Genomic DNA, 61560 nt, shown 5'->3' with positions numbered 1-61560 from the left:
ATTTCACGAATGGTTTGGATGATACCCCGAACACTTCGTTAAGCAAAATAACCATAAAGTTTTTATTAGGGTATGATTTTCAGAAGTGTCAATGAAAAGTCATTATTTTGGGTTTTGAAGTCAGTTTGTCAAAAAGGCGAAACATGAAAACCTCGTGTTAAACAAACAAAGATTAGTAGCAGATGTTATTTCGAATGTGGGTGTGTGCATTGGACTGTTCATTTTTGTTCGCTGTTTGCGAATTATCTACTGAAAGTTCTACAGCAAAGCTCGAGAAAGGAGGATTACTTCGAGGATTACTACCACTCTGAAGCACTCTCGAGAGCATCGTACATCGAATAAAAAGCCGGTGGTTTTAGAGCCAAAAGTAGCAAAACATTTTCCATATATTTGACCAGGTTCTAAAAATCTTTTTCTTTACCCCTCCTAGGAAAGAGAAGAGTATTCGACATCAGCGAACAGCGAATCACCTCCCCTTCTGTCACCAAACCACCTCCGAGCTCTTTTAGTAAAAATAGATTATGGAAAACATCGACAACGCACAAGCTCTCTAACGCGGGTCAAAAGCTTAGTAGTTGTCGACACGGTTGCCCGATTCCATTTATCTTTGGGAAGAAAAATCACTGCAGAGTCAATAAACGACCTCCGTAAAGTCATTATTCTCGTTTTTCCCAAAGAATTAAAGGTAAAACTTAGTGAGAATATGATACGATTAAATGATAATTTTTTTCAGTAAATAGTGATTTTATTTTTAGTTAATTCTTCCGTTTATTATTGACAGGGGTATAAAATAAGTCTTTTAGTACTTAATTTTTTTTTGTTTCAAGCTGGAGCTGCGTGACAGCTTAGTTTTCAAGACTTGACCCATTTGAATAAATTTTGCTTCTATCTTTGACAATACAGCAGAAGGACTAGCCTATGTTGGCAGCTTGAACACTGGATTCCGTGTGTATTGTTTCAAGATAATTATGGATAAAATGCTGTGACGTGTGCGCGTAGATACATCCGCGTAGTAAACCGATTGAATAAGTAAATCCGTTTCGAACGAAATATCAAAATTATGTAAGTTACCAAAACCGCACGAATTTCGAGAGCCGTGCGAGACAACCGAAGCGAGAAAAAAGGCTTATTATCTTTTAAAGAATGCCACTAAAATAAATGTTATAGCCTATGTTGGAAAGTTGATTAATTTTGGTTTCCTCCCTAGATATTCTATTTATTTACTACTGAGCTTTGTATCAAATTAGTTTATTTAAAGAACGTAACAATCATTTCAAGATTTCAATGGTGTTTAACATTGTTCCCTGAGTAATACCAACCGGTGGAAACTAACGATTTTAAATTGGCTCACTACTTGACTAGCCTATTGGTCCCAAGCAAATCGATTAACGTACCCCATTCTAGTCAAAATTCTAGTACTACACTATGTTTGTTTTGATTCGCTATGAAAGTTTGACAGATAAAGTTAGGGGTTCGTGGATTTTCCTATGTCTCGAGGGGTGCATCGATTAGCTTGGGACCGAAGATAGTACCAGAGCTGAGCCAAAAAGTTGAGCACGTTTCTTCGTCACCTACTAGTCTTAGAGTTACCTCTATGGTAATACCAACAATCAATACGAAACTAACGATTTTAAATTGGCTCACTACTTGACTAGCCTATTGGTCCCAAGCAAACGATTAACGTATCCCATTCTAGTCGAATTTCTACTACTACGCAATGTTTGTTTTGATTCGCTATGAAAGTTTGACAGATAAAATGAGGGGTTATTGGTTTTTCCTATGTTTCGAGGGGTGAATCGATTAGCTTGGGACCGAAGAGAGTACCAGAGCTGAGCCAAAAAGTTGAGCACGTTATTTCGGGACCTTCTAGTCTTAGAGTTACCTCTATGGTAATACCAACAATCAATACGAAACTAACGATTTTAAATTGCTTCACTACTTGACTAGCCTATTGGTCCCAAGCAAACGATTAACGTATCCCATTCTAGTCAAAATTCTAGTACTACACAATGTTTGTTTTGATTCGCTATGAAAGTTTGACAGATAAAATGAGGGGTTAGTGGATTTTTCTATGTTTCGAGGGGTGAATCGATTAGCTTGGGACCGAAGATAGTACCAGAGGTGAGCCAAAAAGTTGAGCACGTTTCTTCGGGACCTACTAGTCTTAGAGTTACCTCTATGCTATTATATAGTTGCTCTTTGTTCGTTGCTAGCAGTTCGTTGCCTTTTGTTGCTACGGTGCAAGATGTGTGAAGTAAAAAACACCATCAAGTTTAGCTTCAGCCACCATGATGCTAAACCAAACATCGGAGAGATTGTAAATTTCGCCAAAGCACTCGACGCGGATTCGGCTGAAATGGAAGCAGTTATTATTGCTTGGGACCAATAGCATAGAGGTAACTCTAAGACTAGTAGGTCCCGAAGAAAATCATTATTATTTTTGGCTCACTCAGTACCAGAACAACGGTCCCAAGCAGTCCCAAGCTATTTCACTCACCCCTGCATGTTCTGCATGAATCCACACACCCCTGATGTTATCTGTCAAACTTTCATAGCGAATCAAAACAAACATAGTGTAGTAATAGAATTTCAACTAGAATAGGGTACGTTAATCGTTTGCTTGGGACCAATAGGCTACTAAAGTGGTGAGCCAATTTAAAATCGTTAGTTTCATATTGATTGTTGCCAATAGGCTACTAAAGTGGTGAGCCAATTTAAAATCGTTAGTTTCGTATTGATTGTTGGTAATACCGTGCCTTTACTGACTACGCTATGAGGCCCATTAAAGCTACTTGTACCAACAATCAATACGAAACTAACGATTTTAAATTGGCTCACCACTTTAGTAGCCTATTGGTCCCAAGCAAACGATTAACGTACCCTATTCTAGTTGAAATTCTATTACTACACTATGTTTGTTTTGATTCGCTATGAAAGTTTGACAGATAACATCAGGGGTGTGTGGATTCATGCAGAACATGCAGGGGTGAGTGAAATAGCTTGGGACTGCTTGGGACCGTTGTTTTGGTACTGAGTGAGCCAAAAATAATAATGATTTTCTTCGGGACCCAGTAGTCTTAGAGTTACCTCTATGCTTGTACGCTTGTACCAAGGAATTCTTAAAAATATATTCACTCTACCGATTAAATTCATCTAAATCAGTTAGAAATGTTGATGTCAAAACTGCATAAGAATTATTCTCATGAGTGTTTGATCATTGGAAAATGACAGAAAGCTAATGATCGGTCGTTTCGTCTCGTGATAGTGAGAGGACCTGCTTTCTCATTGTCACATGACGGCCGTGATATTTACCAGCTCTGGTCGTACCTATTTCCGGAACTTACCTGATGCTGGATATAGCTCGGGATCAGATCGAATCTGAAGGTTTCTGATTAGCACGCACGACCGATATATTTGCCGGAACACGGACAATTTGATCGGAACGTCAGATACGAACGATGGGAACACGGATGCACGGATGAAAGCAGCAACACGGCCACTCAGTGAAAACAAGCCTAGAGGGAAAACTAGGTCACTGGTTTGTCATTCTAAGTTTCTAACTCCGGAACTTACCTGACGCTGGATCAGATAGGAACAGAACATTCCTCAAGGGGACGGACACGGACAATTTCAAAGAAATTAATATCGTGTTGATTTTTTAAATCAGCATTGAATTTGATATTTCCTTAAGAGCGTCAAATATGGTGCCTTACGGTAGTTCGTTTTATACGACATGTAATTCCTTCGTAGGAGGATGTACCTGAAATCAGGCACTGATGGCTACTTCTTACAGTAGCTTATCACTCTGATAAGGTAAACAGTAAATAGAGGGTATTGTAGTATCGATCAATAAGTGGTCGGAGTAGTTACGAGCCCAACAAAAAATTAAATAAAAATTAAAATCATCTCAAAATGAGCATTTTATTCTGCCAGTACGGTACTTAGTAAAACATAAATGGGTGTGTTATTATTGCCGTGAATGAAAAGATTTACTATCACTGATTATATATCTATTTTTAATGTTGTGATAGTGGAAAAAGTAGCATTATCACTGCCTCCGTGAATCAATGATATTTATCAGCACTTATCAACAATAGTAATACGTAATGTTCCATAGTACACATGAAACCGCGTGATACTAATTGTCGAATACTACTTTATTACCTAGTTGTTGCTTCTTTTCAATAGCTACGCTCGAACTAATATTTTACTTGTGTTTTTTGCGTTCAGCTATGTACATACATACTGCCCTGCTATGTGGAAGCACCGGCTATCGGGATGCCCTCAGTTTCCATATAAGCTGTTGCTATAGCTACTTACTAATGCTTCATTCATAAAAGTGAAAGAGATAGAGAAAAATAACTGGTTTGATTGGCATCAAACAGCTGATAAATAAAAGCCTTGGCCGGGAGAATCGCAATTTCAGTCTTGATAAAGAGCAGTTTGCGAAAATGACCACGTCTGATTACACCAGCGACATATTGCGCCCATTATCTCGCCAGGAGTTAAGTGATTTGAAGGATCTGTATTATAAGCATTGCCCACTGGAAATACAGTTCTATTTTTTAATTAAAAACCAGCTCGAATGGGACGAAAAATTAGAAAAGTTAAACAGAAAGCAGTCAATATGTGCAAGGGCATATTTGAAATTTTATTCGCCACGGTTTGTAAACCCGAAAGAAACAGGAACATTCGTGGCGATAACATGTGAAGAATATCCGAGCGTGTATTTCCATTCGTTACGTGAAGGGCCTAGTCAACTATTAAAGTACTTAACCGATACCCAGCGAATCAATTGGTCCTGTCATCCTGTATTGTGTAGCATAAGTGATCAGCATATGGAAATTCTGGATACATTACTGAAGCAGGTCAATTGTGTAGGCGAACTGCTATCCGATTGCTCGTACTACATGATAACGAACAACCAAGCTGCGAACTTTGAATATGAGTGAGTTTTCTGATAAAAATGTATTAGTGCTTGTCAATTATTATTATTCTCTTCCAGGGTTCCATCAGATGTAGTTATTAAAGAACTTGATCCTGCTTACGGAAGTTTAATGAACGAACGGTGGCCGCATCGTTATCCTAACTCGGAAATGTACATCAAACTACTGATTGAACTGAATGGTGGTTTGGGACTATTCAACAAAGACAGCGACGATATTATAGGCTGGGCGTTGAAGAATGAGTTTGCTGGTGTTGGGTAATATTTTACTGGCAACATAGACCGCGGATAAGTGAGAACAACACTTGAAAATATTATCATAGTAGTAGCGATTGTCGGCAGACCCAATATAGGTACCCGATCCAGGTTGGATCACAGACAAACAGACATAACACATTGAATATTTCTCACTGTAAAACATCGTCGCTAAAACATTACCGCCATCTGTTGAATACACTGTGGTGGGTAGTACGCTGAACAGATGGCGGTAGTGTGTAAACGTCAAACGCAAGGAAATTGACTATGCGTGTCACAGGTGGCGGTGCTACCAACTACGATACTTTTAAATGGACCGTTAAATGCTTGTTCGATGAACAACTTGCTAGAGTTATGTCTTTTGTCTGTGGTTGGATTGTAACTGAATCAAAAATTAATTCGCTATAAGTTTTACTACATGCAGAGCTGATAATAGCGTATACAATAGTGCTGTTTCCGCTTACCCCACGTTTCCATTCCTTCTGTGTAATAATTACCACCATAAGGTATAGGTACAATAATCCACATTCTGTTTTAATAGGGGAAATGTCGGCTTCGGCAATACAGTCAGGCGAACTTGAGAGCTCAATGCTAGATACATTGTGTTCCAGAGCATCTATTGGTCAGGTTAAGGTATTGCCGAAGCCGACATTTCCCCTATTCAAATTATCCTAAAATCCAAAATTTTCAAATACTCAGGTTTTGCCAAAAGATTTCTGTCTTGATTAAGAACCGCCCTACACTCTAAAAAATCTTCACGTCCGATTTACGTGAAATATCATATATTTAGAAAATCTCAAATGTTACGTGACGTAAGTAACTTTGGCCTGCATTACACGTCATTAAACGGGAAATGTCGAGCTGCACGGTGGTGCCCATCTCGGCAAAAAATCTAAGTGTGTGGATCAGATCAAAAATGAATTAACAAAGTAACTTGGAATTGACTTGAACGCCTTGAAAAAAAACTATGCCTTATGCTCCATGTGCGAGTGGAAACACTTCAGGAAGACTAGATTAACTTTCCAAAACTCCACCCAGTGCCGTAACTGCCAGGCGGCAAAGGCGCAGCTGTAAAGCAAGACCATGTTGGAGGCAGTTGGGTTAGATTCGGTCATGGATTTTTTCGGATCGAAATATCCTTGGGCCACCAGAATTGTACTTGGCACCAGGAGTTTTTCTTCTTTCAGACATTATTGACGGAATACATTTTCCATAATAGGGGAATTTACGTATTCTCGTCAATCTAAGCAGCGTCCTAACTTCTATTAGCGATTTCTCAGCGTCACACACATACATGACACGTTTGTTTGTTGACATTTATCTGCTGCTTGCTGTTCTACCAATTCTAATCGACAGAATTGATCAAAACGTTTTGAACATGTTTTTACAACGCCCCAAACTTTTCATGTGAGTGTGACTATTGTCGGCAGTCTCTTTTTCTTCGGCACCCTTTCCATTTGAACTGCGTGTTAACCAGTTGTTCTATTATCGGCAACTCGAAATCAGCCGTATTTTGTAGTGTGTATATTTCATTTAAAGAAAAATATGGCATAACAGGATTGCACAGTCGTAAAAATGTAATCAGGTTGAAGCTGAAAAGGTAAGGAATCGGCTTTATACATTCAGCGAAGAGTTTTGATGGGAAAATACAGTGAAATTAACGTTTCAATTTCGGTTGCCGAAAACAGTCAATGGGTGCCGAAGCCATAATTTACCCTATTTGTTTTACCACTTCGCAATCTCACGGGCACACATCTGGCGATCTACTTAATGAACAAATTTCAAAATTAATCTATATGTCTGCTGCAGAGCAGCAAGCACCTCATTTAATTTTGAAAACGCGAAGTGGAGGAATTCCATGAACCTTCACCTTAACACATCATTTCAATAACACCTGTCTAGCCAACGCCAAACGAAAATGAAAATGAAGCACGTTAAGAATGAAAGGCTAGCTGTGGATTTTTTTTGTCTTGCTTTGCTCACTTCCTTTCAATGGAAGTCGATTTTCGAGTTGAAACGAAGCATCAATTGGCTTTCAATTCCTTTCACCGCCGCTCTGTCACCTACTCTTTCAATGTATTTAATATGTGTTATGCCTTGTTTTCATTAAATTTCAAATATGTGTCTGGAAGATAAATTAAACATATTACCTGTAATCTTCAAGCAGAGGCGCGAGGAATGGGTGGGACAGATGGTACATATCCTACACACAAAAATACCTGGGGAGGACAGCCAAGGCTTTGTCCCACACACGATTTTATAGAGAACATAGTTAAAAACGTTAAATTATCCTACAATGTCAAAATCTGGCCCTTCTTACTAATCACATGATGTATTTTAACCCTAATTAGCTAGAAACTGGGGCCGGGGATTCCCGGAACACGGCCGGATGCGCGAAATGTTTTAAATATATCAAGCTGAACAATGCATCAGGTCCTAAGTAACATTGACAGATTCTCTTCGTCGGTTATCTTTTTGCATCTCCATGGCCAAGTTAAGACATTTCCAGCTATATCAAGTACACAGATCGATGAAAGAAGCTATTATCTAGCATCTAATATGTCAAAAACGACAAGAAACGGTTCTGTACTCAAGTTATTAACGAAAGAGAAAGTCGATGAAGTGAATCGATCAATGTTACTTAGAACCAATTGTTCAGCTTGATATATTTTCATTTTCCGTCACATACGTCATGAAAGGTCGGTTGATGTACCTCATGTAAGACGAACTGATCAAAGTCGAACGCTCTTTCACTGCTACACCGAAGCTTGAAAGATATACGAATGAAACGATGGGAGAAAGAGAAACAAACTATAGAAAATAAATTGCAACCTTTTCTTGTAACTTACAAGTCATCAAATCCTCATCATAACATCAAATGAATTCATAATTCTGGAAAACAATTTTTTATAGCAAAAGAATAGCATGCTTGCTTAACTGATTCATTTCAACTTTGTAGTCAATTGGTTACCCATGATGACTTCTGTACGTTTATCATAGAGCTGATATTCATGCATTGGTTGGCATAGAAAGCTCCCAATTAATAACTGTGGATGTGCATATAGAAGACTAAGTTGAGAGCCAGCAAAACGCTCGTTACAGAAGCCTAGTAAGCCTAGAACACGAAGAAGAAGGAAGAAGGGTATCAACATATCTTGGATCTTGGGGAAGAGGATAAGGGCATAAGATTTAAAATTTAGAGTAAAATCCCCATAATCATACTCCCCCATACTTATTAAAAATACCCTCTTCAAGTGTCGACGCAATATATGGATAGACCCTTATGCTAATAATGTTTGTTTGCTCATAGTATTGGTAGATAAAATTTTTCATGTTTTTTTGTTTTGTCACTTGCACTACTTTCCTTACCTGCTCAATTGTAGGATATTTGAAATTTTTCTTACCATAATCATTGAATTTGGCGCTATTCGGCCGAATAACTTTGTTCTTTTTTCGGAAAGCCAAATCCAAATTTGACTGGCATTCGACCGATGATTTGGAATTGAATTATTTATTTAAAAAAAATGTAATTGCTTCAAGAACACTCTATTTTTAATTAAAGCTCAATGAATGCCAGTTTTTTTTTAATGATGAAAAATGTGTCTGAAAGTGATAATTTTTCTGAGCACAATGATTTTTTATTTGTTTCCATTGACTTTTATCTCGATTTTAAAATCAAGAAATAAAATGCTTGACATATTTTACTTTTCGACATATATCAATAAGACAGCTCGTTGTGTTCACTTTGATACTATAGAGGTAACTCTAAGACCAGAAGGTTTCGAAGAAACGTGCTCAACTTTTTGGCTCTGCTCTGGTACTATCTTCGGTCCCAAGCTAATCGATGCACCCCTCGAAACATAGGAAAATCCACGAACCCCTCATTTTATTTGTCAAACTTTCATAGCAAATCAAAACAGACATAGTGTAGTACTGGAATTTCGACTAGAATGGAGTACGTTAATCGATTTTGGTTGGGACCAATAGGCTAGTCAAGTAGTGAGCCATTTTAAAATCGTTAGTTTCCACCGGTTAATACTATGCCGTTTGCAGCAATGTCAGAGGATGGGCTGGGTCTGAGCGGAATGCTCTGTTAAACTTATGGGCAAAGTGCGACCCACGGGCAGCACGTGATGATAGGATCTCTATGATGCTACAACTTCAGCTTGAATTGTTACTTGAAAAATTACGAATGTATAGCCGAAGTGATTGGGAAATACGCAAAATTCAACTTAAAATATGGCCATCGACAACTATTAAAAATAACGGGCATGAGCACCTTTTCGTGTGTTTACAGGAGAAGGCTATTTCGCGATGGATGTCCTCAACAAGAACGTCACTCCATGGTTGACTAAATCCGAATGAATGTTTGACTAAATCCGAATGAATGTTTATTTAATTATTTTCTTGGTCGGCACATCTCAGTGAGAGAAAAGAACCTCGAGAGACAAAGACTGATATAGGTTCTTGGTAACATGCTGATGTATTTGGAAATTATTAAAGGCGACTACCTGTCGTGTGTAATTACCGATAAAGGTGTAATTTGAGAAGGGCACAAAGTGTGCATGGGAGTTTGCATCGTTGTCAGTTTCAACATAGGCAATCGAATTTGAAGTTCTAGCATATTTGGCCCTTGACGATGAGAATTGTGGATGCTATTTTTTCCTTGATTTGTTTTCCGTCGATATTGTTTTCCGTACTGAGTACCAATGCTACCGGCGCCAGGGAGGCAGATCCCACACCTGGACCCTACCTATCGACCCAACAAACTCATGGACTGGAACCAACGGCTTTACTTCCCTCCCTTCCGGAGAAAGGCGTGATCAGAGATTTTATGCCTCAGAAAATCCCGGTGGCGCCGACTGGGATGAGAGGCAATCACGCTTACCACTACACCACAGACACCGCTATTTGGTTAGTTGAAAAGCCAATTAATCATTGTGCTGGTGTAGATCGCAGCAATTCTGGTATAGGGAAAATGAATGTAATGTCGACCGACCTAAATGCCCTTAATCTGGGCCCATACATAAATTCATTAATCGACTAAATTTTCAAAAGCGACCAAAATGATTCATTCATCGCGTTCATCGAGATAAAATTGATAAATAACAGATTTTTAGCAATGGGCCCAATCTTAGATCTATAGTCCAACATTAGAGCCATTTCCCCTATATGGTATTTATATAATCGCATTCGGTAGGACCCGATTTATTTTTCTTTATTTAACGTCGGTCTCTGTTCCGCAATCTAGTGCCAATCACCGACGGACATCGATTGCCATCCATTGACGGCAGTCGAATGTGCAGGAAGGCAGCTTCCACACCTGCTTAGGATATCGCACCCATTCACAACACACATGGGCCGGGACCAACGGCTTTACTTCCCTTCCGAAGAAAGACGTGACCAGAGATTTTTATGCCTCAGAAAAATCCCACCGACCTCGGCTGGTATTGAACCCAGACCCATCGGGGTGTTAGAAAGCAGTCACACTTACCACTACCCCACCGGCTCCGGCAGGACCCGATTTATTACGTTATGATTTGATAATTCAGCCGATGTGGATTTGGCCGTTAAATGCATGTTCGATGAAAAACATGCTAGTGTTATGTTTGCTTGTCTCTGATTTTACCATGATGATTTAGAAAAAAAAAATCTTTTTTCACATTTCCCTCATAATCTCAGGAATTATCTGAGCTGTTTAGATGTTTGATATATTTTTTTAAATAAAATGTCGGTGTCGGTGGCGTGGTAAGTGTCTCGTTAAGGTTTTGAAAGCAACTTGGTTTTTAAGGGTATTAAGGTTAGATGTACATGTTAATGTACTTTTAATAATACATATTCGTAATATGCATTAAAATGGAACCGAAATCCAAAATTTCGTCAATTTTAGTGCACTGGAACTATTATAAATAAGTGCGATTACTACATTAGAAAAAAATCGCCATCTTAGCACACCTTGGTGGGGCTTTATATGGGAGCTAAAAAACCGACCACAAATTCGTCGGATGAGTCAGTTAGTACTTTTAATAATTTATTTGTTTGTCAATATCAACAGGTTCAATGCAATCCCAATGATGGTTTGCCTTCTTTTGAAGCCAGCAGTGAACCTGTTGATACTTGCACTATGTTCACCTCCTACTTATATCGAATATGTGTGTCGTTATATTTTTCCAGTCATTTACAGGTCATGCCAAACCATCGTCAAAAGGGTTACGGAGAACTACTAGCCAAGGCAATTACCAAAAAAATTGCTCTCGAAGATGGTGGAACTGTAAACTTGTTCATAGTTGATAAAAATGTAAACTCTATACACTTGTTTACCAAACTGGGATACAAATTGATAGCTGGCTCCAATTGGATTCAAGCTAGGAATATTCAATAGAAAGAAGAATTAACATAAAACCCGCTTTAACTAGATGTAATCAATTGGATGGATTGTGATAAATCAACTACTGAAGGGTGCATTATTTTGTTGGATAATTCATTCTTTTCAAAAGTATGCTTACAAATAAACGTGTCTACCTAACTTACTGTTTAGAATGTTCCTCGTACCGATTCTAGTCCAAGAGCCTCTGCCATGCAGCATATTGTTGCAGTAGTCAGTTCAGGGTATTGTTCTTTCATGCCACAGACAAACTGCAGGTAGTCTGTCTGGCCGATTCTTTCCAGCACATCATTACTAAGGATTCTATTAGGTAAGTCATAGAATGTCATTAGCCTGACAATCCGCGACCGACCATCATCGCATAGTTCGGACAACAACTCGGCTAGAGGGCGTTCCGACGGGACGCCTACAACGTACGAACGAATCAGGTGGTTACTTTCCTTCAATATTTGCTCCATACGTAGGCGAATGCGATCGACCAACGATTGTAACATATCTTGCGATATAAGCATGTCGGATTCAGCTATTGCTCTTCGCCTGGCAATGATAGAAGCGATTATACGGAACTGCCATAGTTCGGAGGAATTGCAAGATGAATTAAAATTGATGATGAACTGGAATGGGACAAAAAGGAATTTTTTTGCATCAACTCAATGGCATAAAACTATGATGTCTTACATTCATCAAATCCATGAAAATCGTCAATCCGTGCATTTTGTCATGCGTGATACAGTCGTACGTTTGTAGCATTAGCATTTGGATCACACTTCGTTCCGCCGCGGGTATCGATTCGATTTCGTCGATTTCACTGTGTTCCGCAGGGAGCAAGAATTTAGTTGCTATATTCGAAATTCTTTGATCCGTTGAGAATGCTAGCAAGCCGTTTGCGTCGATTTTCCATGAGTTGTATTTACTGGTCGTCAGCGTTTGCGTTAGCATTGATTTTAGACGGTTAGGATCTTCTAAGTAGGATAGGCAACCAGCGCGTTGCTTCAAATCAATGCATCCACTAGCTTTGAGGATATTCCTGCAAAAAAAAAAGAAATGTTTTTCGAAATTTTCGAAAGAGAAATAATATTTAAAAACCCTATCAATCGTAAGTTAAATACTGGAATGAAGCTTTACATCGGAGAACTGTCAGCTTCGGAAACCTGTACCTATTATCGTCAGTGGGTTACCCCTACAAACTACTTGAGCGCTCAATTTGACCAATCAATTCTCTGAAACATGATGTATGCTAATGCAATAAAAAATGAGCGCCCAAGGGCTTAATTTACCCCCGTTGATAATTGATAAGGATGCAGCATGCTGAAACAAAAGATTGTAGGTACGACATTTCGCAGAAATATATTATTTTGCAGAAAACTATTTGGCGGAATGCTCCATCTCGCAGAATGCCATATTTCACGGAATTTTAATTGGCGGAATACCCCATTTCCCCGCATTCTGTTTTGATTTTTATTTTTATTTGTTGGTGTCAAAATAAAGATAAAGATAAATTCGAAAGAACTACTCAAGTTTGAAAGACGGAAAATTTTTCTAAAATTATTAAATGCAGATTTAAACATTCCGCCAATGGAAATTCCGCAAGACAGGCTATTACGCCAAATGAGATTTCGCGAAATGGTTCATTCCTACAAATGGAAGTCCACGAAATGTCGTACAACCAAAAAATGAGTATAAGATCAAATACTTACTCTAAATTGTGCCAATTCTCCTGATCGAAGTACACATGCCAATAGTTGTGATCTTGCACGTACACCTTGCTGAGTGTATGAAGCTCTGGTAGCATACATGGAGCCATCACTTTAACCGGTTCCGTCTTGCCTTTTTCCAAGTAGTAGATTTCACATAAACACAACTTCCCGGTGTCTATGTCTCGTGGAAGAAATAGTCTTGGCTCGATTGCTAGCACGTACAGGTGTCGGAATGCTTGCAGATGATACCTATTATCATTGCTGTGAATGGGAAACTTCGGAAAGATTGAACATATCAGCGCGGCAATTGCCTCAGGCGAACGCGATAGTGTATAACGTCCGGCACCGAGGAACAGAAATCCTAATGCCATGTGGACTGCCATATGAGATCCGTACGTGACGTGACATTGTCCAAATCTGGATCGCAGCATTCTGATTGCCCGCAGTACCCTTACGTCCCCGGTACCGGCTTGTACCAGGGATACCGAGAGTAAAATCATCATTGTGCAATTTTCAAGTGTTTGTTTACCGGCAAAGTCTCCGAAAGGTCGACCATTGAGTCCAAGGATGTATTTAAGCAGGAAGTGCAATGTTGTGAACGCGCGCTCATCTGCCGTGCCGGCGTATTTTAGGCCAATACAGATAGCTGCCCCGCAGACGATATTGCAATAGGCCTGACATTGCGCTTCATGGTCCGTCGGTTGCGCTTGATGATCAGTGTAGAGCCGATTCCTAATCAATTCCGATAACGCTCGAGGAATTTGGCTGTAAACCCAGTCAGTCGAGGCATCGATTTCGTGCCACATGATAAGATTCTTGGCTACAATTCTCAAAAGCAACAGATCAGGACGAATAAAATCGAGCAGGTATGTTGTATCGGGAGGTTTCATCCAGTTAGCGATTGCTTCATTTCCGGTGCGGAAATACATTAAACCTAGGGCAAGGGTAGCTCCAGGGGCTGTGACATCAATATTTACTGTATCACCTTCTTTGATTTGGAAGGAAGGTAGTTTGTATTTCTCCTTTTGGGCACCTACAAGGGGACGTCTGTTGCCTCCCACCATATAGTAGTGTAGAGTATCCGGGATATCTAAATCACGCAGGACAGTTGATTTCTCTCCTTGTTCTAGGGTTACCAATCCTAGCGCCAAGCCAGCCGTAAGGGCATACGATTCTCGTTCCACGTAGTTTTCCATTTCCGGGCCAGGGGGTCGTCCTATCTCCTGCAGTAGCACTTCCGCTATATGCCGTTTGGCTGTTCCTTGGTATACGAGCCCGATACCCATCAACGATGCTACTTGAATGTTTTGCGAAATATCCAACTCAACCGCAGTCGGAGGAAGTAACGCTTCTATGTGCACGCTTAGCAGCTTAGTTGTTTTTATGTCCATCGTACCCCGATGGGCAGCTGAAATGCCCAGTAGCAAACCCAAACTGATCATTTCGTCACATTTTACTAAATATTCATAGATGCTCATAAACGAAAGAGACTTTAGGTGACCGTTTAGCCCAAGTGCCATCAAGAAGCCGGCGTGTTCCGTTGGAATGTCGGAAACTCCTTTCGGTTTATTGTACGTAATCCAGGTGGAGTCAATCTCAGGCGTATCGGAACATATCCTCAGACCAGCTGCAACCCCGTTATGGAACGTTGGCCATAGATTCATGTTAGGAGGAACTTCCAGCTGCTGGATTTCAATTGTGGCACCTCGGTGTATCTCTTTGCCAGTTAAGCACAGTTTGGGAATGGGCAGCGTCTGCGTTGCGGTCGGGCGGCTGGCCCTCAAAGTGAACATACCACGGCCAATCGGGAGAGCCATTGTTCGAATACACAAAGCGTACAACTGCTTCTCTTGTTCCTCGATAAAATCATGATCCGAAACATTGGGAGCTTGCACGATATCGATTGTCACTGGTTGTGAACTGTTGAGGAACGATTTAACATCGTTGATCCTCAAATCATCTGGAAAACGCAATCTCAACAATTTTGTGTCGATATTTTCCATGCCGTTTTCCTCTTGTTTGGCTTCATTTTTCGGTATGACCTCTGGTTGAGTTTTTCGACGGAGCGAGAGGGAATTTTCCTTCAATCCACTGGTATGTTTTTTGCTTCGAACCGACTGATTTTGGGCATCGAATGTTGCATGAGCATACAGTTCCGGTCTGAGTAGCAGTTCGTAAACTTCCGCGTCATACATATTGATCGGTTTGTTGCGATTGGTTTCCAGAAACTGTGCTATCAGATAGTGTATACTTACGGGCAACTTTTCTAGGGTCAAGCGATTGTATCTTCGCTTCATCAGCACTCGGATCACTACAGTAGCCATCGTTTTATCGACATCGTCCAGTGCAGTAACCTTCCAACTATCAAATAGATTCTCAAATTGTTTCGTAACCCATTTTGACAGACCTTTGGCCCGATAAAGATAAGCTACGATCAAAATTACATCTCGACTACGGCTGTTGATTCTTTCCATACAGGGATAGCTTTCCAGACCGGTTTTGTTGGGATTTGCAATCAACGCATGAACGTAGGGAAATATCCTGGGAATATTTTCAAAGTCAGCATCAAACAAGTTCACAAATTTGGTCTTAGCTTCTTCCTTTATAAAACAGCAGGACCGAAGATCAACCAAATGTTGGAAATCTAAAAAGTAATGCAGCTGAAACTTTTCCAGTTTTACATCCAACGACAGTTCGTACAGAAATTCGGCCAGCAATTTAAGTTCGATTCGCAAGAGGGGCTCTAGCTTTAAGTCCTCGTAGACCAAATGTAACGCATAAAGAATACTGGGGATGTGTTCAAACAGTGCTTTGTCTGACCCATAAGGAATCGGAGCGATTGCTTCTGTATCCTTGTCTGGTGTGTTGTTTTCTCCACTATGCCCAATCAAATACTCCCAATCGCTATCCGTTCCAAGACAGTTTTCACTCTTACGTCGCTTCTTCGGTTCGTCGAATGACGATTTAGAATTGGATTTATTCAATCGGCTGTCAGGAGGCGGAAATGGCCTGCCCATTTGCTGGAACAGCATTCCACCAAAAGCATCCCATTCTCGATTCCCGTCGAAATCCCTCGAACCGGGTGCGTTCTTCGTGCCATACCATCGGATCATCAGGTCTAACGCTAGTTGTTTGGGAAGGGTCTCCCTCAGTGCCAACAAGCAGCGTGACACCAGCTGAGATTCGGTCATTATGGGTAATGAAATTCGGAACATTTTCTCACTGTTAAACACTAAAGTCAACCGATTTCCTGATCCATCTCTGATACTAGAACAATTGCTCAGTCGTGACGAGGTCGCTGCAGAGTGCAATGGTTGCACCGGAGATAGCATATGCAACTCGTCATCGAATCGCGTATCCGTTTGAGGCGGCACCGTTGGCAGTAAACTACTGCGCCGTGGAAAGCCCTGGGATGCACCAAACGAGTTGCTCAGTGCACTAGATGTGACAAAGCTGGTCAGTATACCTGCGACGTGTACCTTGCCGACCTGAGTCGGTCCAGAATAGAGCATTAGAGTCCCACACGGTGCTAACACCGCAATCATATTCAAACGCTTCATACAGACAGCATCTTTAGCTGGAATTTGCATTGAAAGCGTGCTCGGTGATATTTTTATACGATCGGTGGAACAATGATCAATCCGTACCAAGTTCAGTTTCTCCGAGCGAGGCAGCAAATAGCATAGATAGCCATCACCAACCATATCGACGTGCAAAAAACCATTCGAAGCTTTTTCGGGGAATTCTCTGAAATTAAAACAACATTTTAATAGATATTAGAAGGATATTTACTTATAACATACAATGGGAGAAAAACTCGATCGCCGTGATTTATTGGAGTAATGTTCTGTCTAGCTACAACTGTTGTGTTAATTTATTATTGACGTGCTGTTGGCTTCTCTTACTGTTTGCGTGTGATGCGATATAAGCTATTAGGGGTATACACCCTCGTAAATGCGTAAACTTCCATTACACTCCAATGGACCCTGGTATCTTACGATGCGCATAGTTAATACCCCTATTATTTCAGTGAAACATTTTCAACTTTGCACTAAAGAAATCGATTATATGGGCAACTTTACAACAAAAGATACATGTATTTAGGCGAATTCTAGTGGCTCCGTTTTTTTAGTGCATGCTATTCTTTTGCATTATAAATTATTTCACGCTCTGAACGAGAGGAGATTTAGAAATTTGTGCTACGAAGACCTTCTGGAGAAGAAAGTTTGATGGGAGTTCAATTCTAAAACTTTGGTGTTTCTTTAAAATTGTCCCTTTCAAGGGATGTTTCGTAGATACTGAGAAACTGCAATGAGTATTCACCATTCTTATTATCACATGCTGTTCTTTTGAGTTACAGGAATTTACCGAATAGCGCGGTGGATGGTGCTTTCAACCAGTTAAGCTTATTTCCTGCAGCTGTAAATTTCTATTGTTATACGGATATTCTGCCGCTATTCGCATAACAATCCCATGTCCTGTGGATTTCCATGGGACTGCTATGCGAATAGTGGCCGAATATCCGTCTAACACAAGCCAATTATTTCTATTTTTTTCCTCCATCACTAATGAGAAATGATGAAGTATTCGATTTTTTTTTACAGTTGTCATTCTTGCATTTATCGCAAGGATCCGATTCTAATTAAAAGGTCCTGCTATTTATACCCTTCGGGGAGTGTTGAAACACCCTCCAAAGGTGCGACCCTGTGTCAGTTAAAATTGCAACAAAATTAAATAATGACACCGATAATGACCATGCATCAGAATCTTAGTCTTAACCACTTCAAACTAGGGAACAACGAATAGAAGATTAGGAATCACATAGATGAAGACTAACTAACAAATGTTTCCCTTGTTTCAAGATCATCCTCGGTGGACAAAGCCGAGTCTTGTCACTATCAGCAAGACATAAAAAGTAACAAGGACTAAGATGTGTTCCTTTGATTACTGATAAATCCTATTCCCCTAGTTTGAAGTAGGCAGGACTAGGAATCGGTAGTAGATCTTACATCCCGTAGCGTACCACGAAACGGTGATCTCCCCACGTATTAATTATTCAAATGATCAATTGATCATTTTAGATGGTCAAGTTTTGAACCCACCACAGCATGCTTTTTGCTTTTTTTTTGGGACCTCCCTTAGCTCAGTCGGTACACACAAAGAACAAAAATTGTATCTATAAAAATAGTCCATTTTCAATTTAAAAGTTCCCCTCAATTCTATGAACTAACTACAAAAACAGTCAACATAAAAGTTAAATGGTTGGCATAAAAGTTTTTTTTTTCACGATCAACTTGTAATTTTAAAAGTTCATTTTTCAAAATTAAACGTGTTTAACTGTCAAAAATACCTCTTCAACGATGTGATTACTGCGTTTACTGGCAACCCGGGTTACAATTGCCGGCTTTTCCACTTGTGGAATGTTGACATCAGCTGCGAAAACGAGATAAATTTTATTCCAGAAGAAATGAAAAACAGCGACCGTAATGTAATTCTGTAATTTGCCTCGATTGTCTATTAAATATGAGTGTGTTTAATATAATCATTGAACTGTCTTCAAAGTGGTAAGTGGCTGATGAGGATATTTTCGTGGTTGGTGTGAGTAAGAAACTGAATATTATTTTAAATTTCAGAATATGGTTGCTCGTTGGAATCATCGAGAATTCATTCAATCTGATCTTTGCCTTCGACAGAACCGTTGTCTTCGGATTCACGACTTCACGGGGACAGGTTCGACCAGGTTGTGCGACAAACGAAGGAAGGGATCGACCATACGGTGAGGGTAGATCCGATGGAAGTAGCTTGATCGGAGACATGGTTTATCAATCAGATATTATGAAGTCGTAGTTTGCTATCGACGATGGCTGTACCCGCTGCGTGAGTTAAAATTAGTTGATAACGAAAGTCAACACACTTAACGTTAAATTTAAAAAAAACAATTTTGTATTTGCAGAAAACCGGTTACTCGTAGTGGTCCCTGGTGTTCCTCTTCTGCGTAAAGAATGGCACAAGCAAGGTACAATTGAAAAATGCAGACCAACGAGGCACTCGGCGGGTATACACACATTCCAATGTATGGCAGTGTCCGGAACCGGATCATGCGTTCCGGGTATTCTTCGTGATGACCATCACCTGTCGTGATTCCTACCAAGTGTTCTATCAGCACGAGTACTTTCTAGACGTCATTTTATAACATAATTGCAAATAAATATTTTTTCCTGTATAATAATGCTTTGTTAAAATTCAAATTAAGAAACGCTTGCTCTAAAAATGAATTTATTTTATTTCCGACTAAAAATAGCCTATGTAATTTAAAAGTTTGTTTTGAAATGAGAATAATCCACTTTTAATTTCAACACTGCAACGTTTTTCAGTTCACAGTACTGCAATTCGTTTTGAAAGTTTCAACTTTTAAAACTAGAGAGCGGGCAACTTTTGAATTGAGAGTTGACAGACTTTTGTTTTGAATGCTAATGACTTTCTACCAAAAAGAACCAATGCAAACTTTCAATTCCACTAATGGTTTTTTTAATTTTACAAACGAATATTTTTTGTGTGTAAAGACGCAGCTACAAAGCAAGACCATGCTGGAGGTGGCTGGGTTCAATTCCCGGTCCGGTCTAGGAATTTTTCGGGTTGGAAAATTTCTCGACTTCCCTGGGCATAGAAGTATGATTGGACTTGCCACACAATTATACCAATGAAAAAATGGTACAGGCATCGAAAGCTCTCAATTAATAACTGTGGAAGTGCATCTAGAACACTAAGTTGAGAGCACGCAATAAGCTTATATGCGTATGCAATAAGCTTGAAATGCGAAGAAGAAGAAGAAGAAGAAGAACAGCATGCTTTTGGCGCTACTGTATATGGAAGATCAAATGTAAAATACTGTGGTAGCCACAGCATAGTTCTGTCCAAACCTCAGTATTTTCATTGATCCATTAGCTGAGGTACGACAAGCGTTTAAAATTAACAGCGATTTTGGGCTGCGTGATCTAAACGATTGGATAATGTTTGTAATTGGAGCAAAATGAAATTTTGTCACTGTTCCATATTTTGAAAAGGGTACACACAGAGAAATGATTTTTATATTCAAATGGATATATTTTTGGCTCAGGGCCTAATATATTTTTGGTATTGATTCAAATATATTATTTGATTAGTTCAAAGAAAAATATTTTTGAATCAACAAACCGGTTGTAGAGTCAATAATCTGTTTGTTGATTCCAAAAACCATTTTGTTGATTCAAAAATATGTTTCGTTGAACTAGTGATACAATATGTTTCAATCAATAACAAAATACATTAGGCCCTGAAACAAAAATCCATTTTTCTGCGTGTAGTATGCAACGCCGCTATTATTCTTTCTGCACTCTACAAAAGGTACAAATTTTTGGATGGAAAGGACCGTCCAGGATAGATGTAATCATTTTTAAAACCCTTATCAAGAACGGCTGAAAGTCTCTTAAATAAAGAAAAACAATCTTATCAAAGAATAAATAAACAAACACTTGGAATATGATAATAATTTGTATATTTTTTTTCGGGTTAATGGTCCATTCGGGTAAATGATAAATTCGGGTGAATGGAATTCGGGCGAATGTCTTTCGGGAATGTTATAGAATCCCAGTTTTCAACTTTAATGACAATCATTGAGCAATGTTTATGTTAGCAAATTTGCGAAAATAGTTTGTTTTTTTTTTACAATCTACTGTGACTATCATCGCGTGAATGTTTTATACGAATATTTTCATTCTGGAAAAACTTGCTAGTACGCTACAGAACTGACATTAAATTTTATGTAAGAAAATATGCAGACGATGTAAGAAATCCACCCTTGTATCCGATGTTCATGAATTTTATTTAGCGTGTGGGAAAGCCAGTGTTCGGAAAAACCCAAAAACTCAAATCTCATGCATTAGTTTATGCGCCTAGCGTTGCAGACGTTATTCATTGTTATTACCATAAGATTTGCTATTTTTCCCCTTTATTTAACGTTGGTTTCTGTTCCGCAATCTAGTGCCAATCACCGACGGACATCGATTGCCATTGCCATCGAATGTGGAGAAAGGCAGCTTCCACACCTGCGTATGATATCGCACCTATTCATCAATACACATGGCCGGAACCAACGGTTTTACTTCCCTTCCGAAGGAAGACGTGAGCAGAGATTTTTATGCCTCAGAAAAATCCCACCGACCTCAGCTGGGATTGAACTCAGACCCATTGGGGTGAGAAAACAGTCCTACTACCCCGAATGGCCATTACCCCGAAATGAACACAAATGGAAGAACAGCATGTGATCAAAAGAAGGGTAAAATTTTGAGAAGAAAATTTTCTTTTTAAGTTTTAAATTGAATACAAATGATAAAAATAACAATTTAAAATTGATTCATGTAAATCAGTGATGCAAAAGTTTAAAAAATAGTAGATTTTACCTTCTTTCAAACAAGAGCAGTTCTTTTGAGTTTTGTTGTTCTAGTTATTTTTTGCACATTAAAAGTAGCTTGTCATAAAATTAGGACAGATCAGAATTAAAAAAAATATACGAGATTTTACCTTTTTTTCAAACATGAGCAGTTCTTTGGAGTTGTGTAATTTGTTGGTCAAGTTTTGTGAAATAGCTGGTAAAAAATCACGACAAAACTTCACGACAAAGTCAAAGACGAGGGCTGTCCTTAAACTATCCCTTCTTTTACATTGACAATCGTTAAAAAAAAATATTGTCCGAAGACACTGAGCTAATTCAGGACAGATTTTAAGCTCTATCCCGTTTGACATAATGGTCATTTGGCATAGCTACCGTTTAGCAGTAAAACGAAAAAAAAAGAACAGCTCATGTTCAAATCTGAAATCTGAAGTAAATAAGTAGCGGTTCTCCATATTTTTGCCAAATGGGGTATAGCCTCTCGTCCTCCTCTGTTTGGTGCTTTATTGAAATGTGCATGAAATAATAAAAATTATGGTACTACTTACCTCCATTGACTGACATTATCAGTCCAAACATGCTCCAGGCAAAACTCTGGTACAATTGGCTTTGATGGTTCGGCTTGACCAATTTTCCTGACATCCATAAGTGATATGGAGGTCCCTAATGTTGATTGCAACCTTGATAGCGGCGTTGCACCGGTGGCGGCATGAGTTTGAACATGATTTCGGTTGGTTGCACCAACTCCTGTAGTGTTGAGATTGAATGAACCAGCGTGACCGAGTTGCAAATTACTAGCATAGGGACTGCTGTTGGCAGCTCCAAGACTGAAACGGCCCACCGTTGATGCGTTTTGACGTGCTAAAACTATTATAAAAGTTATTTAAAATCTATAAAGTCTAAGTACTTATTCGATAATCTATCACTTACGAGAGCTTTTGTAGAACGATTGTGGTGTAATGACTGTTGGCAGAGGTGTTGTTGCCTGATGAGAAATGTTTCCGGTAACATTGAAAACGCTATTGGAAAAGGAACCACTATCATTACCCCAACCCATGTCGCTCTTCTCCTCTTCGGTAGCCTTTCGTAGGAAACAAACAAAATGCTTTGCTAATTTCTCATCGAACATCAGTACTAAGTTGTTTTCCTCGCAGGAAAACACGACTCGATACTCAGCTTCAGTCAAATAGGCTGTTGAGTTGTTAATTTTTATGAGAACAGGGCACATTTCATCAAGAGGATGTGTTAGAGAGAACAGTCTAGGCATAGGAATCGAATGCGTTTCCAGCACGGCACTTGATGGTTCCTTTTCCAGCAGAATACCATGGGTCGAGACCCAAACGTTCGAGATTGGACATTCTATGCTTGTACCAAAGTTTTCACCACTGCTACAGTAAACCTTCAGAGATGTACCGCCCAATAGGCAAACTGCTGATTTGCTATGATGCACTGGTTTTGCTCTAAAATTGTTGTTATTTTCAATTAAACATCAAATTCCAAGTAATCTCTAGAATTAATTACTAGATGAACATACCGTTTTTCATGCGCATGTGATTCTTTCCTTTCCGATTCCGACGAAATGAAATTCCGTGGACTGAAGAAAGCGTATTTGATAGGGTTTTCACAAGTCAGGCAGACATGTGGTGCAGCTTCGTCACTGCTCAAACCCGTTGTCCAGACAGCAGTGTTACCCTTAACGTAGATTTCCTCTTCCGTATTGAACTCGGCTTCGCGCAGGAAACCGGGTCCTGTCGTGTTGTCTTCTAACTCATTGTACGTCTCACGTAGCAGATAAAATTCCACGGGACTATCATCGAGCGAGATGTTGACATCTTGCATCCGCTGGAGCAGGATGAAGTCGGACGGAACCGGTACAGGTTTCTTCAACACCAAGGGGCCCGGGTGTTCGTTCACCGCCTGACGACCCCGTGGAATAAATTCCTGTGGAAGAGCAACTTACTCACAGGTTCAATAGAAAAACGCAACGTATCTTACCAAAGGCTCTGAGGCGGTTATCATTATTTCGCTGTATTCATCCAGATTTGCAAAATTTTTGAGTACCTCTCAGATGTATACATAACAATTGTACCCAAACCGCTGAAGACGATGCTGAGTCTTGGTAGCTAATCCATTCGAAGTAACGACGATCAAAAAACAAGAACAAGCTAATTCTAGTTCGTGAAATAGCTTTGATCACCGAATAAAAATTTAGAATCCGAATATTCTGCAAGAAAACCGGTACAGGCAAATGACAGTTTAGCTCGCAACTCCGAGAAAAAAAAACAGAAAAAGTCAAAAGCTGTGAACGAGAAGCAGTGTTGCCAAATATACAGATTTTTTAGAATGGTACAGATTTTTAGATAATTTTTCATAACTGATAACAGTCCACGGAGAACAATAGCAGACGTAATTATTTTTCCGGTCAAAATAACTATATCAGTGCTAACATTTGAAAACGGCACAAAAGCCATTTGTAAACAAATGGTTTGTGGGCCCTTTACTCGCTACCCGAAGAACGCCCACGCAAACCAACAGCATTGTCAGGAAGGGGAAAATTTCCCCTACCCGATGTTGCTGTTGTGTCGCGTGGGTGTACTTCAAGTAGTGAGTAAAGGGCCCACAAACCATTTGTTTACAAATGGCTTTTGTGCCGTTTTTAAATGTTAGCACTGATATTGTTCAATTGTTTTAGAGATACAGTCGAAATTCGCTGGTTGGGCCACCACCTCGGCCCAACTAACGAATTTGATTCGCTAGTTGGGCCAACTTACAAAAGGCTAAAATTTGTTGAGGGGTGTGCGCATCCTTTGTTGAAAAGATTTCACAAAAAGCGGATTGAAGCAAGTTGCTTGAGTGGAAAAAGCAAATCATTAAGTACACAATTTTTGTTTTTGTTTTCTTCTAGAATTTTAAATGAAACTCAAATGTTTCGAGCAAATACCAAACGTTAACATTCATTACATATGATTCGCAGTCCTAATCGCATATGCTTACCCGCATAAGCGCGAACCATAAATTGACCTTACCGATAATGGTTATACATTGTTTATAATCCCTGATGCTAAACTTCAACTGAAATGGTTATGGAACTTTACATGAACGTTTAATGATAAAGTTTTAATCTTAAGTATTATAGTTTTTTGGAAGTGGACCTTACAAATAATGGGTTGTTAAGAACCATTACCATTCAAAATTCTTGTTTTCTCCTTACATTTTCGGAAAGAAAACTATACTAAAACCTTTTAACTTATGGTTTGAGAACATTAATGGTAATGGTTATGGTAGCCAGTAAGGTCCATGAGTGGTTTTGTAACATCGATCAACTTTATGTGGAATATATCGCAAATTGGTTGCCTGTAAATTACTGACTACCAATTCACGATATATTTCACGTAAAGTTGAGCGATAATACAAAACCATTAATGGACCTTACTGACTACCATAACCATAACCATTAATGTTCTCAAACCATAAGTAAAAACGTTCTAATATAGTTCTCTTTCCGATAATGTATGGAGAAAACAAGAATTTGGAATGGTAATGGTTCTTAACAACCCATTATTTGTAAGGTCCGCTTCCAAAAAACCATAATACATAAGGTTAAAACTTTATCACACAAACGTTCATGTAAAGTTCCATAACCATTTCAGTTGAAGTTTAGCAGGGATTATAAACAATTTATAACCATTATCGGTAAGGTCATGTGATGGTTCGCGTTTATGCGGGTACCCCCCTGGAAGAATTTATGATTGATTTTCAAATCCAATTTGACATGAGATTTTGACATCCAGTTGCTTTTTAATTGGGTCATGACCAACGGATAAACCGAGAGATAAACAAACGTCAAACTTCAAAATACAACAAACTATGCTTTAGTTGATTCAAGAAAACTTTTGTTAGAAATGCAAAATTTTACAATGTTTATTAAACGAACTGCTCTTCATTATCGACATATTAAGGAAGTTTGTTTTGCTTCTATATCGATCTCAATTTACTGATGAAATCTAAAAAAAATAAACACAGAAAAAGCAAAAAAAAAATGTAATATCGATCAATGATGTATGAAATAATGATTAAATAGCAAAAAGCAGATACAATATTACATCATTGATCGATATTACATTTTTTTTGCTGTGCATCGCTGTTGTTGCTCAGAAATGCAAATGGCACCAATGACACTTGAATGAAAGCTAACCTCACGTGTGATGAATTGAGCTACTTTCTGTTTTGTTTTTGTACTCTAATTTTTATTAATTCAATACCTTTTAATAACACAATATATGTATATATTTTTTAAATTGAACATTTTGTCATAACAACACAGAAAAATATGTTTTATTCAAATAGAAACTCTTTTTATTCATACGGCCCAATAACGCTTTAAAACAAGTAAAAATCTTCATCGTATTCTAATTTTCGGCAAGGGTTGTAAGCGAGGTTGAAAGCTGTATCCAATTGATGTGTTTTTTATTTGCGTGTAGATAATAGTAAAAAAGGTGAAAACGAAAAGAGAAGAGGACGTCTTCATCCAGTGCAGTGTGGTGCTCAAATCAGGTGTGTTCGAAGATTGTGCATAAAACTTGATCACGATGGGAGCTTCCTCCAGCACTCCGAGGACCGTCTCCGTCGACAACGACTCGCCGGCTGGAGTTATCGATATTTCTGACGACGTTGTGCAGCGACTCAAGACGGGACTGCCCCCGAAAGAAGGTAAAAAGGCGAGAAACTGCTGAATGTTTTGGATATCGGCTGTCAAAAAATGCTCATTGTCCTCTGGCGAGCAGCCGACGGATTCCGATTATGCAATAAGTAAAACAAAAATGCTTCGTAAATAACAACTCTTTTCCTCATTGTTAAGGAGCTCGTCAGCAGCCGCAAGGTGCATCTCGCCCGTCCGTAGATAGCAGTGTTCCAAGCTCCTATCCCAACCCGTTGCCACCCCCATCGGCCGGATATTATGGTGAACCCTCGCTCACTTCAATGCAAGTTCGCCGGGAAAAGGAACAGGAGCTCAGAGCTAATGATATCTACTGGACAAAACGTCTGCAGACACTCGAGGCGAACCTCCAAAAAACGAACCAGATTTTGGAAAAGGAATACAGCGATGCGGTAAGTTGAAGGCATAATTAGCTAATATTGGAAAATGTTTGTCACAGATAAGTCGAAACTGTGCGGTCTATTTCATTAAGGTCTGGTGGGGCAAGAGTGCCACCTTACCAATCGTACCTTTTTGATATGCCAAATAGTGGATATTAATAGGAGTTTCTACACCGTCTTGCAAGTTCATATTATTGCCTTCATACATCAGCAATGTAATGCAAATTAAATCTCGTCAATAGTTGTTTACGATATTTTCATCTCAAATCTTTTTTGAAACTGCAATGGGGCAAAAGGGTCATGCGTCTTAAATTGAGTGAAATCTATTAATGCTTATTTATAAACATAGCCTCTTGATTTTTAATCATGTTAACAACAGCTGTTATTGTTTACTCGATTTAACTATTGCATTTTACAATATTATTCAATGCATAACAAATGAACTATGTTTACCATTGAATTCAAATGAAAACTATTGTTGTTGATATTTTATGTAGCTGGTTTTGGCAAGTATGATGAATACAAACTTACCGGATACTTAAATGCGCAATTATGCAATTTATTTTTTTATTTTTGTTAATTTTATTTATAGTGGCAATCTTGCCCGTGTGAGGTTCATTTTTAAGAAGATGATTTTTGATCAATTAAAGGGAATATTTACCAATTCTTTGTTATTGATATTTAATTTAATCATTATTAGTGATGCAGGAATTGTAGTAAACAATATTTGGAAATTCGAAAATCCTTAATTTATGATGTTTAATTATTATAAATAATTTCGATTTTCGACACATCAGCACAAAAAGATTTTTTGCAATTTTTTGTAAGACTTCATTTTGAACAGAACTTTCTATAATGCTGCATAGGAACACAATCCATAGTAATTGATAATTATGCACGGCCCATACAAATAAAAAAAATGTATGGACAATTGTCTACGCAGGGGGAGGGGGGGGGGGGGGTCAACAATAATAAAAAATGTCTACGTAGTTTATGAACAGCCCTTTTTTGGCCTAAAAAAAAACTTCTGATCCTGCGAAATGGCAAGCGAAATAACTACCGCCTTCTGCGCCTTTGTCACCGTTCCCGCTTGACCAGGTACCACGTACAGAAATCGATCATCGCCAGTCAAAAACAAACACATCTGTGACAGATGCTTTCAAATACGATTGATTTCTATATTGCTGAAAAAAACATGCTTTTGAATTTAATTCAAAATACATATTTTAGTTTTCAACATGTTTTCAATTTACTTTGAATCATTCATATGTTTAGAGTATAAACAGTTTTATTTTTGATTTGAATGAACAAAATTCGTATCCGTGGAGAAATAAATAATATTGTTACATGCAAATTTTGTTAATAATCTAAGAAAAATCTGATTTTCTCGAATTTTTGATAATTTTTCCCATTATTAAAAAAAAACCGCGTCGAAAAAACTATATTTCCGGTGCGGTGAACTTCCCCTTAGCCATACATTTTGGGGTTAAATACAAAGAGGCAAAACGTGCTTAACATAATTTTCTATTGTAATTCTGTTTTCGTTCATATCCACCAAAATAAATTCGTTATTTCTTAGGTTGAACCAGTTAGCACAAACAAACATTCTTTTCATTGTCGCATTCTCCGGTGCTTTGACAGGGGTGTGATCCAGGGTATAGGTTTTTGCCCTGCCAACACCTCGGCAGTATTGAAATCCGACTACATCTCCAATCACGAACCGATCGTTGCATGTGAATTGGCACCAATCACCAACGTAGATTTCCTTGTGGGTCCCGGGAGATGTATGTTTATAGGGTCTATTCTGAAGTCATAACAGCGGTAGCGATACAATCTATCAGAGCTGACATTATCCTTAACGTAGCAAAAGAGCCTGTGAAATTTTATGTTTTACGGGCCAATAACGAAAGGGAAATTTAAGTACATTTCTCGCTGTACATTAATGGAGTTAATGTACTTAATTTATGCGACTTGTAATTAAAGCTGAAATATGTACTTAAAAGTAATTAAATCGAAAAATTTCCGACGTTCGTAATTAAAGTAATTAATCATGCAGTTAACTGTAATTATTGTACTTAAAAAAGGCTTGCGTAGGAGTTAAAGTTTATCGCGTGCCCCTCGCAACAAATCTAACTGGAAAACGTCACATCCCATCGATATAACGTCTGAGACAAAGTAGCACACTCAAAACAAAAAAAAAAAAAATCTCGCCAGAGTTACATGAAAATACCGGTAGCTTGCGTCCATCATTTTCTTCACGTAAGAACTACGTGATTCTATGGTAGATTTATCACCTCTTCATTGAATAAAGTGTACCATATTTACATATTCATTTACAAACCATCTCGTAGTGCGATAATCAATCATAAGTCAGTCGCTTGTAAAATTCATAAGTGTCTTATGAAACCAATTTTTTCAAGTTCATAGGTCATACCTTGTAGAATTCTTAAGTTTGGTTGCCCAAGTGTAGCCATTTTTTGGATTTTAATTGTCGTGTATTACTTTGATTATCATTATAAAGTTGGTTAGGACTTATTCTAAAGACGTTTAGAGCCTCAGAAATTATCTCATTAGCATAAGTCAGACATTCAAACAAAGTCCTTCAGATGTTCTCCCGCTATTTATACCCTTCTAAGAGTGATAGCACCCTCCAAAGGCGCGCCCTTTTCTCAGTCAAAATGAGATTGGTGATAGTAACCAGAAAGGTGGATTAATCAGGATTTTATTCTCTTTATTTCATAGATCGTTGATGTAAAAAAACGTTTCGATAGCACTGCCGTTGCGCATCAGTTACCTCCATGCCAGGACTTGAAGGCAAAGGTGGTGGAATGCTGCAAGAAAAACCAGCACGAAACGTTGAACTGTTCGGCTGAAGTTAGAGCGTTCACGGACGGCGTCAATCTTCATCGTATTCAACTACTAAAAGAGAAAGCATCTGTCGCAAAGCCAGCGGCAGAGAAGTAATGAGTGGGAATAATGAAACCAACTGCTAAACTGAACTAGAGAGGTAATTTATGTTCTTTCGTTTGTACATAAAAGAGTAAAAATTATCACAAACGGTTAAACCAAGCAGCAACCTTTATTCACCAATGTTTCTGATATAAATAAGATCTTAACAGATAGAAACTAAGCAGTCGGCTTATGCCCTCTAAAGCGGTACTAATTTTGGCCAGTTTTTCATTACTCTTCTCTGTGTCCTTCTTTTCCTCTTTCTTGTTCTCCAATGAATTGGCCAAGTCTTCATTACGCGAAAGAATTTCCTCTAATCTCTCCTCCAACTCTTGGAAGATATCGTATCCGACGATGCTCTTCTTCCCATCGTGTCCCCAGTAGACGTTTTTCTCGAAATCCTTGCGAGCACCATCTGTTTCATCCGAAAGCCCTGATTTCAATAGAGCCGTCTTATCCTTAATTTCTTGCTCCGGTTTCTTCTTCGCGACGGCATTGGCGGCATGCTCCAAGATTTCCTCCGGTGTTTTCGCCCTCTGCAGAACAGGGTTTCGTCTGATGATGGTAGTTTTGACCAGCGAGTTTGGGTCATCGACGGTTTCGTAGGTGTGCAATCTATTCAGTTGACTTTGTGCTTTTTGATTGCCATCATCACCACTTCCGTCGGCAGCTGTAGAGAAGCGCACACGTAACGATACTTTCGGAACAGTTTTCGGACAAACGTGTCTAGCCCGTCTAGCCAGGAAGAGAGCCATTTTGATGCGACCGGAATTTTGAAAGACGAAAAGGTGAATAATTTTCGGTAGGCTACTTCGATCAAAACTTAGGGAGAACTAAAGAGGGTCTAGTATAAGAGAGGAGCGGACTGGCTTGATATTGAGCCAGAGCCAATCGAGCAGTGCCTATCTTGATCGAAATTGACAGTGTTGCAAGAAACCACCCAAGGCAGTTTGTTTTTAATCCGCTCCTCTCTTATACTAGACCTTCTCTAGGGAGAACATTTTAATGCCGTGGATACACTTGTACGACATGCTATAAACATGAGCATTATTTGTATAATAAATTATGAGTACATCCAATAACTATACAAGTGTGACTATGGATATTGTTAGCGACGCGATCGATTTACACGTGCGAAGGAACGCTATCGCTGCTAACAATTTATTTTATTTGTCGGGTGAAGGAGTGCTCGACCGACGGCAAGTTGGAAACCTTGCTATTTTCAATTTTATTGAAATTCTCGCAGGACTCAAAGCTAGTTGTTCTAACCAGGGTGGGAGCCTATACTTATTGAGTGGAGAGAGTCTCAATCAATTGAAAATATAGTTTTTAGCTCAGAAATACCTTTGAGATTTTATGCCCAAGAGCCAGTACTCTAACTATTGTGAGAGCCTATTCTACTTTGGGAATCTACAGTTTTTCTTGAACTAGAAACTTACCAAGGAGTTTTAATTTACGTAACAAATTCCCACCTCGCAACGCTTTCAAATTCAGGTTAAAAAATATAAATGTGGACGTGTCTCTATACGCCCTTCTGACATGCGCTTATCTATCGTGCAGTGCATATCCTACAACTCTATTCTAAGCTATACCTGAGCGCGGCAGACATAGACCTAAATAAACAACTAGTCTTGTAATATTTCGTTCCACTTTCTTTGCAAAACGTTATCCTCATACCTGTTTTTACTTTACATTTTATATAAATTCAGAAATAAAGAAAATTTTGCGCGACCCTCTCACCCGTTGGGATGAAAAAGCAGTCATGCTTACCACCGGCGTCGGCTCTTGAATTTCAATGACAAATCTTAAAAAAGTATGCTTCATCACTTTTTGAAGAAAAAAAAATGGTTTTTTGGACCATTGTGTGAATTTCCTCCCGTTGGTCACTTTTAACACCTTGCTGAAGGTGCTAGGCCCTAATCTCATGTTGTATGCTTGCATGTGAGACTAAGAATTTGACTGGTAGTGAAAGCATCACATATTTTGCTCTTTTATTCCTTTGCCACGTCGTAGTACGTTTATGTAAAGGCACTGACATCAGATGTGATACTGGCGGTTTTTTTTTTACTTTAAATGATCTTTATTTCTGGTATTTGTGTGGTTTTACATGTATTGTGGCCATACTGAATATGGCATTCTCCTTGCGAACACGGAATTCTACTTCCTGTTCATTTGAGACCAGAGTGGTGGTCTGCTGACTATCACTAGTCCGTAGGTCACTCTTAGTCAATGGCTTTCTTTCTTCAAGAAGCGTTGGTTCTCCGACTTACGTCGGGACTCCCGTTGAAGTCAATCTTCTTCTTCTTATTCGCATATCAAGCTTATTGCATAGTGCATATTAGCTTATTGCGTGCTCTCAACTTAGTGTTCTATAAATGCACTTCCACAGTTATTAACTGAGAGCTTCCGATGCCAATACCAATGCATGAATTCGTATATTGTGTGGCAAGGCAAGCACAATGATACTCTATTATGCCCAGGGAAGTCGAGAAAATTTCCAACCCGAAAGATTCCCTCGACCGGACCGGGAATCGAACCCGCCGCCTCCGGCTTGGCAATACCGTGCCTTTACTGACTAGGCTATGAGGCCCGTTGAAGTCAATGGTATAGCCGAGACTGAACCTTTATTTTCAGAACTCTTCAGGGTTTTATATGATTCAATTTACAATAGTGTAATGAGTGAAAATGAGATAGGATTAGACGCCTGGGACAGAATGTTGTTGACAAATATTGTATTTTGGGTGTTTTCCCTTTCCGCGCTCATCGGTGCCATTGTTTTGGTTATTTCTAGATAGAGCTAGAATTAGGGCGTAACAGCTTTTGTAAACAATGACTTCTCTCGGTGATTTCTAGAAAATTAAGGCTCGCCCACGCAAATCAACACCACCATCGGATAGAGAATGCCTGCCTCTTCGTGTAAATTTGTTATTCTAGTGTCGAAAAGACGATCGAGGATCATCCTAAGCACTCTGTTTTGTGCCACCTGGACTTTGTTCCTGTGAGTTTGTTTATAGAATTCCGTTTTTGTTGCGTTGGTCTGTATAGTTGCTGATGAGGGTGGTTAGTTGTGAGATTCAGGTTCCGAGTGTGATCTGGTATGGTGGTGATGGTGAGCTAGGTGATCAGATTAGATCGAACAGCCCAGCTTCCCACAGGAAAGCTAGAAGGGCTGTAATTCTGGTAGGATCATTACCGAACGAAGAGCATCGCGGATGCTCTCGGGATGTCGTAGCGGGTTATTGGTGCTTCGTATTTCGGACAGTGGCAGATAATGTGATCCACCGTTTGTAGAATTCGGCATAGATCACAGATCCTATGACACGGTCCGTCTCCCTTGTAGTTGTGGGAGATGTTTGTATGATGTGTTCGAGAAATTATGACCGGCTCTCGATGTAACGGTGGGTCCGCCCACTTGGAGGTGTCTCTTTTAATTTTTCTGATGGCAGGGGTTTCACTGGCCGCCCAATCGCGAGCCCAACCTTCGTTGGTGATTTTTGATACCCAATTTTTGGGGTACCAGGTACCTACCATGTTTTGTCGAGCAGCGTTCTATTTTTTGTGACGCAGAGAATGCGAGATTATTTTTTTCCTTGATTTGTTGTCCGTCAATCTAGTTTTCCGTGCTGAGCACCAATGCTACCGACGCCAGGGAGGCAGCTCCCACACCTGGACCCTTCCCGTCTGAAGGAAGGCGTGATCAGAGATGTTATATCTCAGAACATCCCGGCGGCGTCGACTGGGATTGAACCCAGGCTTACCACAGCACCATCGGCGCCGCTTGAGAATCCGAGATGTAGAGGAATAAATTCATTCGATTCATTGTAATGACCGGTATTTTGAGTCAATCTGAATAACATGTAATATTTTCGATTAATAATAGACAACCAACTTGTGTTTAAGCATATATTTATGGTTTCTCTCATAAACTGAAAATAATAATGTTTGAAGCTACCATGTCAGCATTAGTATGTCCACCTGAAAATATTAAATTATATTATGGATTTCTCTAAAGTACGGAATCGCTCAAAAAAGTGCGCTTCTACGTTGCGTTCGTCTTGGTGAAACAAAAAAATAAGTTCCGCCGAAAACATCAAAACGATTTAACGTAACAGCGCACATTTTATAGTTTCATCGCATTTATGTGCGCAATACGATATACCTTGCACTAGCATATGATCGAAAGAGAAAAACTTACAGCTTCAAAACTTTGTCCTTGCCACCAGATGCGACCCTAGAACCGTCCGGTGCCCAGTCGACTCCAAACACTTCATCGGCATGACCGGGCAGCTCTTGAGCCAGTTTTCTTTCCTTCACGCTCCACACTTTCAGTGTAGAATCCTTGCTTCCGCTCACGATAAGCCGGGAATCAGCTGACCATGCCACACTGTAGACAGCTTGCACGTGTCCACGGAATGCGCAAATGAATGCTCCATCACCGGCACGCCACAATCGAACGGATTTATCGAAAGACGCTGAAGCTATTAGCTTCACGTCCGGCGAATACTTTACATCGTTTACGACATTCTGATGACCGGTCATTCGCGTAATGAACTGTTTCTGGTTCGACTTCCATAGATACAGAGTGAAATCATCGGAGCATGAAACGAACGATTCAACGCCATCTGGGCAAACTTTTTCAAAGCGCTCTAGTGCCATGCTTTGCATATCTTTTTCTGAAAAAAAAAATACAATATTTAGTACAATATGTTACAGTAGGTATGTAATAATCACTGAGTAAAATGCTTACTGTCTGAAATAGAGTATGATTTACTTTTGTCTATAACGGGATGGAACGGACCGGTACGGAGAACATAGTCCGTATTCAGTGCTAGGTTATTGACCCAGTGGGCGTGTCCTGTGAATGTTTTACACAGGACTCCGTCCTCGGCACGCCACATCTTGATAGTGCGATCGCGTGATGACGTGTATAGTAAACCCGATCCACCCCAACGGACTGCGGTTACCGGAGCGGTATGGCCAGCTACGGTCTTTATGCACGTTCCCAACACGACGTCCCAGATTCTCACATCGTTATCATTTCCCGCGCTAGCCAAATACCGGCATTCGGTATTCTTATGAAACGGCTCCCAACTCATGCAACTTATCCACTTTTTGTGACCAACCAGTGGACGTCCGAGCAATTTACCGGAATCAGGGCACCAAACGCGGATTTCTCCGGCTTTGTCCGCAGAAGCGACCTTCAATGAATCGGGCGACCATGCTACACTAAGAACCCAGTTTTTATGACCTGTACAGGTGTAGTGGGGTGTCTCCGTGGTCAAATCCCACAATCTAAGTGTCGTGTCTCCAGATCCACTTGCTAAATGCAAGCTGTTGGGGCTGAAGGCGAGCGATACTATTGCCTCGGCATGCCCTGGCATTGAACTGGTACAGCGGGTCACCGGCCGTACACGGAAAACGGCTTGTGGTTGGTATACAATGTCCAGTACATTCTCAACGTCCAACTGCTTAGAACCGAGCGTTTCTTGCACTGAATCTCGGACTTCGTCATCGTTAATGAAGAATAAATACGGCGTTGGTTCTTCCTGAGAAAAGAATGGAGTTTAGTGTGAATCTAATTATGGTAAAACCGATGCTTACATTTTTCTGGAGCGCATTCAATATCAATTCTAGCTGTTGTTTGGTCACATTGACCGGTAGGTCCAGTGGTGGCCCCGCTTCGACTCCAACATCCGATACAAACCGCGCTTGGACGGTATGCGTTTGTGGCGTTCCTTCCTCGCCGTCTATATCCATGTCCAACTCTTGGAACACTCACAGAATCAAAGAATGGTAGTAGTTTCACGCGCAACCGACAGTAAACAATAACACGTGTAGTTCGAACGAAATGAATCCGATTTTGATTTGACATGCTACGAGGGGCCACAGGATTTCTAATAGATACCTATCTGCGATGTTTTTTTTTGTGTGCAACTCGTAGTCAGTATCTGTTTCCAAATCGCCCAATACTATAAATGTCACAACAATGGTTCCCCGCAAAAACTAAACAAATGGGTCGAAATTCTTTGTCTGTTTTTGTATAAACATTACATTGCGGCCAACATTTTCTAAGCATTGCGATGGCCTCTTGGACGTCGGGGCAAGTTTGCCGCTTCTGCGGAGAGCAAAACGATGTGATTGTTGACCTAATAGGAACTGGGTTGTGTGAAAAGCTGGTGCGGTTCTTTCCGCTGAAGGTAAGTGTACAATCAGTAGACAAACACTGTTTTACGTTATTAATTTCTTCAATATCCATCACTGAATATATTTATTTATTTAGTTTGATACTGCCGATCTCCTTCCGAAGATGGCTTGTACGGAATGCGCCAGCATAATTCAGAAGATGGAGGGATTTGTTCTTAAAGCACAGGAAGTGGAGCATAGTTTACTAGAGCGCTCAAATCGTTCGGTAAGCAATGTGATATCCCCTTTGGAAATACGGTCTCTGGTTAATTCGATAAGTGCAACAAAAACCAAACCTCATCCCGCCTCCGTTAACGAAGTTCTTCGTAAGTTCAACACTTCATCCATAGTAATCAAGAAGATAGACAAAAAGAAACCAATTGAAATCGAACAACCAGCTAAAACCAAACGAATAGATGATGAGGAACCGCTTTTGAAGATGAAGGTTGAAGTATTGGACGAAGAAGTAGAGCATTTACCCGCTGAAGATTTCATTCACTACGATGATACTGATGATGATGAAGAAGGGGAAGTCCTTGCTCGGCATAGCTTTCAGAGCATTGAGTCTGTCAATATTAAGGAAATGCACTCGACCGACGAAAGCAGTCAAGAGGCTTTTCCCGAAGAAAGATTGGAGATTGAAATCAACCCGGAATACATGCAGAACGATCAGGTGGTAAGACAATTTATCAACCAGTTTTTTTTTTCGATTTCTTAATAGCAACACATTACAGGTAGATAGCGAACCACGCCGGTTGAGGTCACCAGCGAAACTTAAGCCAAAACCCCGTTTATCCAATTCCAAAAATGTTGTCATCAATCTAACAGATCCTTGTCATTACGTATGCGTAACGTGCAAAGGAAAATTCAAAAGCTTTGAAGAGCTACAGACTCATATCGATCAGAACATTTCCTGCAAGAAAGTCAACAGTACTTGTGAGCAATGCGGGAAGGTGTGCGATAGCCGTCGAGCGTTGTATCAACACAGGCAGACACACAATCCCAAGCCTCAGTTGATTTGCGACCAATGTGGTAAGGTCTACACCAATTCGTTCAACTTAGAAAATCACAAAAGCCAAGTTCACGGCGAAGAGATTGAAGAACTTGGCTACGTTTACAAATGCTGCGAGCAAACTTTCCCAACTCGTCGGGAACTTAATGACCATATTGCTACACACAGCAAACTACTCAACCTTTTATGCGACACCTGTGGCAAATCGTTTACTTCACATAAAGCACTTCGGTCTCACAATATGAGCCATCTTAATATTAGACCTTTTTCATGCGATTTGTGTGACAAATCGTTCCGAACTAAATTGTTGCTAGTGCAACATTCGCATGTCCATACCGGAATCAAGGTGTGTTATTTTATAATTGCATAATATGTATTACTGTTTTCGATAATGTTTACTTTTGACCTATCAGGCCTTCAACTGCGACATGTGTGAGAAGTCCTTTGCTAAAAAGGAATCGCTTAAGAGGCACTACAAACTTCACTCAAGTGAACCTGTTTCCTGGTCGTCCACGGGTGAGAAAATCTCGGTCAAGCCTTTGGAACAGCTACAACAGGCGCATCATGAACAACCGCAGTCATATGTTGAGTATGAAGAGCTACAACACGTCTGAAGCTTCAAAAGGCAAGCGATTTATTTCCATTTTTATACGTTGATTGTCGATCTAATAGACAAGAAACCACACTGGATGTCAGTGATGTGCTTTGTAAAATGAACAATCGAAACAATCAGCTGTTGTTCTTCGCTTGGGATGACATCCTTGATATGTATTGGGATATACTCCAGCATTTTACGTGATTTTTGTTCTATTCAAACGATCTCACTCACGCGCTCTAGAATTTTGAGCACCTATACAGTTGTGCATTAGAACACCAATGAAAAAATAATAAGCCGACCATATACAAAATGTTCATTGCTTCGAAAAAAAGACACTATGCAAAATTTGGGCTCAGTTGGACATGAGTTGGGGTGGCGCAAAATCAATAAAGAAAAATCTCCCAAGGTGGATACATGAAAATTCGGAAATCGATATTTTTTATGCCAATGAGAATCGCTCTTTTAGGGCTTTTTCATTACTTTTTATTATAGAATGTTAATGTAAAATCCAGTTGAGTTTTCAGGTGACACGGTCGAAAGGCAGATTTTTTTCTTCTTTATTAGAGTGACTGCCAATGGCTGGTTCCCCACTAAAAGGTAGATAAACATTAGGCAGCATTGCTCGGCTAAAAGTCTATCTTGTAAAGGAAAAAAAATAGGCAGCATGTTTGTAAGGCCGAATTTCAAAAGGCAAACAAAAATCTAAACTCAGAATTTCCAAAGGGAGTATTGATATAAAATAATTACGTTTATCAAAGGCCGAAAACGCCACGTGCTGGGCCAGTGGACCATTGCTAGCGTAACGCGTGAAGGTCCACTTGCTCTGTGCGTGCTCTTTTCGGCTTTTTGGAATTCGGCCTTTTCAAAAATTCTGCCTTCCCGATTTATTTATTTTCGAAAATCAACTTTCTGGGACTTTTTTGGAAATCAAATTTGTTTTTGATGTCAAATGATTTAACAATGCATCACGTCGTGATCTAGTGTTATCTGTAAAAAAAACATCATTCGTTAAAAATTGACTTCTTGGAATTTTTTTTTTTTTGGTGAAACATAAGATGTATCAAGTACCTACCTAAAACGGAATTGATATTTCATCTGAACGTTTTTCTGCGCATCCGCTCACTCGCCGACTGCCGTTCTCTCCAAAATCAGATTGACATCTTTGCTGACTGGTGTAGTCTAAACCGACTGGTGGTCAACCCAGCTAAGTGTACAATAATTACTTTCTCACGCAAGAAACAACCGATTATTTTCAACTACAAACTACTAGGCACGACTATCGAACGGGTGCATTGCGTGAAAGACTTAGGCGTTATTCTAGACTCAACGCTGACATACTCACACCATATATCGTAGGTCGTCGACAAAGCGTCCAGAACTCTTGGCTTTGTCTTCAAGATTACTAAGAACTTCTCAGACATTTACTGCTTGAAATCGCTCTATTGCTCTCTCGTACGATTTACGTTGGATGGAATACTGCTCCGCAGTCTGGAGCCCGAACTACAATAATGGGGCCGAGCGAATTGAATCTGTGCAACGACGTTTCCTTCGCTTCGCGCTCCGTAAGCTGCTTGGAGATACCCACTTCGTCTTCCAAGCTACGAGAATCGCTGCCAATTGATCAATGTCGAGCCCTTAGGTATCCGAAGAGATGTTTTAGAGCCTTAACCGTCGCCGATACTCTACAAGGAAGAATCGACTGCGAAGCAATTCTACAACAAGTGAACATTAATGTTCAACCTCGATCACTACGCAACAGTCTTATGCTGAGACTTCCACTTCTTTGAACTAATTATAGCTTAGGGAGCGCTATTCACGGCTTGCAGCGAGTGTTCAACCGTGTAGCGTCGACGTTCGATTTCCACTTAACACGGAATATGCTTTGCCGAAGATTCTCTGCCATTTTTGCTGACCGAAGGCGCTTGACGCCCAACAGCTAAAAGTAAATTTTAAGACTTATACATTTTTAGTAACTTGACACTGCTTTCCTAGTTATTTTCGTTTGTAACTGTAGTATACAGTATACAGTATGTATGTAGTCTGTATAATCTGTACTTTTTTTACAACACATCATTGGGACTATTTCTAGTCTGTTGATGCAAACGTAACAAATAAACAAATCGGGAGTAGACATCGCACTCCTTGAATTTATACAGTTGAGGACGACATCAAGCCGCTAGCTGCTTAGAAGTGATTGACTCAGGACCGAACCAGCGAAAAATAAATCGACGACGATTGCAACTCATCAAGTATCAAGATGTTTGGAGTTTTCAAATCATACTTGCGCGGATGAACAAAAGCTTTTAAAAATAAATGAAATATATCTTTCAAAATTGTTGTGCAACACTACAGTGCATTTATTCATGTGATGTTTGGTGAATTCTTGTGTAAATACCTAAATAACTTTCTGAATGATTTAATAGCACTGCTTTTTGGAGAGTATCGAAATACTTATTTAATATCCTTGTTAATATTTCTATTCAAAATATAGGTAGTAATTTAAATAATGCATATGGAAATGCGGTGCGGTAATGATTGATTATTTCGACGACAGTCGCTGATAAATTTTGATTGTTCTCGTTTTATTTGTCCTTTTCCATTTTAATTTCTTCGATGGTCGCTGTTGGCTTGTCTGGGTTCAATTCATATATTTTATAATTGAGCAACGTTGCAAACGAGCACCATGCCAGATATGGAACGAAAAGATAACCGGCTATCTTATTCACATTGAAGAAGGCAAATCCTGTAGCAGCAACTGCAGCGGTCAAGGTCGCACACTCTACGAAGCTCTGTTAAAATATAGATTCAGATATTGATTTTAAATACTTAACATGTAACAATGAATCATGTTACCCATTTCAGCTCATGTTTCTTGAAGAATATCGGTGTCCAAGCCCAATTCAATGCTAGTTGTGCTCCGTATAGAATGAGTGGTCCTTGTGCAATTCCTCTAAAACCTCCACCATCTCTCCATACCAGATATGAGGCATAACCCATTCCGGCGTATAGTGAAGTCCATACCGGACCAAAGATCCAGCTTGGAGGTTTGAAGGAAGGGAAATTAAGCGTGGTGTACCAGGTTTTTGTCTCCTGTCGTGTTAGATATCCATTTATCCATCCTCCAATTTGTGGGAGAACGATTGCTGCGGCAATTTTTGGAATTTCACTGCTCATGTTCTTCCTGTTACTCTCAAGTAGAAATAATTAGAAACGTCTCGATGTCCGAAACCGACTGAGTACCTAATTGATGTTTGTTTTGGTGACTCGATGTTTAATTTCACAACATTTTTGTAAGTATTGCTTTTTGATGATTAGTGTGTACTAAAGCCCTACAGTAAAAGTATGGACGTCTGTCAAAAGTTGTTCCAATCGAACCGTCAAAATGCACCGCTTTGCTCGATTGGAACCAGCTGGGTGGCATGCCGCCATGTTATTGAAGCCAACATCTGAAACGTCACAATTCCAGTGTGAACTGCAAAAATGGCGTGACTGAATTGTCTTATTTTTATCAAATGAAATTATTTTCCCTTTTATGCCATATAAATTGTTGATTTCGTGGTAGAAAATCAGAAAATAATATTTTATGAGTCTTAAGTTTATTTTTCACAAAATGTAAGCAAAAATATTAAGAATATCCATAATATCAGTCACGCCTTTTTTGAAATTCTGGCTTGAATCTTCTATTTGTTTACAAATTATGAGCTGTCAGTGGGGCCCGCAATTCGCGGGTCCGCAGCGATGTTAGCTCTTTTCAAGGCAAGGCAAACAAGATAGGGATGCCATCTAGCTGATTGGAACAGCTTTTTTCAGTTTTGTCTTGTTTTGTGGTGACAGTCGTCCATACTTTTACTGTAGGGCTTTAGTGTGTATGGGTTTGAAAATGTTTGTAGTGTAATGTCAGGTGTCACTGCCTATATACAGCCATATACACATTTATTTGAGATAGGGGTAAATGGTACAAAACGCTTGATTGTTATTCATGAAGGTTGTGATCAAATTTGCATTATTACATTGAAGTGTTTGTTAAACTAATATATGTTAACATAAGAAAGAAACATGATACATAATTTTGTAGATATTTAACAGTAAAAAGCTATAATATTCTTCGGCCATTCTCAAACATTCTTCAATTGCGATTCACTTTTATACACTCCACAAACTCGCAGTTCACTAAGGGGCGATCCATTTATTGTCACGCTAAATTGTTTCTTATGGAATTCTTACGTTCTTTTGCCTGTAGGAGTTAAGTCCCTGTCTAACATTATTATAGACATATCAGTTAACGGAAGACCGTTGACCAGAATTTATTGATACATTGGAAATTATGTTCCTACTTATAATCGCATATCGGTCTCCCCGCATAAACGCGAACCATAAATTGACCTTACCTAAAATGGTTAAAAATTGTTTATAATCCCTGCTAAACTTTAACTGAAATGGTTATGGAACTTTACATGAACGTTTAATGATAAAGTTTCAACCTTATGTATTATGGTTTTTTGGAACTGGACCTTACAAATAATGGGTTGTTAAGAACCATTACCATTCCAAATTCTTATTTTCTCCATACATTTTCAGAAAGAGAACTATATAAGAACGTTTTTACTTATGATTTGAGAACATTAATGGTAATGGTTATGGTAGTCAGTAAGGTCCATCAATGGTTTTGTATTATCGCTCAACTTTACGTGGAATATATCGTGAATTGGTAATCAGTAAATTACAGGCAACCAATTCGCGATATATTCCACATAAAGTTGATCGATGTTACAAAACCATTCGTGGACCTTACTGACTACCATAACCATTACCATTAAAGTTCTCAAACCATAAGTTAAAAGGTTCTAATATAGTTCTCTTTCCGAAATTGTATGGAGAAAACAAGAATTTGGAACGGTAATGGTTCTTAACAACCCATTATTTGTAAGGTCCAGTTTAAAAAAACCATAATACATAAGGTTGAAACTTTATCATTAAACGTTCATGTAAAGTTCCATAACCATTTCAGTTAAAGTTTAGCAGGGATTATAAACAATTTTTAACCATTTTAGGTAAGGTCAATTTATGGTTCGCGTTTATGCGGGTCATATGAAATAACGGGTGTTCAATAAAAAATGAGAATGATTTCAGTGCCGTTCAGCGCTCTTGTGACAGCATCGCGACTAAGTTGCGTCGTACGGCTGACCAGGGCCCTCGCCAATATACGTTTTTTTGAAGAAGAAACATTATGTTTTTAATTAAAAATACTGAATTCGTTGAAATTTTTTTGTTTTACTGGCTATATGACTGAAAAAATTCTCATTTTTTATTGAACACCCGTTAGTACACTAATAAAATTTCAAAGATTGTTTTTATGTGTCCCACACATGAATTTTTGCAATGTGATCCACAAATGATACCTATGTTTCGGACAAATACTTAATTTGTGTACACATAAAAGTCATCTGTAACCACACATTCTATTCATTTGCCTCATAAATTTTGTGTGTGCTTCTGGGTGGATTCTGTTTATGTGTGGTCAGATGAAAATCATGTGAAATTTCACATGGAAATTTGTCAATAAAAATGTGTGTAATTGTATTGTATTAGGAGACAACTGGCTTCTTACACGGCCAATCTCACCAACTCAGCGACTGAGAATAATTGACTCAGAGAATTTTCTTTCCATACGAAATTTACTCAGATTTGGAAGAAACTGCAGTTACTCATAAGCTATGAGTAACTGCAGTTTCTTCCAAATATGAGTAAATTTCGTATGGAAAGAAAATTCTCTGAGTCAATTATTCTCAGTCGCTGAGTTGGTATGATTGGCCGTGTACTCTTTTATCTCTATCTCTATCTATATCCACAGACAAACAGACATAACACATTGAATATTTATCACTGTAAAACATCGTCGCTAAAACATTACCGCCATCTATTGAATACACTGTGGTGGGTAGTACGCTGAACAGATGGCGGCAGGCAATTGACTATGCGCGTCACAGGTGGCGGTATTACCAACTACGATACTTTTAAATTGACCGTTAAATGCTTGTTAGATGAACAACTTGCGAGTGTTATGTCTGTTTGTCTGTGCTATATCTATCTTTACCTATATCTATCTCTGTCTATATCTATTTCTATCTATATCTATCTCTATCTCTATCTATATCTATTTCTATCTCTATCTTACGCACTTCAAATCGGCCAATCACGAGCTGGTTCGCGTTTGACATAAAAGTGGTTCGTTTTCGCCCCCGTATTGTCTCCTCTTCCTCTTAGGGCGCAATCGAATCAGTTTTCATTCGATTATAGGAGGATGTTTTGGTTCAGTGTATGTTTACGATTGTTGACGTTTCCATAATCACAACACAACACCTATCCCCATTCTGCAGCACAGCCAGCACCACACAGCACATCCGCTTTATATAATCGTTGTTTTGAACATTGCGGAACGATGTCCGTAGTTACTTTATTTGCTAGATTTGCCACATCCGGCCATAATTTAGCCGGTTTTGGGGTAAGAAGATCTACAATATAGTGTACCGTATTTTGAATTTATGTACGACATTTTGTTTTTAGTTTCAACAAGTACGCAACAAATGGACCGATTGGCGAATGATCAAGGATGCCAAACGCCGCAAGTGTGTGGTTGAGCACGCCAAGGACCGTCTACGTGTTAATTCGCTGCGAAAGAATACGATCCTTCCGGTTGAGTTGCGTGAAGTGGCCAGTGCTGAGATCCATGCCTTTCCTCGAGACACATCGCTGGTTCGAGTTAGGGAACGGTGTGCAGTCACGTCGAGATCCCGAGGCATCGTGCATCGCTGGCGAGTGAGTCGAATTGTTTGGAGGCATCTGGCAGACTACAATAAACTATCCGGTGTTCAGAGAGCTATGTGGTAATAGAATGGAATCATGATGTGAAACATTTGGGAAATCGTTTGCTTTGTGTAGGATTCTTCGAAAAGTCAAAGTACCTATATTGCATTTTTCTTGATCGAAAATTACGGTGATGTTGTTACCGAATAATCATTGGCGTAGCTAATAGGGATGCCTTGCAGGTGCTTTATACAATTGGTAAAATTTATTTTCGATGTAGAGGTGGATTAGAGATAGAGATATTCAAATAATAAATTCGGGCTTTCTGAAAAAAAAAACAATACAAATTGATTTCTTCAAGTGTCTTTATTCTATAAACCCTCTTCAATTTACATTGCCTTATATAACCAACAACTTACAAGAATCTAAAGCTAGCCGCACAAGTATGTAAACTTATTGTTTGTCCTGTTTCTTCTTGTAATCCTCGAGTGCTGCCTTGATGGCATCCTCAGCCAACATCGAGCAATGAAGTTTTACCGGCGGTAGCGACAGTTCCTTAGCAATGTCCGTGTTCTTGAGTTTCTTGGCTTCATCCAAAGTTTTACCTTTTACCCATTCGGTGGCCAGCGAGCTCGAAGCGATGGCCGAACCACATCCAAACGTTTTGAACTTGGCATCGATGATTTTGCCATCCTCATCGACCTTGATTTGCAGCTTCATGACGTCACCGCAAGCCGGAGCACCGACCAATCCCGTTCCGACGGTTTTATCCTTCTTGTCCATCGAACCGACATTGCGGGGATTCTCGTAGTGATCCAAAACATTAGCGTGATACAGAGCCAGCGGTACACTCTGGGTACGGCGAAGTACAAGTAAAGAGGCAAAACTTTTCTGCAACGCTGCCATTGTTATTGTTTTGTAATGAGCAGTGCGTTGTACAGTACAGAATTTCACAATCAACCTTTTTCTTCTAGCTGCGCAGTAACTGCTAGAACTGTTATCTGTTCCAAGCTGTTGTAGGATGTACACTTCACTCGCGAATGGCTAGCATCAGACAACAGACAGCTGGCTGGATCAGCGGACTTGACACATTCATTTGAATCGAGGGGCTTCTTATCTCTAGTGACATTGTTTTTAGGCTCTGAACCATTTGGTGGATTATTTTAACTTTTGGTTAAAATTTGACAGATGAAAAGTTATCGATTAACCCTGCTATCCGAGCGTGGTTACTTCTGACAAACAAGAAGTTAAATTTTGACGACCGTGGCTCGAAAACCGGTCGATCGACAGCACGGGGATTTTCGAACATAAGAAATAACTTTCGAAATGTCACTTTTAACTACGAGTTAAATTTAACTCGGCAAATGGTTCACAGCCTTAGTAATCGATCGCGTCCTACGATTCGAAATTTCGTCGCGAAAAACATCGCATGTCAAAGTGTGGAAACAAACTCACGTGCATTTCGAATGTAAATAATCTGTGCGGTGATCAGTGTTCTGTTGTGTGGAAAGAATATTTACAATAATTTAGTGATTCTTTCTATGTACAAATGTCGCGAATAATAATAAAGAACATCCCCAATGGGGTAAGTATCACAAAATGCCAAAATTCTACACAATAATGTACTTATTAAAACGATTGACTGCAGTTTACAGAATCCAAGTTACGGGACCATTTCAGCGGGTGCGGAATCGTAACGGATATACAACTGAAATACACTCCGGAGGGCAAGTTCAGAAACTTTGGTTTCATTGGCTACGAGACGGAAGAGCAGGCATCGAAAGCCATTGATCATTTTAATAACACGTTTTTGAGGACTTCAAAGATCAGCGTGGCCCCATGCGCCGCATTGAACGACGTAAAAGATTTGAATGTTTGGAGTAAATATAGCAAGAAGCAGCAGGATGCATCTGATGAGCTCAAGCAACCGAAAGCGGTGAAAGAGAAACAGAAAAAAGAAACTGCTGCAGATATTCTGAAGAAGCACAAAAATGATCCACTGTTCAAGGAGTTTATGCTAGCGCAGAACAAGGCTGGAACGGCTGTATGGGACAATCAGTTGCAAAAGTCTGAGAGTGAAGCTTCGGGCAGTGAAGAAGACGATGAACCGGAAGCGGAAAAGCCAGTCACTCGAAAAGAAACGGTCATTGAGAAAGAAAAGGAACGTAAAATGATTAATTTGTTTGTGGCCAAAATACACAATATTCCTTCAAAAATCAAACGGCAAGACTTGCTTCGATTCTTCAAACCCGTGAAACCGTACTCCATACGGATACCACCGAAACAGAATGGATTTGCCTATATAGGTTTCAAAACTGAAGCCGAGCTGAATAAGGCGATGTTGAAGGATAAAAGTTTCCTAGGTGGAAAGCAAGTAAAAGTTGTGGATTTTACCGCTAAAGATCGGCTCAGGACCGAGGAGGAAAAAAATCAGCTAAACAAAAAGGAAAATCCTAAGTGGATCAGACAAAAGGAATCGGTTTGTAGCGAGAGCATTGTAGAAACCGGAAAATTGTTCTTTAGGAACCTTGCCTATTCGGTCAAAGAGGAAGATTTGAAGCAGCTGTTTGAAAAATATGGACCTGTTGTAGACATTGATATACCAATCGATTCAAACACACGGAAGCTGAAGGTATACTAGTTATCAGTTCTTGTGTGTTCTGTAGCGTAAATTAAATTTTAAAATATATTTCTAGGGCTTCGGCACGGTTACATTCCTGATGCCGGAGCACGCCGTCCAGGCGTACAGTGATTTGAATGGTACTTTTTTCCATGGACGAATGTTCCACCTGCTGCCAGGCAAGGCCGACGCAGAGAAAGAAGAACCTGACGAAGATGAATCCAGTCTGAACTACAAACAGAAAAAAGAGAAGAAATTGAAGAAAACTGCACAATCTTCCCATAACTGGAATACGCTGTTCATGGGTGAAAATGCAATCGCTGAAGCCGTTGCCAAAAAATACGGAAAGTCAAAGGAAGAAGTGTTGAGCACCGAAGGAGGAACAACCAGTGCTGCGGTTCGGTTGGCTTTGGGTGAAACGGAAATCGTTGGTGAAATGGGTCGGTTTTTGGAGGAAAATGGCATTCATCTCGATGCATTTAATGGGATTCCAAAAAATAGATCCAATACGACGATTCTCGCTAAAAATTTGCCTTCCGGGACCGAAGTAAGCGAATTGACGGAGCGTTTCGGTAAATTTGGACTCCTGGGAAAGGTAGTTCTTCCTCCAAGTGGAATAACAGGTATATAATCAGCGACATCTCTATCTTCTTACCGAAAAATTTGGTCCCTAACCTTTTTTCTTTTCAATCCTAGCGGTTATCGAATTTTCGGATCCCAGTGAGGCTAAAAAGGCATTCAAAAAGTTGGCATACTCGCGTTTAAAGTCGCTACCGCTTTATCTCGAGTGGGCTCCCGAAAATATTTTTGCGAAGTCAGAGAAGCAAATACCGGTAAATGAATCGGATGATGCCGCCGACAATGCCAATCCTAAAGAGACCAAAACGACCACAACAAAAGTCAAAGAAAAACAGACTCACCCGACGGAAAATGTGGAACAAAAAGCAACGCCCAAACCGGATGAATATTCCGATCTTTCACCGGAAGATGGCACAACACTATTTCTTAAAAATCTTAGTTTCCAAACCAATGAGGATTCTATCCGCGAGACATTCAAAAACATTGGCCCTATTCACTCGGTGCAGATTGTGCGTCGAAAGGATGGCGATAAAAACGAGAGTCGAGGATATGGATTTATACAGTTCAAATTACGGAAGTCGGCTGATACGGCTTTGAAAAATCTGCATTCAGTTCACATTGATGGACGGAAGGTAGAGCTTTCTCGTAGCGATAGAACCTTGAACATCGATGTCGGTACGAGCGCAAGAAAGGAGGCCAAACTGAAAAAGCAGACTGGTACTAAAATTCTCGTTAGAAACGTTCCGTTCCAGGCGAATGCCAAAGAAATTCGCGATTTGTTCAAGTACTAGCCAATCATAAATTGAATGATGTCACACTGAAATTTTCCTCAACATTTTTATTCATTTCAGGGTATTTGGAGAGCTCAAATCCGTGCGATTACCGCGCAAAATGGTATCCGGTGCGGATGAAAGTCATCGAGGTTTTTGTTTTGTGGATTTCGTTACGGAGAGCGACGCCAAACAGGCCTTCGAAGCGCTGTGTAAAAGCACCCATTTGTATGGTCGCAGGCTGGTGTTGGAGTGGGCCGAGGCAGAGGATGGAGTTGAAGAATTGCGCAAACGCACGGCGGAGAAGTTTTCCGGGATCAGAGGATCCGATGATGCGAAGAGAAGTCGTAAAGGTGTTTTCGATTCATCCCAAATCGGAACAGCCGATCCAGGTCGGGGAGAGGAAATGGATGACGAAGATGATGGAGACGATGGATTCTAAACGTTTCTTTTACAACGTGTTAATAAAGTTGTACTAGGTACATGTTAATCAATTTTGAATGTTTTTAATTGACGGGGTCAGAAGAAAAGGGGTGCAAGTAACAATCAGAAATGGCCACTACTATATGAACCGTTACGAGCGAAAATGGTATACATATCCACTAGAGTAAATTATACAGGATACACTCCTATTCAAAATACATTAACAATAAAATCAATTCATTAAATTGCTCTAACTATGTGTTACAGAGGAGTTAAATAACTGTGATCATACAAAAAATAATGAAATTTGACTTAAAAATTTGAAAATGTTGAACAAAATTCACCGTTCAAGATATTTCCAGTACGGGATATCTTGTGAACTTGGCAAAATTATGATTACCTATTCAATTTTATTCATCTGACTATTGTCTACTCTGCTCTTAATAGTTTTAAATTCGTACCACCTACGATATTGTGCAACTTGTTCGATGCTAATGTTTACTATTTTCTACATGAAAACAAGCCTAAAACTAAACAATTCAAGTGTTTCTAATCCGTGCCAAAAAAAATGTGAAGATGATTCCCCAGATCGGAATAATTTCTGGACAGAGACAGCCATAAACGTACGCATCATAGAAGTTAGTGGTTCGTTGTAACCGAACGCCGTCCGATGATATCGTTGTTGGAGAAGGTTTAACCGTAGACAACATATCAAGAAGACTGGCAACATTGCCTGAATCCAAGCGACAGACACAATAGCGCTGCGCTCGAGTGAAGGTGGAAGCGCCACAAAGAAAAATGAGCAAATACACAAATCTTTCTTCTGAGGATGGAACCTTTGCTATCAATTCGTTCGAAGCATTTACCTATGAGCGGTAGATGACGCGATTGTGCCTGTCTCATACCATGTATGAGAAAATGGGAGAGTAGCCAGTCTTCTTGATATGTTGTCTTTGGTTAGACTAGCAATTGAAATAGGCGGAACAACCAAATGTAAACAATGGGTCTAAATTTAAAAATCCTCGCAAACTTACAATGTCATTCGATAAAGGAAGTTTGTTCTATGAGATGATGACGTTAGATTGCGTGCAAGGTTACTTCCACTCACTTGCTATAAAAAAATGTTTTTCAGAATTATGAGAATATAAGATGTTATAATGATAATTAGTACTAGTAAGTTACAAAAAGAAGTCGTGAAGTATGTGGTTGACACATAAAACCTGTCAATATTGCTTTCAGTGCGTCACAATCAGTGATTTAACGATTCGTGAGCGCTCACTCTGAGTGAACACTCGCGAATCATAAGATCGCTGATTGTGACGCTCTGAAAGCGAAATTGACAGGTTCTATGAGTCAAATACATACTTTACACCCTCTTCTTCTTACTTACAAGTCCACTGGAATCATATCATCTAATGATTTCATAATTCCGAAAAAAAACATTGTTTTATAGCAAGTGAGTGATTGCGTGGATGTATTTTTATTCGCGAGACATGTGCCTTTAAAGTGTTTCCTTGTAGAGTCCATTTTTCCATCACACATCACAATTTCAAGAGCACACAACTCAAGATCTACGAGGACTATACGGTCTATACACAAGGGCATAGCCAAGTTTCAAGCTAGGGAGGGGCGAAACAAAAATTTACTATGGAAAATTTGGCAGAATGTCATTTCTTTACCGAAAGCCTTTGTGCTGCTGAGTTTAGGGGGGGGGGGAGTAGCCCCCCTGCCCCCCTTTGGCAACGCCTATGTCTATACATTTGCAAATTTCAGACATAGCTTGCTTCTCCGCAGCATACAACAAGAGTAGTAGTTTCACCTACGTGCATTCACAGAAAACTTATTATTTTTACATGTGAAACACGAAAAAGGACGCTACAGGGAATCACCTTAAACTTATTGTTAACGTTTGGCGCCTATTTCAATTGTTGCTCTAGAAGGGTACCACTTCGTTATGTTGTCGATGGCACTCGGATATCTAACAGTGAGAGAAGCTTCGAGCAGTTGACCTTGTCATTTAATAGCTTGGCAACAAAAACTGCCTGTTGATTTTTCCGTCGGGGTTCCAGAGTGTCCAAACTCAGTAGATTACAGCGATCAACCGGTAGTTGCCATCGTGGATGATCAAATGGCATCATCAACAATTTTCGGCCTCTATATGTTGTCATACACACTACGAAAAAGTAATTTAAATGTCCGTGCCCTGAGACCGACACATGCAACACAGAAAAAAAAGTTGTTGAATATTACATCCAAACAGCTGCACAGAGATCATTCCGCCGGTTGTGTAATATTACGTTGTACGATGTACATCGATTTTGCGAACAAAATTACATCCATTGATGTAATATTGTATCTGCTTTTTGCTATTACATAATTATTTCATACATCAGCTTGAATTACATTGATCGATATTACATTTTTTTTGCTGTGTATGGTAGGACCGAGGGTAGGACCATAGAGGTAACTCAAAGACCAGAAGGTCCCGAAGAAACGTGTTCAACCTTTTGGCTCAGCTCTGGTACTCTCTTCGGTCCCAAGCTAATCGATGTACCGTTCGAAACATAGGAAAATCCACGAACCCCTCATTTTATCTGTCAAACTTTCATAGCGAATGAAAACAAACATAGTATAGGGTAAACGCTCCTATAGTTGCGGTTCGTTAGAAGCGTTAGGTTCCTGTAGTTGTGTATTGAGTCTCCATGCACAACTATATATAGTAATCTAACGTACCGCAACTATAGGAGCGTTTCCCTTAGGACTAGAATGGGGTACGTTAATCGATTTGCTTGGGACCAATAGACTAGTCAACTAGTGAGCCAATTTAAAATCGTTAGTTTCCACCGGTTGGTAGTACCACCGACAAACCGACATGACACTTAATTCTGACTTATGCTCGAAAATCGTAAACGACCGTTTTAAATGTGCAGTGATTCGTAGTTTAACAAAAAATATAGCAGATCCACCTCCCTCCCCCCAAGGCCCCATCTAGATAATGTTTCTAGCTACGCCAATGTCCCCTTCCCATTTCCATTCTTATCCTTTTCCTGTACAGGCGAATGAGAACGATCCAAAAGTGCAGGTATGCAGGGATGAGTTTCCTGTAGAAAACCTAAAAAATCTGCCGGAAAATTGACGAAAACTTTACTCATTCTAGTGAATTCAATTTTCACTTTTCTCATATTCGGGAAGTTTTTCCTGGACAAAAACAGGAGACAAATGAACTCATCGCTGCGTACCTGCACTTTATGTGATTTATGAGTTAACAAAACTCAAATTTGGGCGAGAATTTCGGTCGTTCTCATTCGCCGTTTATGAAGGTAAAACAATAAATTCCCATGTATGGGGGATCATTCCATCTGAGCCAACATTCTGATACCTTGCACCTGAAATGCAGTTTTTCTTCGTCAAATATTGCTCATTCAATCTTTACGTTTTCCAACAAATTTTGGGCCAACTTTTAAATATATTTTTAAATACATATTCTGTATTGTTTACGACTATTATTTGAATGTTAAGAACAAAGTTTCTCTAGAAATATAACAAATTGTTGTACATGCATTTATAAGCTTTAATTGTCGATGTATATCCTCCAGTTTAAACTAGCTGCAAAGGCCAGCCATGCTATGTAGGGAACTAACAGCCATCCCGCCAATCGGTTCACTATAAAGAATGCTGCGCAAGTGACGATTACCATAACGGTAAGGACGGTAATCAGGACGGCGCTCTGTAAATACAAACAATAATTTGTGATTAGAATAGATAACATTTGTTTGATTTATTATGTATATGTCATACTTACCCATTTCAATTCATGCGCTATGAAGAACACTGGAGGCCACGCCCAGTTAAGCAATAGCTGTACTACGTATAACACGAGGGACCATCGTGCCGGTCCATTGAATCCGCTTCCATCTCGCCAAACTAGGTAGGACGCATAACCCATGGATAGATACAAAAATGTCCAAACTGGAGCGAACAACCAGTTTGGAGGACGCCATGTTGGAAGCAACAGGGTAGTGTACCATGTTTTGATAGCATCCCGTGTTTCTAAACTAACAAGAAAACCTCCAGCCACGGGTATCAGTGCAGCAGTCAAAACGATTAGTACTGTTTTCCACTGCATTGTGAAATAAACTAAATCCAAATTAGCTTGAATAAGAAGGTTGTGTGGATGAAAGGAAAACAAACTGAAAGAATGACGCGTTAAAGCGAGACATCTCGAAATCAACGCACACAGTCACTTGCTTGATTTTCATGTATCATAATTTTACAGTCTTTCCATTGCTAATACAGTGTATCTCAAAATTGAGCGTACACTTGAATGGCCAATTTTTTGAAACCCCGTGAATAGATAGATTTTTGAAATCTTGGCTGGAGGTTGAGCAACTATTTAGGTATTGATTTATCGGTGTAGTTTTGGACTTTCGCACAGCCTGTATGATGTTGAGCTGAGTACTGTGGACTAAATCAAAATGCTGTTCACCTGGGAGCCGAGATGAAGTGTCAGTCGGGAACCACACATTGGAGAGTATGATTATTACAATCAATCAAGCTGGAAGGCATTGGCACTGAATACAAAAGATTTTTGTATACATTTTCCAGAATTATTATAGAAATAATCCAGAACGATGAAATAGTTGAAAAAATCCTGTGATGGAAGCATGTAAGCATTTTTCTGTAGTTCTTACAACATCATGGAATATCGCGCAATCTCGTCGTTGAAAGGAATTAATGACGCACAAAAAGAGTTACATTTAGCACATAATTAGGAACTGATGGTCGACAATATTTTTCACGACACGTGGAATAATGCATTTAATTTGGTGCGATCGGAAGACTCGATAATAATAGCTGCTAATACTACAACCGAGTCATCAGTATCCAATGGCACAGAATGCTTCGGATGGAGTAGAAAAGTCATGGAAATTTTGCCTTTGAACGCGGTGGAGGAACTCATTTGCGAAGTAAAGTCCGCTGGCTCACTGATAGACGTAACCTCTTGTTTAGTATCACAAGCACTTTCTTCAATGGATGACAGACAAGAATTTTTTTTTTTTTGTTTATTAATTTATTTGATAAGGCTCAACCGAATTAACTTTACAGGGCCGAGGATTCTTGGTCACTATACAATACATCTTAAAACTATAGTCAAAAGGTACAACACAATAAATACTTTATCTTCCGCTATCCAAAAAGCCTCCTCCATCAGAACTGGAGCCGCTTCCAGTAGTTCCATTGTATGGCAAATTGTTGTACGCCAACGAGGGTCAGAGCGCGTCCATTGCTGCAATGGACGCAAAACGTGGTCAGCACTCACACACTCATCACGAAACGGTTGCTTTCCAAAGTCGACGACGCATCGACCGAAAGAACAACTGATGAAGAACAATGAGGAGGACCACACAATGGTTGCTGCCGAGAAAACAGACGATCGCGTAGCACACATCGAGAGTGGCCTGCTTTTGTCGACAGCCGAGTGAACACTGACAGACAAGAATTATTAGTAGAGTTTAACCATAGAGGTAACTCTAAGACTTGTAGGTCCCAAAGAAACGTGTTCAACTTTTTAGCTCAGCTCTGGTACTATCTTCGGTCCCAAGTTCGGACCCAAGCTAATCGATGCACCCCTCGAAACACAGGAAAATTCACGAACCCCTCATTTTATCTGTCAAATTTTCATAGCGAATCAAAACAAACATTGTGTAGGACTAAAATTTCGACTAGAATGGGGTACGCTAATAGATTTGCTTGGGACCAAGGTTGCAAAGACTCATTTCAGCTAAAATAATGTTTTTCGGAATAATAAAACCAAAAGATGGTATGATGGCATGTTTTACTTGTAACTTACAAGAAGAGGTTACAAAGTATGCGTTGGAAACATAAAACCTGTAAATTTTGCTTTCTATGAGTCACAATCAGCGATTTGCTGATCGCTAAGTGAGTGAGTGAGTGAGTGAGTGAGTTTGTGAAAAATCGCTGATTGTGACTCTCATGAAGTGAAATAAACAGGTTTAATATGTCAAACACATTCTTTGCAACCTCTTCTTGTATCCTACCAATTAAAAATTTGATCATGGCATCTAATTATTTCATAATTTAGAAAAACATTGTTTTAGCTGAAATGAGTCTTTGCAACCTTGCTTGGGACCAATAGGCTAGTCAACTAGTGAGCCAATTTAAAATCGTTAGTTTCCACCGGTTGTTTAACCTTTTCGTTTTAGCAGGACGAGATACGCGATTACGTTTAAGGAAGTCTGAAAGGGAAATCAAATACTGCCTCACATCGACATCGTATGAACTGTGTCTTCGAACATCCATATACTGTGATGGGCTTAATGTTCTCAAATGTTGTTTCATTAGTAGTGCTGTTGGTCTTTTTTGCTTGATCCTGACGACTGAGAAAACGTTTTCGAGGCAATCTTGAGTTATCCGTGACGTATAAAAAATATATTATTAATCAGCGAATAAGTATGCTTGCAATCGATGTATTGCCTTGATTGTCATTACCGCCGCAGACTGTCATGGTTTCCAATGGCCTTTATTTCCAACGCTAAGCTCACCAAACAATTTACACACCATTGACATATTGTCTAATGCTAAAGTGTAGTTCTTCGAGTCTGCATGATGCAACGCGTGGCAGTCGTCTCAAGAGTTCACTATATCAAACCATTTAGCCAATTCACAAATGTAAGCTGCCGTCGATTTTTAGTTGCATTTTACCAGTTTTTCCTGCAACTACTTCCAAAGCAGCCGCAAGGGTGTTATTGCAAAACTTTGTTGCATTCGATACTTTCATTTTGTCAACATTTGAAAGTGGACTTCCTTCGAAATCAACATCAGTTGAGGTCAATCGATTGACAAGTTTATAGGAAACAGCTCGATTTGATTAATCGTTTACTAACATTTTCAGATGTTCTCGGTCTACAATGTTCGAAGAAAGGCTATGGTTTTCAACATACCACTTAGGTAGCACGGTTTTCTTGTTAGATATCAAACCATGAACTGAACATTTGAAAACATGCACCGGGTTAGCGATAAATTCAAGCCTACGAGCTGGATCTACTGGGTGTTGGATAGATAGATCATCGTCCAACGTGTTTTTCCGAACATGCACACCAAACTCATTCCACATAGCTTTATTAGCACTGCCACAATCGGAAGTTACAAAATACACACGCAAATTGAGACCCTCTGCTTGTTCAATAATTTTCAACACAACTGATTTAAGACAACCATCAGGTACGGAATTACTGGTGAACTCATAAGCGACTATTTGCTTCCACCTCTGACTGATTCCACCGAGCATAAATACAAGGCCCTTCGATGCGAGCATTTTCGAAGATGGGAGTGTTGTACCCAACTAACAATTTTAGCTGCAGACTAGCTTATACAGCCGACAATTGCCTTATGCAGCTATTTTTTGTCTGTATAAGCTGATCTGCAGCTAAAATTGTTTGTTGGGTATTCCCATACCACTTTTACAAAATTAGGACACAGCTCCTTCGCCTCATCAATGCTCATTTCATCTAGAAATAGGCCACAATCCCTTGCATTATTATCCATCATAGATAGTTTATCACTCAATAAAATTATCATATCCTGCGTATATGAAACAAAAAATAATTAAAGTTCACGACAAATTGTATAAATACCAATCTGTGTCGAATGGAACACCTTGGATGTGCTCGAGGAATGTTTGCGTTGATGGATAAGTCTGATTCTGCAGTTTTAGGTAGTCGTACCCTTTGCCATATGCGAATCTTGTCCGTAGGCCACGAACTATTGTTGGTTCTGACCACGCTTCTTTACTTTCTTTACTCGTCCCAAAGCTACCTGTATTTGATCGTTTTGTAGATCCGACTTAAACTTCCTGGTACATACTTCGAACTGTTTGTTTAGTTTGTAAAATTCGGCTTTCCAGTGTTATTTGAACCAACATTTAATGTGTTTAGAAATGACAGAAATAAAAAAAAACTATACCTGTTAATTCTTGCACAGCACCTTTTAGACTATTGTTCATTCTGAAATTATGTTTCTGAAAGTGGCAAATTATTCACTTCACATAAGCTTTCCTCATCTCGAAAATAATCCTCTGGGTATGGATCTTCACTGACAAAATTCGCGTAGGTGTTGTCGAACAAAGCTGGTTACGAATAAAGTGGCAAAGTTCGTAGTTATTGTTTTACAACGTAAGTTTTGTTATCTTCTTCGCTTCTCAGATTAATTTCTTTGATTGTCGGGATAGCATTTGTGTACCGTACAAGCTTGCCGTGTCGATTGTATCGATTCACTTTGATTTTATCGAAGTGGACCTGCAAAGCAAATTATTGGAAATCATCCGGACAATTTGATGTTGCACAAAATTACTTACCCCACACATCCGTGACCTATTAGACTGATGCAAATTTTGACATTTTCGTTCCACAGTGCTCAAACGGTTCCAAACCGGGTCCTGATTAGTCTCCCAAAATTTGAACTCATTTGATAAGAAACTGACTTGGCACAAACCTTTTGAAGTTTATATGGAAATTAGTATAGGAAATCCAAACTTTTTGTTCATTGTCTTCTTACCTTTTTCCATATTGCACTGTTCAAAAATTCAAAAACTATAATTATGGAAAATTTTCTCAGCTTCAACTTAGCAGAATATAGTTGTTGAGCCAAACGTCAAATAAAATAGTTATTAATTGTTTAATAGATTGATAATCTCATGGCAGCTGTTTTGTGAGCAACACTGTATTTTGCAGTGTGACATAGTAGCCATGATGTTTGTGCTCTATTCTAAGCACCAGAAACACCAATGTTGCCTGCTGAACAGTTGATTGAGCATAATCATAAGACATTAGTGGCTTGAATTATTGATAACTTTTGATGCTTACATTATATTGAAAAGTGGTTTTGGACAAAGTTGTAGCTGAGAAAATTTGCTACGAGCTCCGTTATCATTTTTTAAAGTAGAACGATATGGTAAATTGTTAGATGGATATGAACGAAACATTTGGTTTTCCTATAGTAATTTCAAATGGTTTGTGCCAAGTCAGTTTCTTATTGAATGAGTTCAAATTTTGGGAGACTAATCAGGACCCGATTTGGAACCGTTTGAGCATTAAGGAGCGAAAATGTCAAAATTTGCATCAGTCTAGTGACCTATCCTTTAAGATTAAATCTTCATTATCACAAAACTTCAGCTACTGCGAACGTATAAACACAGACAAACAGACATAACACATTGAACATTTCTCATTGTAAAACATCGTCGCCAAAACATATCCGCCATCTGTTGAGTACACTGTGGTGGGTAGTACGCTGAACAGATGGCGGTAGTGTGAAAACGTCAAACGCAAGGGAATTGACTATGTGCGACACAGGTGGTGGTGCTACCAACTAACATACTTTTAAATTGACCGATAAATGCTTGTTCGATGAACATCTAGCGAGTATTATGTCTGTTTGTCTGTGGTATAAATGTATTTGCTGGAAATCGATAGAAGCTTACTTGATCCGTCCGGCTATTCCTCTCGAAGCGTTTTTTAAATAACTCAAACCTCTTACACACCTTACCTAACAAATAAGCTCAATACCACAGACAAACAGACATAACACATTGAATATTTCTCACTGTAAAACATCGTCGCTGAAACATTACCGCCATCTGTTGAGTACACTGTGGTGGGTAGTACGCAGAACAGATGGCGGTAGCGTGTAAACGTCAAACGCAAGGGAATTGACTATGCGCGCCTCAGGTGGCGGTACTACGAACTACGATACTTTTAAATTGACCGTTAAATGCATGTTCTATTAACAATTTGCGAGTGTTATGTCTGTTTGTCTGTGTCAATACTATACCTATAATGGATAAATCACAGACAAACAGACATAACACTCATCATGTATATTATCGTATACCCATTTAACGGCTATTTTAAAAACGAATAGTTGGCACTACAGCCACCCGTGGCGCGCATGATTGCAATTTTTGACGTTTTGCAAATTGTTTTCTATCGTACACTTGTGTGCGTGTGTTTGAAACGCAGAGCAAAAAGCAGCATGGGTCGAAAATGTGAAATGAATTATTGTTCAAATCGTCAAGGTAAAAATATTGGAAAATCATTTTACTGTTTTCCTCGCAATGCTAAAAGGTGAGCAATTTGTTTATAAAATAATAAAACAAAAATAACAGTTTGCATTTCCAGGTGCGCTCTATGGGTTCAGTCGTGCTGCTCGAATGAATTGAATACTAAATATCACACTGAAGGTACTGCATCCGTCTGGAAGCTGAAAATTTGTTCAGATCACTTCCACTCCTCTTCATTTAGAAGTTCTCTGCAGCCAGAGAAAGGGTTAGTATTTATAACAATGTACTGAATAAATAAATAACATGGCTCATTTACTAATATGTTATTTCAGTTTACTGTACGATGCAATCCCATCGAGGATAAATCAACCGGATAGTACGGGTAGGTGTGAGCCCTTTACGGAAAATGAAAGAAGAGAAGATCTGCTTATGTTGTCTAAAGATGTGATAGAATATGAGGAAGAGGAATACCTGGAGGAGAGCATGGCTCAAGAGGAAGTGGAATACCTGGAGGAGCCAATGGAAACAGAGTATGAGGAAGTGGAATATCTTGAGGAGAGCATGGTTGAAGACGATGTGAAATATCTGGAGGAGACAATGGAAACTGAATACGAGGACGTAGAATACACAAACGAGACGTCTATGACACCAGTCTGGAAAAACGAGCTTGACCAGCATTGCTCAACCGGATCGCTTGGAGAATCAGTGGTTGATCTGGATGGATGCATGCAAGAAGTTCGGTTAAATGATGACATCCTCGATGTTGAGTGCATCTCCACTACTGCGGACACAACTGTTATCAGTGCGGATTTCGAATACTTATTCAAAAGCGAAAGAAAAGAGAACATGCGATTGCGTGGTACTGTTAGCGATTTAAAAAAATCACTACGGAAAAGTGATTGTAAAAGTGGATGGAGGTTGGCAGCAAACAAAAAATACCGGAAGAAAAACAAATTATTGAAAGGGCAGGTAAAACGGCTTCAGCATAAACGTAATGAAGACTCAAAACTTGCCAAACTAGTTCGAAGCAATCCAGTATTACACAACAGCCTGCTGAATTCATCGCGGAAACCTAAGGGGCGCCGATATAACGTACAATCAAAGAAATTCGCACTCGGAGCATACCTCGCAGGACCCTCAGCATATCGATTCGTCCAGCGATCCAGAATAGTTCATCTCCCCAGCAAGATGTCAATCAACCGATGGAATTCTGACATTCTCATGGAACCCGGAATCAACACAACAATTCTGAACCGATTAGGATCGAAAGCAAGGTACTTTTCAAAAAGAGAAAAAGCTGTCTCTATTTCCATTGATGGAATGTCCATTAAGGCAGAACTGACCTATAATGCCAAGACTGACACTTTTGTTGGATTTCCTGATGATGGTAAAAGCTCCAAGTACGAGAACAACAATCCTCTGATTCTTGCTACTGAAGCTATTGTAACCATGGTGTCTGGTATAACTACGTTGAATAAAGATCATTGGGATGTATGTGACGATTCTAAGGTGAATAATGGAAACAAAAGGTTCAAACAGGTAATCAATATTATCTATAATCAACAAAATAAACGAAAAAAAAAACCCTAAATTTTATTATATTTTCTGCAGGCAATTGGATACGTTTTAGCACATCTAGGGAGTAATGCTCAGATATGTATGGTAGAAGACGTGATCAACGCCTTGCAGATTCGAGGACTATATCCATTGGCACTAGCCATGGACCAATGTACAACCAATGTTAAAATGTCTGAAGAGGCTGGTGCATCTCAAGATAATCCCATTGTCAACATATGTGGACAAGAAATGGTTATCATGTTTGATAACCAGCACCTTTTAAAAAATGCAAAAAGCATGCTTACAAAGCATAATGCTGTTTTCAATGGAGCAATATGCTCATTCAAGCATATTAAACAGCTCTACGACATTGACCATTCATCGACGCCGAGACTTGTTCCGAAATTAAAAGAAAAGTTCATAAATCAAGCTCCATTTCTAGCAATGAACGTGGCGCAGGCAACGCGTTCTTTGAGTAATTCAGTTGCAACAGGTATCGAATATTACGTCGATTCCGAAGATCTGCCGTTGGCCACTTTGAGAACTGCTGCTTGTGCTCGTTTTTATGATAAACTTTTTGACACATTCAACTGCAGGAATACCAATAACCCTGCGAAGGTATGCATTTTCATAAATCATAATTTTCTTAAGCTTAAACCTTAGATTTTCATTGTTCAAACAGCCATATCGTGGAGCGATAACGGAAAACTCATGCCATTGGCCTTTCCTTGAACAAGCGAAAGAAATGCTTTCTCGTATGTATTACACATCTAAGGATTGCATCGACATTAAAAAGGTATTACATATTTACGAGCGATTGTAAGCTCCCCCCGCTAATAACCAAAAATCTAAATACGGCCCTCATCATGATCAGAGTTTCATTTGAGGTTAATACTACCTGAAGAAAACCAACATGAAATTGAATCAACAAAAGCATAAATATTCCAATTATGTAAACAACATTCTATAATTAATATTCACTTATGTTTTCGTAGGCTGAAAAAGCATCGAAAAATTTAACAAGAAAGCAGCGTAAACCCAATTACCTTGGTGGATTTATTGGCAACATAAACGGGATTAAATGGTTGTTCACTAAATTAAAGGAAGATTTCGATTGTGACTTCTTATGCAGCAATCATCTTTGTCAGGATTGTATCGAAAATTTGTTTTCGGAAATCCG

General features: G+C 39.4%; 9 protein-coding genes and 1 long non-coding RNA gene across 10 annotated transcripts; 4 read left to right on the top strand and 6 right to left on the bottom strand.

Annotated features, from left to right (window-relative positions):
• The first annotated feature begins 4451 nt into the window (after positions 1-4451).
• Positions 4452-11596, top strand: LOC135708080 (uncharacterized). The gene is made up of 3 exons (XM_065230024.1): positions 4452-4948; positions 5006-5203; positions 11375-11596. Exons 1-3 carry the CDS (start codon positions 4452-4454, stop codon positions 11580-11582), a joined length of 903 nt encoding a protein of 300 aa, XP_065086096.1. The 3' UTR covers positions 11583-11596.
• Positions 11597-11651: 55 nt separating this feature from the next.
• On the bottom strand, positions 11652-23958 carry LOC135708087 (anaphase-promoting complex subunit 1-like). Its single transcript, XM_065230032.1, has 7 exons — positions 23706-23958; positions 23245-23651; positions 22641-23170; positions 22259-22577; positions 13283-17029; positions 12264-12612; positions 11652-12199 (listed from the first exon to the last, which is right to left on the bottom strand). The coding sequence occupies exons 1-7, from the start codon at positions 23727-23729 to the stop codon at positions 11735-11737; spliced, it is 5841 nt and encodes a 1946-aa protein (XP_065086104.1). The 5' UTR covers positions 23730-23958; the 3' UTR covers positions 11652-11734.
• A 2252-nt stretch (positions 23959-26210) lies between these two features.
• LOC135708095 (MICOS complex subunit mic25-a-like) lies at positions 26211-29872 on the top strand. The gene is made up of 3 exons (XM_065230039.1): positions 26211-26420; positions 26569-26819; positions 29550-29872. The coding sequence occupies exons 1-3, from the start codon at positions 26300-26302 to the stop codon at positions 29769-29771; spliced, it is 594 nt and encodes a 197-aa protein (XP_065086111.1). The 5' UTR covers positions 26211-26299; the 3' UTR covers positions 29772-29872.
• LOC135708094 (uncharacterized) lies at positions 29845-30593 on the bottom strand. The gene has a single exon (XM_065230038.1). It carries the CDS (start codon positions 30509-30511, stop codon positions 29891-29893), a length of 621 nt encoding a protein of 206 aa, XP_065086110.1. The 5' UTR covers positions 30512-30593; the 3' UTR covers positions 29845-29890.
• Positions 30594-33630: 3037 nt separating this feature from the next.
• LOC135708093 (protein Notchless-like) lies at positions 33631-35617 on the bottom strand. Its single transcript, XM_065230037.1, has 4 exons — positions 35358-35617; positions 34504-35302; positions 33952-34429; positions 33631-33731 (listed from the first exon to the last, which is right to left on the bottom strand). Exons 1-4 carry the CDS (start codon positions 35511-35513, stop codon positions 33719-33721), a joined length of 1446 nt encoding a protein of 481 aa, XP_065086109.1. The 5' UTR covers positions 35514-35617; the 3' UTR covers positions 33631-33718.
• Positions 35618-35816: 199 nt separating this feature from the next.
• Positions 35817-37730, top strand: LOC135708092 (zinc finger protein 250-like). The gene is made up of 4 exons (XM_065230036.1): positions 35817-35953; positions 36037-36615; positions 36674-37297; positions 37365-37730. The coding sequence occupies exons 1-4, from the start codon at positions 35837-35839 to the stop codon at positions 37563-37565; spliced, it is 1521 nt and encodes a 506-aa protein (XP_065086108.1). The 5' UTR covers positions 35817-35836; the 3' UTR covers positions 37566-37730.
• A 2401-nt stretch (positions 37731-40131) lies between these two features.
• On the bottom strand, positions 40132-40795 carry LOC135708091 (translocator protein-like). The gene is made up of 2 exons (XM_065230035.1): positions 40403-40795; positions 40132-40338 (listed from the first exon to the last, which is right to left on the bottom strand). The coding sequence occupies exons 1-2, from the start codon at positions 40721-40723 to the stop codon at positions 40132-40134; spliced, it is 528 nt and encodes a 175-aa protein (XP_065086107.1). The 5' UTR covers positions 40724-40795.
• Positions 40796-44699: 3904 nt separating this feature from the next.
• Positions 44700-45372, bottom strand: LOC135708090 (iron-sulfur cluster assembly scaffold protein IscU-like). The gene has a single exon (XM_065230034.1). The coding sequence runs from the start codon at positions 45257-45259 to the stop codon at positions 44807-44809; it is 453 nt and encodes a 150-aa protein (XP_065086106.1). The 5' UTR covers positions 45260-45372; the 3' UTR covers positions 44700-44806.
• A 407-nt stretch (positions 45373-45779) lies between these two features.
• LOC135708089 (probable RNA-binding protein 19) lies at positions 45780-48764 on the top strand. Its single transcript, XM_065230033.1, has 5 exons — positions 45780-45938; positions 46002-46985; positions 47050-47596; positions 47670-48336; positions 48404-48764. Exons 1-5 carry the CDS (start codon positions 45903-45905, stop codon positions 48762-48764), a joined length of 2595 nt encoding a protein of 864 aa, XP_065086105.1. The 5' UTR covers positions 45780-45902.
• A 3538-nt stretch (positions 48765-52302) lies between these two features.
• Positions 52303-52887, bottom strand: LOC135708088 (uncharacterized). Its single transcript, XR_010518281.1, has 2 exons — positions 52548-52887; positions 52303-52472 (listed from the first exon to the last, which is right to left on the bottom strand). It is a non-coding gene; the product is annotated as an uncharacterized LOC135708088 (long non-coding RNA).
• Between the last annotated feature and the right edge of the window lie 8673 nt (positions 52888-61560).

The sequence above is a fragment of the Ochlerotatus camptorhynchus genome, unplaced genomic scaffold (genome assembly GCF_037179485.1).
Source record: "Ochlerotatus camptorhynchus isolate MF236.1 unplaced genomic scaffold, CSIRO-AGI_Acam_v1.1 ptg000326l, whole genome shotgun sequence".
Taxonomy (NCBI): domain Eukaryota; kingdom Metazoa; phylum Arthropoda; class Insecta; order Diptera; family Culicidae; genus Ochlerotatus; species Ochlerotatus camptorhynchus.
The sequence above is the reverse complement of the archived record's forward strand: the minus strand, read 5'-3'. Positions and strand labels throughout refer to the sequence as shown.

What these genes read in the sequence shown, in the direction of transcription:
- LOC135708080 (XM_065230024.1), top strand. Translation starts at nt 4,452, where the DNA reads ATGACCACGTCTGATTACACCAGCGACATATTGCGCCCATTATCTCGC. An exon ending in GCTGCGAACTTTGAATATGA is followed by an intron (nt 4,949 to 5,005) that starts GTGAGTTTTCTG and finishes ATTCTCTTCCAG; the next exon opens with GGTTCCATCAGATGTAGTTA. An exon ending in AATGAGTTTGCTGGTGTTGG is followed by an intron (nt 5,204 to 11,374) that starts GTAATATTTTAC and finishes ATATTTTTCCAG; the next exon opens with TCATTTACAGGTCATGCCAA.
- LOC135708087 (XM_065230032.1), bottom strand. Translation starts at nt 23,729, where the DNA reads ATGATAACCGCCTCAGAGCCTTTG. An exon ending in TCACATGCGCATGAAAAACG is followed by an intron (nt 23,171 to 23,244) that starts GTATGTTCATCT and finishes CAACAATTTTAG; the next exon opens with AGCAAAACCAGTGCATCATA. An exon ending in GAGAATTGGCACAATTTAGA is followed by an intron (nt 12,613 to 13,282) that starts GTAAGTATTTGA and finishes TTTTTTTTGCAG; the next exon opens with GAATATCCTCAAAGCTAGTG.
- LOC135708095 (XM_065230039.1), top strand. Translation starts at nt 26,300, where the DNA reads ATGGGAGCTTCCTCCAGCACTCCGAGGACCGTCTCCGTCGACAACGAC. An exon ending in GGGACTGCCCCCGAAAGAAG is followed by an intron (nt 26,421 to 26,568) that starts GTAAAAAGGCGA and finishes CTCATTGTTAAG; the next exon opens with GAGCTCGTCAGCAGCCGCAA. An exon ending in AAAAGGAATACAGCGATGCG is followed by an intron (nt 26,820 to 29,549) that starts GTAAGTTGAAGG and finishes TTTATTTCATAG; the next exon opens with ATCGTTGATGTAAAAAAACG.
- LOC135708094 (XM_065230038.1), bottom strand. Translation starts at nt 30,511, where the DNA reads ATGGCTCTCTTCCTGGCTAGACGGGCTAGACACGTTTGTCCGAAAACT.
- LOC135708093 (XM_065230037.1), bottom strand. Translation starts at nt 35,513, where the DNA reads ATGGATATAGACGGCGAGGAAGGAACGCCACAAACGCATACCGTCCAA. An exon ending in TGAATGCGCTCCAGAAAAAT is followed by an intron (nt 35,303 to 35,357) that starts GTAAGCATCGGT and finishes TTCTTTTCTCAG; the next exon opens with GAAGAACCAACGCCGTATTT. An exon ending in ATCATACTCTATTTCAGACA is followed by an intron (nt 34,430 to 34,503) that starts GTAAGCATTTTA and finishes TTTTTTTTTCAG; the next exon opens with AAAAAGATATGCAAAGCATG.
- LOC135708092 (XM_065230036.1), top strand. Translation starts at nt 35,837, where the DNA reads ATGGCCTCTTGGACGTCGGGGCAAGTTTGCCGCTTCTGCGGAGAGCAA. An exon ending in TGCGGTTCTTTCCGCTGAAG is followed by an intron (nt 35,954 to 36,036) that starts GTAAGTGTACAA and finishes TTATTTATTTAG; the next exon opens with TTTGATACTGCCGATCTCCT. An exon ending in ATGTCCATACCGGAATCAAG is followed by an intron (nt 37,298 to 37,364) that starts GTGTGTTATTTT and finishes TTGACCTATCAG; the next exon opens with GCCTTCAACTGCGACATGTG.
- LOC135708091 (XM_065230035.1), bottom strand. Translation starts at nt 40,723, where the DNA reads ATGAGCAGTGAAATTCCAAAAATTGCCGCAGCAATCGTTCTCCCACAA. An exon ending in AGAAACATGAGCTGAAATGG is followed by an intron (nt 40,339 to 40,402) that starts GTAACATGATTC and finishes ATATTTTAACAG; the next exon opens with AGCTTCGTAGAGTGTGCGAC.
- LOC135708090 (XM_065230034.1), bottom strand. Translation starts at nt 45,259, where the DNA reads ATGGCAGCGTTGCAGAAAAGTTTTGCCTCTTTACTTGTACTTCGCCGT.
- LOC135708089 (XM_065230033.1), top strand. Translation starts at nt 45,903, where the DNA reads ATGTCGCGAATAATAATAAAGAACATCCCCAATGGG. An exon ending in TAAAGAACATCCCCAATGGG is followed by an intron (nt 45,939 to 46,001) that starts GTAAGTATCACA and finishes GATTGACTGCAG; the next exon opens with TTTACAGAATCCAAGTTACG. An exon ending in GAAATTCGCGATTTGTTCAA is followed by an intron (nt 48,337 to 48,403) that starts GTACTAGCCAAT and finishes TATTCATTTCAG; the next exon opens with GGTATTTGGAGAGCTCAAAT.